We start from the raw sequence: 72089 nt of genomic DNA, 5'->3' as shown, positions 1-72089 counted from the left end.
ACTCGGCCCTTCTTAATAATCTTAATAACCTCTTCAAAAGCCGTCTCCAAATACTGTCACATCTGGAGGTGCTGGGGTTAGAACTTCAACATATGAAATGCCATCTCCATAACACACAGCAACTCACTGAATGCCTCCAAGGTTCACAGTGAAGAGGGATAAAGAAGAGAAAAAGTGGGGCATCAAGATTTCCTAGGGATTTCCTTTTTTTTTTTTTTTTCTTTAAATCAAAAATGCCCTGAACGTACCAGAACCCCTTAAGGAGACAGAGAAAGAATTCACTGCTGTGATTTAGGAAATGCCCCTCCAGTGACCTGGAAACACTCTTTTGTGAGAACTTCTGATCTAAAGGAGAGTAAAGGAAATGTTATCTCTGCAGGATTTCTGACAATATGAAAAAAGAATTTGCATTTACCATGATCACTTTCTTGGTGATGAGGCAGGAACTGGGCTGCAGAGGGGATAAATCTATAATCAATGAAATGTTTCCGTCCGGATGATGCCTCGCTGCACAGCTTTTATTATTTTTAAATTTTGTTAAAATTAACCGCTGGCCTGGTAAGCAGCAGGTCTTCAAAATAAAATGTCACAAGGGCCTAGGCATTTAATTTTCTCCTCCACCCTTTTGTTAAGGCTGAATCTTCCCCTCAGGCCATTTGGTTAGGTGTAGAGCCAGGGAATGTCGGGGAGGGGGCATCCCCATGCAGAACAGAGAACACAGACAGACCTAGGGGTGGAAAATAATGAAAATCAAACTTGGCCCCAAAAAAATGGCTTTCCAGTATATTGAAAAGAGGATTGAATCCACCATGGACCAAGAAATCCCCTCATCAAATCCAATCTTGATTTTTACCTATGAACTGATTAGTCCCACCTGTCACTCAGCCGCTTTATCTCACAGGTTCAGCGTAAGAGCAATTTTGCTGTGGTTTGTCAATTTGGTGTCAGTCCACCGAGACCAGAATAGTGTTCAAGGTGGTAAGAATGAAAAAGAGAGCCACTTAAATGCATTTGATATTGCTATTAGGAGATATTTAAATCACATTTTAAAAGCCTCAACATTTTCAAGAAATTCTAGGTTACTTTACAGCAACAATGCAGAGATAATTATGAAGTCCCAGCACTGACACCTGAGAACACTTTTAGTTTTAGACAACTCAAATAGGGTAAAGCTTGCTTCAAAAATATGGGTAACTTAAAGAGTCTAGAGCCAAAATAGTAATATATCTTTGTAGTCCTTAAGTATCCTGAGAGTAAAGCAGATTTAGAAAGATTCTGGCTGAGCAAATAAGTCATTTTGGAAAAAAAATAATAAAATATTGGTTTTATGTTTTTCATTAGTATTGTACTTCTGAAAATACTCTTTCGCCGCTCACATTTTATCATAATATTTTTCTCTTGTTTATTCTGCTGATACTGATTATCTTGATTTATGAACACAGCTAGAGAAGTTGGACAAGCCAAATACCTTTCCATATTAAAGACACTAAATGTGTAAAACCACTGGGTGAGGAAAACAGATTTTTTTCAGCCAAAGCACTGACTATAGTTTTGGTTACATGAAAGGTAAGGAGTATATGACTTCCCAGTTATCCTCTGCTGATGAGATATAATCAAAATTGTTTTTGTTTTGTTTTGTTTGTTTCCAGCAGAGCACTTATAAATGGCCACCCTATTTAAAGTAAGTTATTATAAAATGAGAAATATTTATAGAACATTCCATTAGGAGGAAAAAATTATACCCATAACATTAAAGTTTGTTTTTCCTTACATTGCATCGGCCTATCTCAAGCCCAATCTCTTCCTTATGTTTTTCAGATACGGTGTGCACGTCACACATGGGTCTCCACATAATGCTCCCACTAATTCCATTTGTCAATGAAATAGAAAGTAGTCATCCAAATATACTATCACTTGCTATTCACTACTTTAACTGAATCTTCAGGCTCAAATTTAGAAAAGCCTATTTTATTTATATGAGTGCTCCTTCTTGGAAATTTCATTCCAAGGAAGAGATACATCTTATTTTTAATTTGAAGATGTGTAAAATGATTCAATATTAATCACTAACATTGAAGCGATCACTATATGCCAAACACACTGCATTTGTTGTACCTACGAGACTTTATTGTAGCCCCATTTTACAGCTGAGAATATGAGTGTAAACATTAAGAATGCTTTGGCTAAAAATACGTGAAAACTTGACTAATCTGGCTGACCAAATATATTTGATTTTTCTTCACAAAAATAGCAGTGAGACTATAACGTAGTCTAGAGCTGGAGCGCTGGCTCGATAGTGTCCTACGGAACCTGGTATCTTTCCATCGCAGCATCCTCAGCGTGTTGGAATATCGCTGCAGACTTGTTTACATGATGGCAGTTGTAGGACTTGGCATCAGGGTTTCTGTTTGTATCAGTCAAGGCTGTTCAGGAAAACAGAAGACTGTAGGTATTTTAAACTGCGAAGGGGTTTCAGTGAAGGGAATTAAGCATTTACGGAGTTGTCGGGAAGACTGTCAAGAAGCGTGGAGGTCTGCGTGGTTCACTGCTGGGTCTGAGTTTGCAGCCAGCTGAGGGGTTAGGAAGCTGTAGGAACCCAGGGAGTAACTGATCATGATTGCAAGGCTCAGCATCAAAGCAGGTGATTTGAGTGAAAACAACCAAAAGATGTGTTCTGCCAGAATCCGTGAATCTGCTTGCTGCTATCAAAGGACTGATAAAATGGCTTCTGTTTCTCTTCTGCTTTCCAAATCTCCTGTGAGTACTGACTCCACACAACAATTCTGATGTCGGGAATTCTGAGCCGTAGATCCCAGGCCTCCAGGCACTGCAGTGTAGGAAGGGCATGGAAGGAAGAAAGGGTATTGAGGAGCCCATCCAGGCCAAGGCTCTGAGGAGCATGAAGGGCAAAGAGAAACCACCAAGACCTCTATCCCTTTTATCAGCAAAGCAAAAGCTTCTGCTTATATTGAATTTTTCAGGACTGGGTCATCTTATGCCCTTTGGCTGCAAGGGAAGCTGGGAGAAAATGCATTTCGCTTTTCTCACTCTGTGGTAGAAGCAAGAAAGAACCTCATGAACAACATTGCAAGATAGACGGTAGATTGATATGATATAAATGTGATTTTTCAATCAGAAAAGGAAACAAAAAAATATATATATATAGATAATATAAATGTCAGAAGAGGAGGTCCACTATGATAGACACAGTAGCATGTGAAGGAAATCCTTGATATCATAAATAATCAGAAAATTGTGAATATAAACTCAGATACGTTGTAATGAGTATATAAACTGGCATAGCTATTTTAGGTGACAATCTCACAGGACTTAGTTAAATTAAGTATAGATTTCCCTTTTGACCCAGAAATTCTGCTCCCAGGTATACATTCCAAGGAAATTATCAAGCAGGTTCACAAGTGAACAGGTATAAATATGGTCATTACAACTCTATTAATAATAGAGGACACTCGGGGCACATGGATGGCTCAGTCAGTTAAACCTCTGCCTTCAGCTCAGGTCAGGAACCCAAGGTCCTGGGATCAAGCCCCATGTCGGGCTCTCTGCCTCTCATCTCTCAGCTTGTGCACTCTCTCTCTCTCAAATAGATAAATAAAATCTTTTAAAAATAATAATAATAGAGGATACTGGAGGCCTCCAATGCGGTGGAGGGACAAAAGAGCAGACTAGGAAGCAGTTAGCAGTAACAAGGATCAGTCCGTGAAATATAGCATAAAGTGAAAAAGCTGTGACACAGAATTTCTGTGAAACAGAACAAGATACATAATCCAATGCCACTTGTAAAAATTAAAATAACAAAGTACATATTTGATGATAACATATTAAGATGAGTGTCTATGGTGAGAAAAATGAGAAAGGAAGTGAGATGATAAATGAATGAATGAATGAATGAGTGAATGAATTAAAGGAAAAGGTCTTGCTTAGACCAAAGATAATAATGTGCCATGAACCGAGGGCAATATGACTGATTTAACCCTGGGAAAATAAGACTAATGAAAAAGACCAAAAAGTAAACTCATTTAGAAAAATACAGTGTGTGTGTATTTGGGTGTGTGTGTGTGTGTATGTCTTACAAATTCTCTCATAGCAATGTGTCACCAAAGGTTTTAAAGCTGCATAGGTTCTGAAGGTTTATCTGTAAACAAACGTACCTTGGTTAATAGAACTCCTTTCAAAGATGAGCCCCATTCCCAATGGCATTCCAGTAAACATGGGAAATCAGTTGTAATCCACCATGGAGTAGCTCCAAGGTCTGCTGGAGATAGATTAACACAATGAAAGGCCAGTGGACCAGGAGCCAGAAGACACAAACACTCTGTGGGCAACATTCTCCTTTTTATAGGAAATAATTAAGTGGTTTTTTCTCTCTCACTCTCTCTCGCTCTCTCTCTTTTGTTCTTCTTATAAGGTTACAAGTGGAGTATTCAAAACTCTAAGGATCAGACATCAATCACAAGGAATTTTTTTACAAAGCTTTTTTTAAAAAAATTCTATTTATTTTGGTGTTCCAGAATTCATTGTTTATGCACCACACCCAGTGCTCCATGCAATGTGTACCCTCCTTAATACCCACCACCAGCTTTTTTAATACTTTGAGAGGAGTTCAGGGCATGTGGGTGGCTCAGTTGGTTAAGTGTCTGACTCTTGATTTTGGTTCAGGTTATGATCTCTCAGGATTGTGAGATCAAGCCCGGCATCGGGTTCTGCACTGCTTAAGATTTTCTCTCTCCCTTTACCCTTCCCTTTCTAAAAAGAAAAAAAAGAAAAAATTCAGAAGATGTATTTAGAAATAATGAGATATTATCTACATAGTTTTCCCAGCTCTCTGTCTGTGATGATTCTTTTTGTTTCAAAAGACTAGACAGTGAAGTTCTCCCTTGCCCTCAATTAGCAGGGAAAGAAAGAGAAACTTGTCCAGTTCTGTGGACCAGCCTGTTCACCACTTTTCCTGGGGGTCAGTGTAAATGGACTCCCTCTTTTATTCCAGAGGTGATTAACACTGATGACGTCCAAGAATAATTTTTTTTTTCTCAGTTTGTATCTTGAAAGGTAGGTGTCCTGTCTTCTCAAACAGAAATATTCAATGAAACCAGCATGCATAATTTATCATGACATCGGACAAGATAGAAACATTCTGCTGAACATCCCCTGCCTTTATTGCCCCTGACTTCTTGATACTTCCAGGGTATCCCTGGAGAATCAGAGGTCAATCCCAGTGATGTATTTTCCTGGTTGCAATTTATCAAGCTCATCTTTTTCCCAGATGATGGAATGATTGCCACGTGACAAAGAGAGAGCAGGAGCAAGATTTCCAAGGATTTCCTAACAAATCCTTAAAACCCAGGCCTTGTGCAGGTTTGGACAAGCCACTTAACATCCTTAAATATCCGTCCACTCAAAAAAAAAAAAAAACTGTTGAACTATTTCTAAGCCAAAAGAACCACTGTGAGTCTTAACCAAGGCACTTAGGAGGGACAGTCCAGCAGACGACAGCATTTGTGATTCCTGGAGCACTCGTGTCTGAGCCACATCCAGCCTTTGCTTTCCCAAGTCAGACTAGTGTGGAAAATCTATTTCCTTGGAAAAAGAGGATTATAACATATGTATTTTCCAGCTTCCTTTTGAATAGAGAAAGCCACAACCGGTCTCATCTTCGTATCACACTGAAGCCATGTTATAGGTCAATATTATATACAGAAATGAAGCCACATAGGCTTTCTCATCTTCTGTACCTTAAAATTAATCTAAAATTGCACCTCAGTCTTACGTCCTTTTCTTTATTAAATACACCTGTCAGTATGACTAAAACGTTGTATACACACACAGAAATCAAAAGATATGTTGTATTTTGGGACTACTGGGTGGCTCAGTCAGTAAAGCATCTGCTTTCAGCTCAGGTCATGATCTGAGGGTCCTGGGATCAAGTCCCATGTTGGGCTCCCTGCTCAGCAGGGAGTCTGCTTCTGCCTCTCCCTCTACCCCTCAGCCCCACTCATGCTCTCTCTCTCTCTTTCTGTCTCTCTCAATCTCTCTCTCATAAGCAAGTAAATTTTTTAAAAAGATACGCTGTATTTTATGACCAGTTTCAGAGTAATTGAGAGTAATTTTGACTTTTCATGGTATTTGCAATCAGAACCTAACTCTTAAAAGAAGTTAACTTCACTAACCCTTCAGTAGTCATGAGAGTGGACTCTGAGTCTGATGGCCTGGGTTAGAATCGTCATTCCACACACCCTGTGTACTCTAAGGCAAATTATTTAATCCCTCGGAGCCTCAGCCCATCATATGAACACAGTGCCTGGCAACTTTCAAACACTCAGTAAATAGTAGTTGCTGCCATTACTACTGCTACTACTATCACGACTGTCCTTTTGTTACAGCCCGCTAATACCTAGCAATACTGAAATCACTCCAAACATACTCTTGGAATCTCTAATCGTGTCTCCCCAGAAGCGTGTTGCTTTTCCGTTCCAGTTAGTCATCAGTAGTTCTTTTTCCCAAGTTCGATCAGTATGAGAAATTTTAAAATCAAAAGAATTGTTCTCTAAATACTCTGGCCTGTGCATTGAATTGGAAGACATTGCTGTCACTTCAGAAGGGAATAACAAAGAGTAGGAGCCTCCCATGTCCTCATTTTCACTTTGATGTGCCACAAATAAAAAATGAGCTGACGCTCTTAAAATATGAAGACACCATATTGTTGTCACTCTGCATCCTGGCACATCTGATCCCCCTCATGCTGCTCGGGCTGTGGAAGCCTTTGAAGTTAGAAAATACCGTTGCCTGATCTCCCAGCACTGATAATTAAGACATAGTGTGGCAAATCAAAAGAGACATGCCACCTAGTATCTACATCCCCTTCCCAAGGGGGAGAGGGAGGGGAAAAGAAGAAGAAGAAGGAGGGAAGCTGGCTTAGAGTTGTGATTCATAAATCAATTGGTTCTGCCTTTCGGTAGGAAAGACCAGCAACTTCTATATTACAACTCAATCCCATCTTGCATCCCCAAATCAATTTTTCTTTCCTTTTTTCCCCATGGTTTATGATCTTTGAGTTTCTTTTTCTTAAGACCAATTTTTCTTCGAAGAAGGGAGAGGAATGCCATCTCTTAAAAAAAAAAAAAAAAAAAAGTCTTATCATTTGTCTTCCCATGGGGGAAAATGGATGCATTTTTATGTCGTTCTTCTTTGTCATAAGCAATTGCTGTTGTGTCATAAATTTAAAACAGGTTGTGCTTCTGAAGCCCCGTTCAAATCTGAGCAGGGGACATGTGGGATATAAAGGTTTATTAGTATAAATGGATAAATAATGAATGTTGAGTCCCGGGAACCTTGTGTTCCAGCTAGTTGGCTCCAATAACATGTCATAATATATTAAAAAAAATTCAACTAGGCAATATCTTCACAAAGATAAATTGATCTAAACTCTAATTGGAAAGGCATAGAAAGCATATTGCCATGTTCATTTCTTTACAATAAATAATTTGGGTCTACAAATTCAACTGTGATTTATTTGTAAGTATATCATAATCATCAAATTGGGTGACAGACTTTTTTGAAAATTCACTGTTGAATATATTCAGAACTAAAACCTGTTAACTCCATGGAAGATCTGCCTGAACATTATCTTAAGTGTTATTTCCCTGTTGTTCTCCTTCTGGTCTCTGACCTTTCTCTTTCTACCGCAATGTCATTTAAATGGAAAGATTCACCACAAATTGCACAGTGCTACAAAAAAGACTCAGAGTGATCTTTAAAGTCAAAGGAAAATCTAACTTGACAAATAAAATTAAATCCTGCCTCCCATTTTCCAAAGAAATTTTTCAAGAATGTCAAAGTAACTGTTTTCAAATCTCAGATTATATAGATCATGAAACTATTGACTCATTGTTAAAATCATAAAATGAAATAAATTTAGGGGTTCCTGGATGGCTCAGTGGGTTTAGCCTCTGCCTTCCGCTCAGGTCATGATCCCAGGGCCTGGGATCAAGCCCCGCATCGGGCTCTCTGCTTGGCGGGAGGCCTGCTTCCTACTGCCCTCTGCTTTGCCTCTCTGCCTACTGGAGATTTCTGTCTGTCAAATAAATAAATAAATAAAATCTTAAAAAAAAAGAAGGAAATTTTAAAAATAAGTATTAGGTATTCATCGGGTAATATTAAAAATGATCTAATCATTTTCCTAATTTCTTTGTGCAAGGTCTAGGATTAGCAAAAAGGAAAGAATTCCTACAACCCAAAATGTGAAATCCTTTAGAGTCCCAAGATGCTATTTTGAGTAAGGAGGAAGAAGAATGGGTGGATAGGACCAGAGGGAGAAAAGGGAAGCAATGTAGGAATTAATAAACTCTCAGGAGTCAGCATGTAGGAAGACAAAAGCAGTGGGGTAACATGTGGTCTGACCAGTTTGTGTGTCATGTAATACTTGACTGTGTTTAGTCATGAAAGGGAGATGATTGAAGAACCCCAGACTTTAAATGGATTCCAGATCTTCATTCGTGTTAGTAAAGGTGGGAATGTCAGAGACATTCTAGGCTCTAGGGACACCTTAACCTGGAGAGGTCAGACGTTCATAGTGGGCATGGACCTCCTACAACATGGAGGTTGCTAGAGTGACTTAAAGACCAGGCCATGTGTGGAAGCTACATTTATTGTCACTGCTGCCACTGTTTTTCACTTAAGGTTGGTACAGTCTCTTACAGCTTATCCTTTATAAATACACGTGGGTGTGTAATTATAATCTCCTTAGATCTTCCTAGAAGTCTTCAAGGATGGTGTCGTTAATTATCAACCCCGTTAGAAGTGATGTGAGGACCTGAGTGTTTAAGGATATGCCAAAGATGACACAAACCCCAGGGGCAGACCTTGGAATAGATCCCAGTCCTCTGGTGTCCATTTCCATCTTGTCAGACCAATTGCATGCTCTTTGAAAAAACACCACTCATGAGAGAAGCCATGATAGAAGAAACACTTGGGTGGACAGAAGGAAGCTAGAGAAATTAGGAAAAGGAAATGATAGAACTTCTTCAACAATCTTAGAGCCTTCGGGCTGGGCTAGGCAGTTTTCAGCTTATTTTACACTCTGACGCACTGGTGCTCATAACAACCATGTAATATAGGTGGTACTAATAATTGTGTTTTAAAGATGTAAAAACTGAGGCTCAAACAGATTAAATAACCTGCCTCGGGAAAGGATTAAATGAAGTAATATAAGTATTTTTGGTATAGCCCTCGGAAAAATGGTGTTTAAAAGAACATAAGAACAGTCAACTGCGTGGAGAAGATAGTTGTCAGATTTCTCTGACTTAACCAAAGAACACGTATTATGGTGCCACATGATGGGCTAAAAGTTGAACACAGTACAATGAGGGATGCTAAAAAACACCTGTCACTTGAGAGGTTTCCTAGCTGGGTTAGCCTCCCCCTGTGCTTTTTTTTTACACTGATTTTGGCCTTCTGTTGAGTGTGGCACTGTCCGTACCAAAATCAGATGGCCTCCGCACAATTTTTCCTTTTAATTCCCAGCTCCTCCTTACTTTAATCCAGATCTAGAACTAGTTTTCCCAGGGCTCTGAGATAACTTCACAGTTCAAACTTTAACCAAGTCACCAGCCTCTGAAAACACAAAGATGAAGAGACTACATATAGCCTCTTGCCTTAAGGAGCAGAACCCCTAGAAAATGATGACAGACTTATAAACCAGTTATCACCACGGACACAAGGGCAAAAAAAAAAAGCCTGCCCAAGGAGCAGAAGGAGCACATCAGAGGAATGTTACTTTTGTCTTGGGCAGATTTCCCCAAGGAGGTGAACAGAGAACTTGGAAGGGAAAGGAGATGGCTGTGGAGCTGAGTGTCTTGCAGAGTGTGGTGTGATTAGTGAAACATGCATGGCTTGTTATTGTTTGAAAATAAGTTTGAGTGGGAGGCATGAAAAAACAGGAAGACTGAGGGGGTGGGAGGAGGCTGAGCAGGTGTCTGTCATGAAGGCTGTGTGCACCATGTGAAGCCTCAGAGGAAAAGATAAATCATTAAGGAGATCAGATCTGTAGTTTAGAATATAACTCTCATAAAAGCATAATTTAAAAGTCCGAGGAAGAACACATGAGATGTAGGAGTCTGCTTCCAGGTGAGAAATATCCACAGTCTGATCTAAGATAGTGTTAGTAGGGGATAGGGAAAATAGAAGATAGGTTTGCAACTGATACAGGAAGACAAATTAAAAGGAATAAGGGAGAAATGAAGATTCCTGGCATGAAATTTGGTTAGTGGGGCCACTTGAAGCAGATGGCAGATATAGGCGGGAGAAGAGGTTTAGGATGAAGGGGACGTGACAGTAAGACTTTTGGCCAGGCTGTTTCCAGTGCCTGTGGGGCATCCAAGAAGAGATAGCTAATGGATGGTGGAAAATACAAGCACATAATAGGCATTCAAAATAAGTTTCTCTTTACACATTATGCCCCCTGAGATGACAGTTGTTTTGGATGTATTCATCCTACTGAAATATACCAGACTCTGGAGATTCTTTTCCATGTATATCACTGCTCATTCTACCACATCCCTTCTGGATGAATTTAGCTTTTGAATGAATAAAGCCAATGGCAAGATTTCGGAAGACGGAAGCAAAGAGAAGTTGGATGAAGCGTTTTCTTGCTCACTCCCCGCAGTGTTATTATAGGCTGGTATCCTTAACCCAATGTCACAGTTCCTGGTAGGTGACTCCTCCCCAACCTCATTCCCTCCCTCTGCTCCTGTCTCTGTCTATCTCTGTCTCTCTCAATCTCTCTTGTTTCCTTAGACCTAGTTGTGGTAACCTCATTTTTACCCTTTGGGTAAGATGACTACTTCCCTGGGCCTTCTCTAAACCATGATCACACCATTATAAACATACCCTTAATCAAACTCTTTTCAAAGACATCACTTGGAGGCACTACCTTTTTCTTGCCAAACTGACAGATAAACTTGGCTTTAAGGTATCATGCCCTCCTGGTTTCCCTCTGACATCACTATCCACTCCATCTTACTGTCCTTCATTGGTTTCATCCAACATTTGGGTTCACAACATTTAAATTTTAGAGTGCCCCGGGACTCACTTCTCAGGCTTATTCTTTTTTCTGTGCATCCTCCATGCCGAGATGATCTCATTCAGATGTTAAATATCATCTATGTGGTAACCATCAAATATGTTTCCAGCCCTAACTTTTCCCATTAAATTCCAAACTCAACAATCCACTTGCAAGTCTAATAGGCAAATCAAACTTAATTTGTCCAAATCATATCCTCCCTTTCCCACCCCCCACCAAAACCCCTTCTACTGTGGTCATTCTCATCTCCACAGTGGCACCATCACTGATACAATTACTGAAGACCAAATCCTAGGAGTCTCCTTGGACTCCTGTTTGCTGTCTACCCTACAAACAATCCAATAGCAAGTACCATCCACTCCCCCTTCTTAGGTTATACCCTGAAACCAGCAGTTGCTCACTCCTGCAGCACTAGTGTCCTAGCCAATGCCACCTTTGTCCCTCCCCTAACTACCTACTGATCTCCTGTCTGGCATCTCTGCCTCCATTTTCACTGCTATGGAGGCCAGAGTGGATCTACTTAATGAGGAAATCAGAGCACCATCACTCGTCCACATACTTTCAAAGACTTCCTTTTATAAATCAGATGAAACCCAGACATTTTCCTGTGACTCCAGAGCTCTCTGTCTTCTGACCTTTGTTTTGCTCTCCAAAGACCTATTCTTGGTCAGCCGCTCTGACCATCTTACTACCTAATGCAGTAGCCACTAGACAGGTGCCAACTGAGCACCTGAAATGGGCTAGGGAGACTGAATCTGCTTTATTTAGTTTTCCTTAGCTTAAATTTAAACTTAAAATTAAAAACAGGTACAAATGTAATTATAAGAAAAACACTTAAGTGTGTTTGGATAGCATGGATACATGAACCTACTTTATCAATTATGCATTTTCTGAAATCAGAACGCAGATCCATTATTTCCAATAAAAATTTAGCCTCTGAGTTGAGACATGCTTTAAGTAGAAAATACCCACCAGATTTTGAAAAAAATTAGATGAAGAATGCAAACTGTTACATTCATAATTTTTTCCATTAATTACACGTTTAAATATAAAATCTATAATTAAAACCAACTTCATTTCGCTTTTACTTTTTCATTTTATGTTTATTTTTTATCGAGGTTATTAGAACATTTTGAATTTCATATGTGGCTCTCATTGTGTTTCTATGGACAGCGCTGCTCTAAAATACCAAACTCGGCTCTGCCTCCAGGGTCTTTATATTTGGCATCCCCTCTATCTAGAAATGCTCTTCCCAACTCCCAACACTGCATGGCTCCTCCTCATTTGCCATTTTTCTTCATATCTCTGCTCAAATATCAACTGCTCCAACACCCTTTTTTCTGATCACACTAGCTAAAATAGCCTTCATACCATCTCTAATACCCTGCTTTCTTTTGTCTGCAGAGCGCTCACACTACTTCTATCTGCTCATCCTGAGTCCCGTACTAGAAAGGAAGCCTCATAAGGACAGATACTTCTTTCTTCTTTAGTGTCGAGTCTCAGAACCTAGAAATAAAAGGTATACATGGGCACTCGATTTTGATGAAGAAGGAACGAATGAATGAATGAAGCCACTGACACAACTGTGGCATAGCATGAACAATTTCATGGTGTATACTCTATAATACTTACCTAAATTCAGCCTTGTAACATCTTCACTGTGCTGGGATTCAAGTGAGCATGAAATATTTATCTCATGAGAATTTAAGACCCCAAGATGCTCATATAAACAGGACAATTGCTCAGGGCCAGCAACAGAAGACCTCGGGTAATGGCAGAGTAGGTGTGAGTGACACAGGCCACTCTCTACACATCCCTTTTACAGATACAACTAAGAGCCACAATCCGGTACCTAATACCAATGAATCATTCATATTTAAGAATGCTATTTTTTCATTTATTCTCTTTCAAGACAGAGATTTCAAAGGTGTATGAAAGTTTTCAAAAGGGAAAATAATACGTGAAAGATATTAACTTGAAGCCTTCTAAAATGTCTTTTCTTGAGATGCCTTAAAAGTATACTTGAACTGTTTTGCAAACAGCCATGATTCCAAGCACACATTACTGCTTCAGTTTTCAAGAGTCAGGAGCACGTAATTCTGAGAAGGAAAGAAATTAGAGTAACGTAAATATACTCTAGGCTATCTCCAATATAAAATATATAGAAGGCTTATCATTTGCAGGCTGCACTGTGAATTTTTTACTTAGATTTTCAACATAAGTATCACTTCAGGTACTAAGACAATCCTCTTTCTCCAAATGTGAAGCTATATATATTTTTAGCATGGAAGCCAGGAAATTTATAATTTTCCTCTCAAATAGCATCAACTTTGCACATTGTAAACAATAAAGACTGAGCTAACGATAGTATTCTCATAAATGTCAAAAAACATGCTTTCACTCATAGTTTATTTCTCAAGGTAAAATGTCAAAAAACGGAAATAAGCTTTTTATCTTGCCTTCCTGCTCTAGTTAGAGTAACGTAATTACTCAGTATGAAGGTAATTTGCAGGCTGACTGTGAATTTTTTACTTAGATTTTCAACATAAGTCAATGGTACTAAGAAATCCTCTTTCTCCAAATGTGAAGCTATATATATTTTTAGCATGGAAGCCAGGAAATTTTTTTCTCTGCATCAACTTCCATTGTAAGGTGCAAACTTTCTGTAATTGCACTCATAGTTTAGCAATTTCATCATGAATGCATCAATGGAGAGAAGCGGAAATAAGATGCATTTTTATCTTGCCTTCCAGAAGGTGCATAACTTTCTGTAATTGCAACATTATCATCATTGATAACTACTAAGATTTTTTTGAGATTTTATTTTTAAGTAATCTCTACACCCAATGTAGAACTCAAACTTACAATGCCACGATCAAGACTTGCACATTCTACCAAATGAGCCAGCCGGGTACCCTGATTATTAAACATTTTAGGCAGACCCTTGCAATGAATCTTCAGTGACAGGAGGGAAAGGGACAGGATGGGGGATGGGTTGGAAGGTATTTCTCTAGAAGGTCACAAAAGTGAGAATGTGCATGAGGACAGCTTCCAGCCTAGCTGATGGCTGGAGTCTAAAACCATTTCTGAATGCCGATTGCCTTCCTCATTGTGGACATGTGGGTATTGAGCTTGTGAGAGCGTGACGGGGGTAGGATCACCTCAACCATCTTTGCTTGTCCCCATTCTGCCAGGCATAGTGCTGCTGGCTTATTTTCCTCATCTGCTTCCTAATCAGCTGTGAGTTAACAAAATGGATTAAACTTGTATGTGACTAAGGATAAAATATACTTTATGTTGGGTTTGGGGGGATATTTTGTCTGTGTATTTCTGAACATTAGAGCCTCCTATTTGTGACCTCTGTCTGAAGACCTTAATCACATTCAGTCTCCCTACTATATTAGAGATAGAAGTGGTGGGTTTGGTGAATTTTAGTGGGGGAGAGGTTAGAATTTTACCATATATCCTAGTTTTCGGGCCTGTGGAGTTAGGAGAATCACAGAGGTACTTCTGGAAATCAGCTTGCCGAGGCTCTCCATGGTGTTTAGCAATGATGGCATGGATTCTCAATTCAGATTATGTGGGGTAAAGTCTGCCAGGCCGTAGAACATCCCTGAATTTTCTTATACGCTCTTGAAAAAAATGGATATTCTAGAGGTCTGCTCTCAGTTGGTACAAATGGTCAGAAACATGAAGTAAATTCAGTCTTAAACCACTGGTACATGCATGAAATTGCAGGATTCTGGCATGCCTCAAATTACAATCCCTTCCAGACGGTCTTTCAAACCACTTACTTAGAAATGAAAAAGAAAAAAAAGAGAGAGAGAAAGAAAGTAAAGAAAAAAATATTCAAAAGTGTTTTTTGATCACTAAGTTTTATTTTTGTTTTTTCATTCTTTTCTACCTAGAAATTGCTTTAACCCATTTTCCATGATTACTCTATTCCTGTCCTATGAAATCTTAAGCCGGGATGTGCACCTTATCCAAGAACTGATATTACAGTGGGTAAATGTGACAACACTTTCCACAAGAGAATATGCATACCTGTTTCCTATGCCAGTGATTCATTTCAATTTTGATATCAAGTAGATTTTGCTTTACACCTCTGGCTGTCAAATGCACGTGCTGGTCTTCCTCTAAATTTAAAATCTAGTCAGGGAGATGGAGGAGATAACACCTCTTTTATTACGATTTGGGAAACAATAAAAATCATTTTGGATATTAAACTATCCCATAAAGCACTTGGGTATATTTCACTCTGTGCTTAGAAAACTGCACACAATATATTCAAAGAAACAGATGCCAGCCAAATACAGCAAAAACTATGATGCCTCCATATCACCAGCAGGTTTGCAGATACTCAATTGAATCAGCAAACTACAAATTAATAAGCACACAGAAAACTAATTGCCTGGAAAAGAATGTTCCACTTGCTTTGTCATTAGCTGCTTGAAATTCTCTACAAGAGCAGCTTATCTGAAATCTAAATTTTGGAATAGAGATCAGGCAGATACTGAAACCAAAGCCAAAGCTTATGTCTGTCTTCCTCTCATACACTTCAGTCAGGACAGCCAGGACTCGGAGAAAACTCACAGATGCAAAGTAAACGTATCAGTGGTTTGCAGTTCATCTTAGAGAGTTTGTCCATACACAGAGAAAGGCACAGTTCAAGACAGCTCAGACTTTCATTTGTGTGAAAATCACCTGGTATCTTGAGAAAATGCAGGTGCTGATTCAGTAGGTCTGGGACAGAGCCTGAGAAACTGCATTTTGAACCAGTTCCCAGGTGATGTCCAGGCTGCTGGTCTCAGGGCTACATACGTATTAAATAGTGGGAGCTCACCCAGCTAGTAATTTCTCTTAGAAATCAGAACACCTGTTGCCATTTTCACTCCCAGTTATTCACTGTGGGTTCTTAGGCAAGTCGTCTGACCTCTCAGTGCCTCTACTTCTCCTCTGTCAAGAAGAGGAACTGAAGCTAAAGAGATTGCTTCAATACAAAATCTTGAAGAGATTAGAGATGTTCTGTGAACAGATTGGCTGAGCAAACATGGTCAGATGAGACCCACCCTTTGGACGAGGGAAAAAAGGAGTCTTAAAGGCTGAGAATCAAAACTAAACAAACAAGCAGGTCCTACAGAAAGGCAGATCCCTAAAAAGAATGTGTAAGTAAAATACACTTTACTTATAAAAATAAAATATAATATATACATTATACAAATTGTATTGATTATTTATTATATAAAATATATTATATATCAATATAATATAAAGACATAATATAATATATATATAAATATAATATAAAAATACATATACAATTTCTTTTTAAAAAGCAAAATGCCACAAAAAGAATCAGTGGGAGGAAAGTCAGGCTGAGGACAATGAGGAAGCACTACATACTTCAATATGTGAAGACTGATGACCACAGCGATTTACAAAGGACAGATCCTTGGAGACAGGTGAGGGAAAAGATGATGCAATGCCTAGAGAAAAAAAGAAAAGATAAGGAAACCTTGGAGGGAATACAACAAATGATTTATAGTAGGTAATAAAAGAAACAAATGAAATCACCTCTTTCCCCAAAATGTTGGATGGATTTTTTTTTTGTATTTTCTTTATAATTTCTTTTATTCTTTTATAAACATATAACGTATTATTAGCCCCAGGGGTGTTGGATGAATTTTTAGCACAACTTTTTCCTCAGCCTTTCAATATTTTTTAAGTACCTGGGACACACACGAGTAACACACCTTCCAGTGTATTGTTCAGCCATCTCTTGCTTCCAAAATGAAATGAAGCATGTTGCCAACAATTTCCAAATGTGCTAAAGGTTCACATGGAGGCTCTCTGTATCCGGCCCCTCCAAGAAAAGCAGTTTGCCTTTTTATCCACAAAGCCTCCTTGTGACAGGGAATGCCTCACAGAAAACTGAGGGACAGAAAAGAGGGAGGAAAAAAACACTTTTATTTTCTTTGTAAGTCACTAATTAATTGAACTACTGTATCAGCAAAGCTGGAAAATCCTGCCTGTCCAGACTGTCATTTATACCAGTAGCATTCTTGAACTTCTCCAAGGTTGGAACTACTGATGATTAACTTCTGGGAATACCCAGGGTAACTATTTCAGACCTGTGAACTATCACGCCTTCTCAATGTCAGCAGATACCCACATCAGGCAAATACCTTCTCAGAAGGCTGTAAGGTTACATTTCACTTTTGGAGGTGACTGTTGTAGCCACCAAATGGTAATAACTCTCTCCAAACCTGCCCAGGGCCCTGACTGACTTTCTTCCTGATAAAGGCACTATCTGCCTAAGACTAACATTACCTGTGTATCAGCAGTTTCTGCGCCAGAGACTGTATCTGAAATCTAACTGCTGATTTCCACACATCTACAGACAGAAACAAAGGGTCACATTTCTAAAGGTCCCAACCCAAGGAGAGAGCCAGTTAGCGGATTTGCAACACAATCAGTTCGACAACAGGGCAGGAGAGATGTGGTATCACTCACAGATAAAGACAGCAGTCTGGGACCCTCTACATTACCAAGACTCACTCAAGATTCCTCAGAAGGACTCCCAGGCTTTTATTTCTCTGACAACCAAACCCAAGAGGTTCGCCAAAATAGAATTCCAGTGTAGGGGGAAAGAAGCTAAAGAATTATGCATTAATAACACCTTTACCCACAGGCAGAACATATTTTCATCTGCACACATCACGAACCGGAGATCTTAGGTTATTAAAGGTGAAAGAGGCTAATAGTCTTTGGGATGGCTCTCTTGGGATGCCTATTTGCATAATGAAGCTAATAAAGGGCAACCTAACTCAGCAGTTCTTTGGGATCAGGCACTTGTAGTCACTCACACTATTTTAAATTCACTAACTAAATTACTTTGCGGAAGAACCGTTGGTAGCTAATCTGAAAACTATGTCTACAAATAATGCGTGACCATATCTACCAATGAAGAAGAAGCCTAATTGGTCAAGATGTATGGTTTAGTTAATCTGTCTTTTAGAAAATACCAAATGAATGCATACATAAAGATCACCATTAATAAAGATTTAAACACTGCTGAGGTCATCTGCATAATCTGAACTCAGAATTGAAGGCCCCTGTCCTGCTCTGGATCCCCCCTCCCCTGAGCCACCCAGGCACCCCCTGCTCTGGATTCCCAAAGCCAGGACCCCTAGTTCTGGAAGCATTTCCTGCCTGGAGCTATCCTGTATCTGAGGAAAGAAAACTGAAACTTTTGGCCATGAACTTATTTTCATATTGAGTCATTGCACAGTCATTTTACTTAAAATTATGGAACCCAAACTGCAAGAAAAAATTTAGCACAAAGGATAAGTAGAAGTCAATTGATAACTAACTTGGTTTTAAAAGAGAGAAATGGGATTTATTTACCACAAAGGAATAATTTAATATTTTGCCATTAATTTATTTGTTCACTTTCCCTGGTGCTTTTACTGCAAATGGTCTTACTTTACCATAAACAGTCACTCATGAGGAAGAGATAGAGCACAGAAGATCTTTAAGGCAGTGGAAATGTTCTGTATGATAGTGTAATGATACATGTCATCATAACCTCTGTACAAACCTGTAGAATGTACAACACCAAGGGTGAAACTTGGGGTAAACTACAGACTTTGGGTGATAATGATGTGTCTCTGTAGGTTCCTCAGTAGTAACAAATGTCCCACTCCAGTGGGGGCTGCAGATAAGGGGGGAGGCTGTGCATGTGGGAGGGGCAGGGGGCATATGGGGAATCTCTGCATCTCCTTCTCAGTTTAGCTGGAAACCTAACACTGCTGCTAGAGTCTACAAATAAACCCAAACCTTCATGAATAATAATAGTCATAATCATTAATATTGATTGACTATTTGTTACTTGTCAGGCACTTTGCTAAGTGTTTTTTCTTTTTTTTAAGTTATTTATTTATGTTGACAGAGAGAGATTGAGGAGAGGCAAAGGGAAAAGGAGAGATAATCTTCTTTTTAAATTTTTTTTATTTTGTGTTAACATTTAATGTATTAGTTGTTTCAGAGGTATAGGTCTGTGAATCATCAGTCTTATACACTTCACAGCACTCACCATAGCACATACTCTCCCCAATGACCATAACCCAGCCACGCTATCCCTCTCCCCTTCCTCCCCAGCAACTCTCAGTTTGTTTTCTGAGATTAAGAGTCTCTTATGGTTTGCTTCCCTTCCCAGTCCCATCTTGTTTCATCTTTCCCTCCCTTCCCTCTATGACCCCCCACCCTGCCTCTCAAATTCCTCATATAAGAGAGATCATATGATAATTAACTTTCTCTGATTGACTTATTTTGCTCAGCATAATACCCTCTAGTTCCATCCACGTAGTTGCAAATGGCAAAATTGAATTTCTTTTGATGGCTGCATAATATTCCATTGTACATATATACCACATTTTCTTTATCCATTCAGCTGTTGATGGACATCTAGGTTCTTTCCATAGTTTGGCTATTGTGGACATTGCTGCTATAAACATTCGGGTGCACGTGCCCTTCCGGATCACTATATTTGTATCTTTAAGGTAAATATCCAGTAACGTGATTGCTGAGTCATAGTGTAGCTATATTTTCAACTTTTTGAGACACCTCCATACTTTCGAGACACCTCCATATTTTCCAGAGTGGCTGCACTAGTTTGCATTCCCACCAAGAGTGGAGGAGTGTTCCCCTTGAGAGAGAGAATTGTTAAGTAGGCTCTATACTCAGCATGGAGCCTGCCCAATGAGGGGCTCAATCTCACAACTCTGAGACCATGACCTAACAAAAATCAAGAGTCTGATGCTTACCAACAGAGTCACCCAGATGCCCCTCTGCTAAGTGTTTTACATGGATTAATTCACTTATTTCTCACAGCCACTCTGTATCATAGGTGCTAATAATATGCCTATTTTATAGATCATCACAGAAAGGGTAATTAACTTGCCTGTGATCACACAACTAATAAGTGGCTGAGCTGGGGATTCACATTCAGACAGTGTTTGATTTTCCTAGTACATTGCTTTTTCTGTGTGTTTGCTATATAAAAATTGGTATGTGTTTATGTCCATGTCGATGTATCTTTTCTTTAAAAGTAAAAATGTATAGGGTACCTACTTAGTGCCACTTAACATGTTAGAAGATAGATGTAAGATATCTCCTTCCCCAGGGATTTCTGTGTCACTTTGGATATTCCTTGAAATCCCTACATCACATTTACTAAGTAGATATCCCATAAGTTGTTAAATTGTAATGAAAGTTATTTTAATTCTTTAGATTTTAAGTCTAAATTTAGCTTCTTGGTCCTTCATGACTGACCTTCTAATCCAACGCACCTCATCTTTCAACTTGGAATTTTGAGGAACCGGGGAGAGTAAAGTAGCCATAGGATTCCATGCTAAGTTTCAGGTGAAGACAATGAAAGTAGGTTGGTACTACAGAGAAGAGAAAAAGCATGGATGAAAATGGGGATGTTTTAGGGAGCTGTTCATGAGAAGAGGAAAAGTGTTTAGAAAGGGTGCAAGAAACTTGGAGTAAATGTGGTCCATCTAGTGGTAGAGTTGCTTAGAATCCAAAATGGAGAAACTGGACAGGCAGAGAAGTAGCAGGTTAAAAGATTATAGGTTGTCTCCTTCCTCTTGAGTGGGCTGGACTTTGTGACTCACTTCCAAAGAGTAGAGCATATGCAGAGGGAAAAACAGTGACTTTACAGTCGAAAAACCTGGCAAACGCCACCTTCACCAAAGGATTAAGTTAAATATCACCTGTGATCAATCAGGTGGATAACTTGTGGCCCTGATATGATGTGATGAGAAGGCACTTCACCTCTGTGATATTTTCCCTGTAAACCCAAAACCGAGTCTGCTCATGAGGAAAAATGTCATGTAAACCCAAATCAGGGAATATACTAGAAAACCCTTGACCAGCCCTGTTGAAAACTGTCAAGATTGTGAAAAATATGAGAAGATTTTGAAATTGTCACAGATCAAAGGAGACTAAGATATAATGACTAAATGCAGTGTGGAACCATGAATTGGATCCTGGTGCAGAAAAAGTACAAACTGGTGAAATCCAAGGAAAGTCTGCAGTTTAGCTGGCTGCAATGAACCAATGTCAATTTCTTAGTTTTGATAAATACACCATTGTCATGCAAGATGTTCATATTAAAGGCAATTAAGATGGAGACTATCAGGAACTCTCTCTGCTTTCTTTGCAGCATTTTGCACTTATTTGTTTTTTGTAATTCATATTTATCCCCAAATAAAAAGGTAATTTAAAAATAATTGTGGGGTGGGGCGCCTGGGTGGCTCAGTGGGTTAAGCCGCTGCCTTCAGCTCAGGTCATGATCTCAGGGTCCTGGGATAGAGTTCCACATCGGGCTCTCTGCTCGGCAGGGGGCCTGCTTCTCTTCCTCTCTCTCTGTGATCTCTTCCCTTCCTCTCTCCTACTGTAATCTCTCTCCTCTGTCAAAAATAAATAAATAAAATCTTTAAAAAAAATAATTGTGCGTTATAGCTTCATCTCATTAAAATGATTTGGGGACATAAGTTGTTGTCTTTTTTTTTTTCCAATGGATTTAAAACATTTAAGAAGATATGTAATTTTTTGTGGGATAAGGAAAATGCGGACCTAGAGGGGCTATGTGTTAACATCACATTGTGTTCAATAAGACTAGTGATTACTGACTATGTAGAGGCTTTATGACAAACAAGATTAAAAGTCATGGGTAAAAGGAAAGGCATACCAGAAGGAACAAAGCATTTCAGAGTGCAAGCACCTATGTCAGCCATGTTACTTTTAATCAGCAGATTAGGCCTAGATGAGATGGGAGTTACATAAATACATGCTCAGGGGAATTAAGATGGGAAGAATAAGGCATGAATTAAGGAGCCAACTCCGGGCAACAAGAGCAAGGAGCAAGAATAAAAACACGAAAGCCAGTGAACCTGATGTTGGTCATTGGTAAGCTCCTCAGACTTCAAGGTGCCCCCGCCAAAAAAACAAAACTTAAGAGATAGTTTACAGAGTTGTTTCAAGCCTTTTCCCTCCAGATTTGGCATAAAGAAGCTGGATTATTAAAAACTCTTCCCTTTATAACTTTGTCTCCTCCTCCTCTTTACAGCCTGGAGTAAAGTATGAGGCTGAAGATCCCTGGTGGTGGAGATCCCCATTCTGCTACTAACTAGAGTTTTGATATGACGAAGTTCTCATTATCTCTCTGGTCTCAGTTTCTTCAAGTAAAAAACTAAGACTTTTCTTGGTAAGGAATTCATTCATTCATTTATTTATTTATTTAGAGAGCACAAGCAGGGGGAGAGGCAGAGAGAGAATCTCAAGCAGACTCCCTGCTGAGCAGGAAGCCTGATGCAGAGCTCTGTCTTGCAACCCTGAGATCATGACTAGAGCCGAGATCAAGAGTCGGACACTTAACTGAGTGAACCACCCAGTACCCCCCAAATGAAGAGTTTTTATGTGACCAAAAGTCTCTTCCCAGTCATAAACATCATGTGATATTATTTTGTGGACTACTTTTGGCACACAAGCCCCCAAATTTACAAGCCTTGTTTATTGTATCAAAGGCACATAAGTAAGAATGGATGGAGTCAACACTGCTACAACCTAGTCCTGTTACCCTAGTGAGGGTTCCATCATTTTGTTCACATCTGGGGATATACACACATCAGGACCATGCCCCTCCACCCAAGAAGCTTTGCTGTGCTGGGTACTTCATTAAAAAATGTCATAAAACTTACCTTCTTCTTTCCTTGCTTCAATTTAGGATCCATATCCAATCTAGGCCACTGGTGTAGAGATAACATGAATTTCCCAGGGAAAATAGAGATACAAATTAACTGGAAGTATTAATGATCATTTCATGGCCCCTAAACACTAAAATGGGAACATTAAAGGTAAACTCTGTGCCTTAGATGTTCCCTTAGAGGGGAAGAAAGCAAAGAAGAGGAGTGCAAATAAAATAAGAACAGTATCTAAAAGCTGGGAAAAATGAAATTTGCCCCCCTCCAAAATCACACACACACAAAAAACAAAAACAGAAAACCCTACCTCATCATATTAGAATCGAAAAGTTATTAACCATTTTAGGTTTAAAAAAAGGGCAAGAAGTGTCATCTGGGGAGAATCAGGGGGAAAATAAAATGACCTACTCCCCCTGGTATGTCCAAACTTTCTGTATTTAGGGAAACCTCCAGACACAGGCAAATGGCGATGTTGGGAAAAAAACTATAAAACTAGAAAAAACTATAATTAAATATTACATTGTTTTATTTTAAGATAATTCTCACATTGAAATGGTTGAGTTTTTCTTTTGATATTTAGTTAGAGGCCAACTAGTTTTGTTCTATATTTATTTAATGCTGTGTAGAAATTGTGGAAACTTCCAAGAGTACAGAGAAGGAGTAGCTGTGCATATGCATACACATAAGGACATGCATACACATACACATATACACGTGCATATTTCTTATTCTTAAGAAAACGTTTTTTTACCTTACTCATGACCACCTGACATTGCACAGGCCAAAAAGTAACCTAGATTTGTGATCCATCTAATCTTACGACTGGGTCCAGTATTTAAGCAAAAAAGTACAAAATGCTTTGAAAACTTAAAACCAGCCCATGCTTCTACTGATCTGATCAAACAGAAATACCACCAGAGCTGAACTGTTTTTGTAGTAATCTAAGTTGTTTGACAGGTACAATCAGCTAAGATAAGAGCAATTCATTTTATACATGAAGACAAAAATCTACATTAAAACATAGATGTGGCTAACGGTTAAGAACAACAAACTAGGTGATTACCATTATGTCCATGATAAGAATAAGAAAGGCTAAACTCTACAAATTCAGATGAATGACATATTATTAGCAATCATGAGAAAGCACATGTCCTTGACTCCTACTTAAGATCATCTTCTACATCAAGCAAAATAACTTTCAGATTGGGAACTGTAGGTAACAAGCAAAGTTATCAAAGATTGGAGTTCAAGATGCTGGAAGATACTTAGAAAAAATCTCTTTCCTTGAAATTAATAGAAGATTTTAGACCCAAATGAGCTATACACCAGACCAGTTGTGAGGAAAAAAAAAAATGAACAAAAACATTTAAGTTGCCATAAAAACAAGGTATTCCAGTAGTTGATATATGGACAAATACCTCCAATGTTTCAAAACACAGAAATGAAGTTAGAAACTAGAAATTACATAAAATCCAGCTTGATGTTGATCCTGCCCATATTCTGGAACACAGCTGAAATCAAGGAACCAACACAAACAACAAGTCATGCAAAATTAATTTTCTTGGGAAAAAAAAAAATGAAAGGGTGCCTGGGTGGCTCAGTGAGTTAAGCCTCTGCCTTCAGCTCAGGTCACAATTTCAGGATCCTGGGATCCAGCCCCACATTGGGCTTTCTGCTCAGTGAGGAACCTGCATTTCCCTCTCTGTCTGCTTCTCTGCCTACTTGTGATCTCCCTCTTTCTCCCTCTGTCAAATAAATAAATATTTTTTTTTAATTAAGAAAGAAATCTTATCAGGGAAGTCAAGAAAATACCATAAAAAGAATATATTTTAATTTCAGCCAGTTTAAAATATTTTGTTTGTAATTTGTTTCACGAAGTTTTCCTCTATACCCTTAGCAACAGACACACACACACACACACACACACACACACACACTGGATGAGCAAATACCATGTTTGCACTAAGTGTTATACCTAAAGTCTGTTGATTAATGGATGACTAACAGATGGTTAGGGTGTGGCAAGACTCTGATTGACATCACCCAGGTTTTTTTTTTTTTTTTTCTTAATTACTAAAGGTCAAGAGATACCCTTATCAAGTTTGTAGAAGACACACATCTGGTGATGAAATCAGTTTTCAGAAAGAACTTGACAAACTAGAATTAATGATCACATTGATTTCAATGAAAGTCCTACTCTGTACCTCTGAGAACAACCACATCAGTGAAATGCATATCTTGCCTGATATGATCACAAGACTGTTTATAAAAATGCTTGGGAATTTGGGTTGATCTCAGTCTCTTTATGGCCAATGATGCGGCATGTTTGCCAAAAATGTCTACTGCCTGCTTAACTTACACCAGTTAGAAGTATCCTGTTGAGAGCAAAGAAGGCAGTGTTCTTGCAGTGACCGTCCTTGGTTTAATCTTGGCCACCACATTTTAGGAGAAAGACTGATTAACCAAGGCTTATCTAGAACAGTGAGACCAGAGCTTTGGAGAGTCCAGAATGTGGGTTACAACAGTAATTATTAAAAAAAAAAAGAGAAGAAGAAGAAGAAGAAGAAGAAGAAGAAGAAGAAGAAGAAGGAGGAGGAGAAGAAGAAGAAGAAGAAGAAGAAGAAGAAGAGAAAGAAAGGAAGGTGACTGAAGACAGAGAACAGTTGAGGCATGATCATTATTTTCAAATATTTGAAATTCCATTTTATTTATTTATTTTTTTTTAAAATTAAATTTATTTATTTTCAGCATAACAGTATTCATAATTTTTTTCCCACACCCAGTGCTCCATGCAATCAGTGCCCTCTATAATACCCACTACCTGATACCCCAACCTCCCACCCCCCCTTGAAATTCCATTTTAAAGGACGATTGAATTTACTCCACAAAGCTCCAGAAGACAAAAGTCAGATCAATAGGTTGAAAATTTGACTAGGCAAAGCTGAGCTCACTGCAAGAAAGAACTTTCTAGTAATTATAGCTTTTTAATAAAAAAATGAAATACCAGTATTGTCAAGGGTATAAAAACAGGAATATTTTCATATAATTGAAATGGGGGTGGAAATTGGATCATTTTTTCTGGGAAGGCAATTTGGCAATGTATTTCAAAAGATTTAAGAGCCTATATCATTTAATTCATAAATTCCACTTATAGACATTTACCTACATAATTAGAAATGTTGAAAAAAGTTTATAGCAAAATTAATTGTATCATTTTTGTAGTAGTGGATATTTTGAGATAAGCTAAAGCCATCAGATTTATATATTACATACATATATACATATCTGTGTTATATATTTTTACATATATAAAATGGAATACTAAGCAGTTTTTTTAAAAAACTCATAGAAAAATATTTTGTAGAAGCAAATATTCATAATACATTTTAGTTGAGAAAAGAGATTTCAATCTTCTAAATGTAGAAAAAGAAAAAAATTTAAATAAAATACACTAAAATATTAATATTGTTACCTATAAGATAAAGAACAATTTTTCCTTCTGTGTATTTTCTTTTTTTTCCCAAAGTCTAAAATGAAAATATAGACATGTTACAATCAGAAATAAACAAAAAACAGTGGAGGCACAGAACATGTGTTCTCACATCCCCAATACCTGATTCACAGTAGGAAAGCTACACATTTTTTCTTGAATAAATGAATAAATTAATTAAAAGTTATAAATATTTTATAGGGTGAACTCTTTAAAAGAGTTAATAGCTTCCCATTACTGGAAATGTTCAAGCAGAGGCTGGATGACTCTCAGTATATTTGGAGGGCATTCTTACTTTGATTTAGAGCAGGGATTCCCAAAATGAGACACTTGGGAAACCTAAAATACCTCCCCATTTCATGAAATAAAAATTTCCAGCCCCCACCCCAGACTCCCCATCCCAGCATTTGCAGGGGTGTTAGAATTTGCCTGGGTTTTGCAAGGTAGACTTTGGAGATTGTTTCCATGTATCGGAAGACCAAGCTGCTGTGGTCCTACATTGATGGCTAAAGGCTGGATCCCATAGAGGTTACTCTGGGCCTTTGAACTGGCTGTTCATTGGCCTGAAATAGTCTCCCCTCAACCCCCAGTCCCACCTGCAGAGATCACTCCTTCACTTCCTCCATGACTTCATGACTTCATACAGATGCTGCCTCCCCAAAAAGCCTCCCACAAACTGCAGCCCTTTCCAAAATTTCCCATCCAGGTTCCCCTGTTCTGCTTTTTTGCCTGAGCACTTACCAATTCCTACAATATAATTCATTTATTATGTTTATTGTTTATGGTCTGTCTCTCCCTACTAGCAAGTAAGCTCCATGAAGAAAAGATTTTTTTTTCATCTTTTGTTCATTTAAGTATCTCAGAATCATGCTTGGCACATAGTAGGTACTCAATGAATGTTTGTAAAGGACCACTATGAATGGAAGAATGTTTATGGTTCTAGTCGAAGGTGCTTGGCTGCTGCTTTGTGACAAGCGATGTTTTTGGGTGAGTCTTTTCAGAGGTTGGCAAACTTTTTCTGGAAGGGGCCAGATGGAAATATTTTCAGCTTTGTGAGTCATATTATCTCTGTTGCATTTACTCAACTGAGCGATGGTAGTACAAAGGGAGCCAGAGACAATACATCAATGAATGAGTATGGCTAATTTCCAGACTTGGCCCTTGAGCCATAGTTTGCTGACCCAGCTTTATTCACATTTCTGGAAACCTCATCAAGTCAGAATTCTACAAAGGAACTGCTGATCTAGCTTTGTCAATAGTAGGTACAAAGTCCTTGGCTCTAAAGGACAGGGATCTTGGGGGAACTGTCTCTTTTTACTAAGACTAGAAGGGGTTCTTTATCTGGACCTTTATGAAAACATCAAAGGTTTTGTTGACAACAGGAAACAGGTGAAGCATTGTAATAATTAAAGAGTATAGTGGATTTTTGATATGACCCTTCAGTTCCTCCTCACTGGTTTTAGAGGTGAGCATCCTGGCTAACATTTTATGGTCCTGCCTGCTGCTCTACGCAGCCTATATTTTTTGCCTCATGTCTTGGGCTTCTTCTTCCTTTAGGAAGTCTGTTACTTTGATGTCACAATGTCTCAAACTAACCTTTGAAGAATGATTTTGCCTCTGTGAGTTTCTTTAGATATTTTTAATTTCCTTCAATAGGGCCTACTTATTACAGGTACATAAGGCTGCAGCAATCTGTGAAATCATCTTGGGGATTCTATCATTCCCCATAGAGGTCTAGGGGTTCATCATTTCATACACAGAATAGAAAGATGGGGAGGAGCACGTTGCAGGGGACAGTTTAAACACCTATGACATGAAGACCATCTTTTCACTTTGCCAGATCTTAAGATACTGCCCTCCTGGACAAAAATAAATAAATAAATAAATAAATAAATAAATAAAAATGGGAACACTCCTCCATTTGTCAGAAGCTCCCAAGATATGTAGGGAGCACACCCCTTGCAGAAATTAATACAGAACACTACCAATACATTGCATTGCCCAATACCAACATAGCACTCAGATCTTTGGTTGAAAACTAAAAAGTTCAGAAAATCTTGTGTATTTTTTTTTTACAGAACCATGGTAATCACTTATTTTAAAAGATTATTTTATATTGTGAAATCTATGTGTAGGTCCCTTAAGACCTCCACTGAAGATAGCCAGTCCATTTCTAACAAGCAGGGCAACAATTCTCTGCATTAACTGTTAAACCAAATAACTGGAGGTAATAACTGGACCAGGGCAGGGTCTTGGTTCAGCAGTTGCAGGTCATGTTTATGGCCTATGGAGAAAAGAGGTCAACCAAATTGAGATATTTAGGTCAGTCTTTATTTCAAATATTGCACCCCATTATCAGAACAAATCTACTGATTTTGTCACAGAAAATACTGTTCTTGTTATCATGGCATCAAAATGAGGAACAGCAGACCTTAGAAAAACACATTTCCTATTTTCTGTAAAATGCCAATATTGTCCATTCCGAATGTCCTCCAATCTCTTTTAAAGACTTTGATCTAAAGCTTGTAAATGCCACAGACATTTTTCTTGGATGCTATTTTTTAGAACCTATAGGAATTTTTTGTCTTCATTCTCTGCAAAAACACCAACACTCAGTCTTTTTTCACAGGCCATTTTGCTTCTTCAAAAACTGAGCAATTTTTTCTCTTCTGGAGGACTCAGCTCTTGCTCGTGGAAAACTCTGCTGCACTTCCTCATCCCCACAGAGGACACTGGCCTGAACCTAGGCCCAGTCTCTGGCTCTGCACTTCTTGCTCATTCCCCGCCATGGGAAAAGTGGCTGATATTGCTGGTCTTGGTCTGACCACCACTGAGACACCTCACTGGTGTCCAAGGCCACTGCTCCACACAGCTCTTCTCTTCCTCCTCCTCTCCACCTCTAATAAGCCCAAAGGCACAGGACCAGTGTGAAGTTGTGAAACATATAATTGGTCTTTGTCCCTGATTCTGGCATAGAGCTCTTAAAATCCTTGGCATCTCCTAAGTTCTCCGAAGTAAAGAACTGGTGTATTTTGGTATGTTAATGAGGTGACTTTTGGACGCTACCTCAGGATGGGGGCTGGTTACCATAGGAACCAACCATGTAATTAGAGGGTTGAAACTTTTAGTCCCACCCTCTGACTTCTAGAGGTGTAGGTGGGAGAGGAGCTGGAGATGGACTTTAATCAACGGCCAATGATTTCATCAGTCCCGCCTATATAGTGAAGCCTCCATAAAACCCCATAAGTATGGAGTTCAAAGAGTCATAGGTTGGGGAAGAACCAGAACACTTCCACTGGCCACTGTGCTAGGCCCAAACTTCATGGGGACAGAAGCTCCTTTGTTTGTGATCTCACCCTACGTATCACTTTATCTGATTGTCAACTCATATCCTTTGATGCCCTTTGTAATAAACCAGTAATCTGGTGAGTAAACTGGTTTTCTTTTCACTCTAGCAGATTATTTGAACCCAAGGAGGGAGTCATGGGAACCTCTGATTTATAGCCAGTTGGTCAGAAATATGATAATAACCTGAACTTCCTACTGGCATCTGAAGTGGGGGGCATTTTTGTAGGATTCAGCCCTTAAGCTATGGAATGTAATACCACCTCCAGATATACAGTGTCCAAAATTAGTTGAATTGCAGGACACCCAGCTGATATCCAAGAATTGTTTGGTAAGCAGGAAAAAAACCCCAAGTAGGAATTGAAGTCCTGAACTGTAGCCAGTCTCACAACTTCTCTGCTGTTCCATTGTGTCTGGTGGTTACTGAGTGGCCAAGTAAGAAGAAGCCTTCAGGATAGAGCCAGGTCCCAAAGTATAGATCAGGCAGAAAGTCAGTGAGTTCTTCTTGTCTATCAATTCTCTGTATAAAGCCTCCTCTTTTCAGAACACTACAGAAGAAGAGGGCTCCCTAACCTCCAACACCACAAACAATAGTATGGAATAAATGAAAGTTTTAGTTGCCTAAATCCTTACCTCTTTTCTTATACCTCAACTGTTATTCATAACAAAATAATGCAGACTTTAAACAGACAGGGTACTATTGTTGACTATCAAGTCAATGCCATCAAATCTGTCTTCTGTCTTCTGTGTGTTCTTTTACTTGCTCTTACAAAGAATCATTAATTAATTAATGTCACAGTAGATATTAATTTATCTAAGGACTATACCCATATGCTTACTTGTCCCCTAAGCATATGGAATCATTTATTAGTTTTGAGAGCTATGGTACATATTTCTGTGGTGATAAATTGGAATATATTCAGGCAATTCATTTCCCATCCAGTTTTCGTCAGGTAAGACTGATATATGAAAGCAATCAACCTTTTATCCCTATTTCAGAGCAGCATTTTATATCACTCATAGGTGAACTAAAATATCCCCAAATAATACTTGTAATTGCAGACAAAGAAATCCTCTTAGTTCTTATTTCCTGTGCACGCATGTGTGAGTGTGTGTGTATGCACACACACACACACACACACACACCACACACTGCAGGCACTTGTGATGGAACACATGTGAATACTACTGCTGACACCAGAAACTCCAATTACCCCAGGATTTGAGTGCTGACTGGGTCCTGATTTATTTTAAGCACATTAGGCAGTATAATGAGTAAAACAAATACTTTGAGGATCAGATTTAAATGAAAAAATGTAAAGGAATTCAGGTGTAAGTCTGATTTCCATGGTTATTTTTTCAATTGTGGTAAAGCCTTGGCTGCTACAAGCATCAATTAATGATCTAGATTTCCAACAATAATAAGGAGACCTGCTCAGAATGGATTTACAGAAAATGTGGTCAGTCTGATCCAAAGCTACCAAATTGGCACATTTACTAGAAGTAAATGGAGTAGATTATACTTCAAAAGACAATGATGGCAAAAGAATCTGGTGTATAGAAAATTATTGTCCTGGGGGGTTTAGGAAAGAAAAATAACTTTATTGGCTATTACTTGCCCAACTGGTTATAATAAGCCACATGTCCATTGTGTCTAACTGATTAAAAATATGTCTTCATAAACATCGTCTCATAAAATTTCACAACAGTCCTGTGAAGCTGATAAGCTTATTTTAATAGAGGAAGGAATGGAAGCTCTGAACAATTAAACAACTTCCCTAATGTCACATAGAAATGGTTCAGACAATGACCATACAAATGAATGTACAAAATACATAAATAAAAAGAACCATGCATTAGAAATAGCCAGAGTGGGGCACGTTTCTTTGTGACCCAAGTAGATAACCTCATTCACTGGCAGCATTTTCCTTATTGATGGTGACCAACTGGTGGTGTGTGGGATATGGCAAATGATGAGGTCACACAGGGTTCTATGGATGAGACACTCCTGGATAACAAATTATGACATGTACTTCCTCATAGCCCACTGATGATGAATACATCTATAGCCAGTTCTGAGACACACATAATACTTCCCTCCTCAGGATTCCAGGGTCTCAAGGATATGATTTCAACAAAGCCAAACAAACTTATATATAATTTACTGATATTGTTGAATTCTGCATCTTGCCCTTTCCTCACTTCTCCATTTCTAGACAACATATTTCTAGGCATGGGAAAAAGATTAATTTCAAAAACTATCTAAACCATATTTTACAGTTAAAAAGTGTAATTTTGAATTTGAATAGAAGAATCCAATATATCAGTGGTTCTCAGAACACCAAGTCATTCAAAGACTTAATAGCCACTTTTCCTCAGATTCCCAGCACTTCTAAGGTGGATTTTTAGAACCACACGTGTTCAAGTTGGAAGGAAATATGGTCCCTCCACTCCAAATCTCTGATTTCCCCAGCAAAGAAGTCTCGATGACAAGGAGTGGCATTTCATGATCACGCAATGAATTAAAGTCGAGGCAAAACTTAAAAACAAGTCTCCTCACCCCTGACAAGTGTTTCTCTGCTATGCTTTCATAGTAAGAAGGCACAACAATTCTTAAGATTGAGCAAAAATTCTTAAGATTTGTCAACTCTAAATTACATGGATGTTTTCTCATTCATGTGAACATGAACCAAGAACTATCTTTTCACCTCTTACTTCTGTACTTTCGCAGGAGAAAATAAACTGGTCAAATGAAAGGCAAGGAGGGAGCTACATACATATCTTGCCAGCTCTATTTCTTGCATTAAATTGTGTTATCTTGAGGTCAAGTCCCTTTAAATATGATCCTAGCACTAGAATCTTGGAGCACTTGAGACATTAGGACATGAAGTGCCCAATTATCCCTTACAAGATATTGGGGACCAAATAAAAATGGTGAGTGGTAAGGGCATCAGTCTAAGCAGGGAGCGACCAGGGGCGAGGCAATCTAATTTTTAAAAGTTTGCATGAAGACACATGACTACTAATGATATGGTAAGATGAGAATAATGTACTAAAAAAACGAAACTAGGGATTTCACTAATTTTATCTCAAGAAGTTGAGAGAGTGTAGGGGTGTGGCTATCATTTGTGATAGTCCTTGAAATATGAGTATTTGTGAGGAGATGGACAATAACAGGGGGAACACCACCAACAAAAGCAAACAATGACATCATGGTGGGAAAGAATGAATAGCCAGTCGTGTCTAATAAATTAAGTCCTGCTGCAGAAAAAGTGAAAGGAGGTAGTAAAAGTTCAGGGCTAGGCCAGATTAGGATGCATTGTAAATACCAAGCTAAGAAATAATGAAGGTTATATAGTCAGGTCTGTATTTCTAAACTAATGAATGCATGGTGTAATGAGTAGCACAGAATTTACAGAAACAACATGCGCTTGGCTTATGGGCAAAAGCGAGGTTAATTCTAATTCAGTATCTAATTCTTTGCAGAAACTTAAGTCCAAGATGCAATGAAAAACTGTTCCTATTGCTAGTAATAACATTCTAACTTGGTCAGCTCTCAATGCTAAAAGTAGAGGGCAGGTCACTGAGGTTCAGATTGATGAAAAGCAAACATTGGCCTTTTCTGGGGTACTTCCCAGTAGCATTGGACCATAGGTTCCCATGGCTCCCACCCAGTCACTAGAAGTCCCTCAGGCACTTGGAAGGCTCACATCTAGAATAAACTTGAAATTCTCTAAGCACCACAGAAGACCTTGGAGTTTTTCAAGAAGATCTGAAAATGAATGAACTGACTTGACTTAATTTTCCACTTTTGTGGGAGGCTTGCCCCCTCTCTCAAGTCCCACATAGACCCTCAGTGACAATGCCAACACCCCAATTAGCTGGGAACTGAGTCATTCGAGCAGAACGAGTATTTGCTGCTCCGAAATTATTGAGCTGTGATGACCTTACTTGTGATTCTCCATTTTGTGACAAAGAGGCATATGTATGACTCACTGAGATCAAAGTCAAAGACTCAACTTCATATAATTTTGTTCTTACCTTTTGTATCTGAACCTTTAACTGCACAACAGAATTCACTTTTATAGTTAGTATGTCAAAATATAAACCTACGAGATTGGTAATTCTGACTGAATTAGAATTCAGGTCAAACAATACACTGTTTTTTTTTTGTTTTTTTTTTTTTTTACTAAAGTTTTATTTGACTAAAGTGTTCAGTTTAACTAATAAACTAAATAAATGTTTTGATTGAACAGGATCAACCTTTGTCTTTAATGTTTAATGTTTAGCTAATTCAGTTATCTCTTGTAGATATCCTTCAGTGACTCTGAAAAAAGAACAGAGTATAATTTTGGTTGTAGCTCGTTTTTGTGATAGGATTGAAATTTCCTGTGTCATTTTTTTTTTTTTTGAAAATATAGATGTCCCTGTTCTCATGGCTTCAGCTGTTAATACTTATTTCCCTACTAGGAAGTGTATTATGATACCCCTAAGGGATCTCTCACATTTAGCCTGAGATGACCTCATGAATCACTGGGAACTAATTTGTAACTATACAATACAGATATATCTAGTTCAGACTTAAAAACTTTTTGCCTTATAAGGTCAGACATGAACTGGATTTGATATAGAAATGACAAAATGGCTATAGAAATGATATTTCCTCTTTTGGATAGTAACATCACTAATGAAATTAATATTAACTCAAGAAATATATTAGTATTGGGGCACCTGGGTGGCTCAGTGGATTAAGCCGCTGCCTTGGGTTCAGGTCGTGATCTCAGTGTCCTAGGATCCAGCCCTGCATCGGGCTCTCTGCTCAGCAGGGAGTCTGCTTCCCCTTCTCTCGCTGCCTGACTCTCTGCCTACTTGTGATCTCTGTCTCTCTCTGTCAAATAAATAAATAAATAATCTTTAAAAAAAGATATATATTAGTATGTGTATTTCTATAGACATCCACAGTGCATTTTTGTTTGGATAAATCAATCACTGCAGTACAAATGTGTGTATTTATTTAAATTAACTTTGTTTCCATGAAACCTGTAAAGGATTATGCACATTTTCTCATTTTGAAGCTCTCAAAAAATAATCTTTTCTGGATGAGTTGCAATTATGCATATCCTGAATTACATTTAATTGCAACATGGCAGTAGATTATAGGGAAACACCCAGCACAAGTGAATCAAAGTTTCCACGGGAGACTTTCATGTTTACTGTTAAATTTAAAAAATTCGGAAATTTGGGACCGTTCAGATGAGGTCTTTCGGACCCTTCCAGTATTTGTCTTTGGACAAAATTTAGCACATTTCCATGCATACTGGTCTGTGGGAAATAAAGAAGTGTGTTCTCCCATCAGACCACAGGGCAGCTCTCCAGTTGTCACAGTGTGGCATGTCTGATAATCATTGTCTGCCTGAAGTGCCAACTCATGTCTGCTTTATCTCCAATCCATCTCAGTGTAAATGGGTGTTTGCAAGGCCTTGAGACCATACGAGCCACCTCAGGTGGAATAATAATTGTTCTTGTAGCAGCAGCTAGGCTATTTCATGGACATATTGGGTTGGCGAAAAAAGTGAAATCAATTTTAAAAAGAATGTGTAGCATTAGATAAAGCCCAAGTCCCTAGGGTCTTATCTGATGATTTAGTTTGTTTTTCAAAAGTGAGGTGCCCAGAGGTATTGGTGCTCTATTTTAAGCAGACCGAGAGTTTAATAGGAAGGTGCTGACAAGCAACTGAAAGGTCATCAGTAGACACTGCTGCGCATCTAACTGAATTGAACATTTGCACCAATGAAACTGCATCTGGTGTAAATAGGTTTATTGTTTCAGAGGGTTCCAGGACAGAATGCCATCTCGGCTCTCCCAAGGTGATACATCTATTGTAATCAGGAATCTGATAGTTATCTAAATCAATCTCTCTATAGATAGATAGATATCGAGAGAGAGAGAGAGAGAGAGAGCGCACATTCACGCAGCACTCACCCTTGGAATCAGGCCCTAAACTGGGAACACAGATATCAAACTGGAAGAAAGGAGAGATGATGATTCTCTGAAGCAACACTATGGTGGTGGTCAGCAGCTATGGGAGTTGAGGCTTATAAATAAAACATGAAATGTATGATCTAGTTTGTTTCTGAATATATTCCTGGGGGTCAGTGAAACAAATAGGCCCAGTATATAGAGGATGATTAAAAAGTCCAAGGAGAGTCTCCTCTAGGATTATCAATGGAAGTTGCATGGAAAACTTATCTCTATTACGTAAAAAGAAACTGAACCAGGGGAAATGAAACAAACAAAAAATGAATGGTGGAATTTCATTTCTTAATTGGTCTTTCTGCTTTGATTGTCTCTCTGCTCCAATTTGTCCTCCTTAATATTCCCAAAGTTAAGTCCCTGAAACAGAGCTGAATGCATTACTATCTTATATAAAAATGTTCAGTGACTCCCCATGGCCTATGAAATTCTGTAATTTGGGATTTATGACTCCCCACTACTAGTCTCCAATCTATTGTGCCAACCTCATCTCCCACTTTGCCCCAGTAAAACCAGTCTTTCCACCTCTCCCCGATATAGCTGCAACTTCCTGTTCAAATCACTCCCCCTTCAAAAATCCCCTCTGCTCCTGCTCCAGATGGAGATGTTTAAAAAAAGCAGAGAATGTGTCTGAATGCTGGACAATGTCTCTGAGCCTTATTGGGTGCAAAGCACTGTGCTAAAAGATACACTTTCTTTGTTTTATTTAATATTGACAGCAACCCTATGGGGTAGCCTATTTTATACACAGGAAAAGTGTGGTAGAGAGAATGTAATTAACTCACCACAAGGTCACACAGTTAGTCAATGATGGCGCTCAAGTCAGACTATCTTAATTCAAGAGCCTGTGCTCTGAATCTCTTCAATCAACTGGATTTCATCCATTCTTGTAACCAGCTCTCCACCAAGAGGCACAATTTTTAGGCATAATGGATCAAATAAGGGTCAATAAAATGTGGTTAAACCAAAGCCTCACTAGGTAACATAAAGAGCAAAATAAATGGTTTTAAAGAGAGAGAGAAAAAACACAGAACCAAAAAACAGAATGAAATATTGACTTCAGAGGCAAAGAATGTAATTAAAAAAAAAAAAAAAAAAGGACTACAGTCTCAGCAGATCCAAATTGTTGTATAGTGGCTACTATCCTATGGGTTAGGAAAGACATCAGAAGGAGGGAATGATTTTCATTCTGAACTAAAGTCTAATCACACTGACTGGAAGAAGCTGGGAGGGTGGTGGTGAGGCTTCACACTTACCTGAGGGGGAAGATGAAGTTCCAATTCAAGTTTTCAACTATTTACTGAACCTACATCCTATGAGATCTTGAGTGAACACAATAGATCTCAGAATATACAATGAGGACTTACAGTATAAAATAAAATCAAAGCAGACAAGTTGAGTGTGACCAGAAATCTAGAAAAACATGATGTGGGCTGCCTGGGTGGCTCAGTTGGTTAGGCTTCTGCCTTCGGCTCAGGTTGTGATCCCGGAGTCCTGAGATAGAGCCCCACATCGGGCTCCCCGCTCAGCCGGGGGACTGCTTCTCCCTCTGCCCTCTCCCTGCTCCTGCTTTCTCTCTCTGTCTCTCTCTTGCAAGTAAATAGATAAAATTTTTTTAAAATTTACATTTAAATTTAAAAAATCATGGTGATACCAAGACAAAAAGTCCACGTAAAAATACAAGGTAGGTGACATGCGCCCCCTGAGTTGAGAATGAGAACCTGAGTACTGGCTGGAGAGGAAGGGTTGGCTCCTGAAAAGATACGAGCATCAAGCTGAGCAGAATGCATAAAGTTTGAGTAAGGAGAGAAAAGTGAGAGGAATTTCTCTATTAAATGTTAGAGAACATGAGCCAGGATTGCATAGGGATAGATCTGTCACAATATTTCCTAAATGGTATGCCAGAAAACATGAATCCAGCCCGATGTTTTATGGGGGGAAAAAGTGAGAGCTTAAATAAGTCTTGGATAGGCTGAACCATGTAGGCCTCTTCTACAAACTCATAGCCCTCGTGTGGAGGGCTCTGAGAACACCCCAGTAGTAACAGAACAAGTATTCATGTTAATAGTAATGGCAACAGCAACTTAAATTGACAGAGTTCCTCCTATGTGCCAGCTACTACGCAGAAACTTTTTTCCATGACTTTCTACATGCAAAGTTCCTTATGTGACAGGTGTATTACTCCTTCCATTTGACAGCAGAAAACTAAGACTTGGCTGGTAAACTCATCACCCCATTCCATGAAGATACAAAATGGCAGGTTTGGGATCCTAAAGAAAGCATTCTGATCTCCCGGTACACACTCTTAAATGCTACGCTATTACTGTATCCCACAGAACACTCCTATTTAACTGTGTGTGTGTGTGTGTGTGTAAACCTCTTGAACCACAATACATCCAGCTTGTTTCTCCTCATTTCCTGTCATTTCTTTCTGATCTAATAAGCCTTCTGTTCCATCAGCTTTCTGCATGAAAACTGTGCAGCAAGGGTGTCCTATCCGGCTGCAGTGTTTGCCTGAAACTTTGGTCCTGGTTCCCTTTCCTAGCTGAAAACCTGCTGTCCCGATTTACTTAGTAAGCAACATCCCACAAATTTGAGAAATATGCTTGAGAAGGACCTGATTTCTATTCATACAGCAGATTAACAAAGATGAAATATTGTCTTCTCCTTCTCTCGAGGCCCCTTCCCACCAACTTTCACACCCTCTGAGGAAAGCAACATCCAAAATAGACCTCGATTGGTTCAACTGTTACAATACTACTTAATCTTCCTTCCAGAAAGCTTCTGGACTCAGCTAAGAAAACGTCTACTGCCTTGTCTTACCCATTTTGGAGGTAGGTATGTTATATTTCACTAATACACCATTTATAAGCTATATTATAGTATAAAAATACCACTTTGTGCTGACCATGGGAGTAGGCGTGCTTTCAAAAGTACTCCCAGGAAAACTCTTACTCTTAGGCAATCTGACACCATGCTGATAATATTGGGGGCTTGCAGTACAAAGACCCAGGAATCTCAAGGAGGATGAAAAACATGCTTAGAAATGAGATCAACACCATTCCACGGAGTATGCATTTGGCGCTTGCACTGCACATCTGAAGCTAAGAGTAATTCAGAAAAGGATGGGGGTTTTGTGGTTGTCGTCGTGGTTGTTTTGTTTATTTTTTTTTCATAGATTTTATTTATTTATTTGCCAGAGACAGAGGGAGAGCGAGCGAGCACAGGCAGACAAAGAGGCAGGCAGAGGCAGAGGGAGAAGCAGGCTCCCTGCCGAGCAAGGAGCCCGATGTGGGACTCGATCCCAGGACCTTGGGACCATGACCCGAGCCGAAGGCAGCTGTTTAACCAACTGAGCCACCCAGGCGTCCAGGAGAGGCTGGAAATTTCAGGCAGGACAAAGGAAGAGTGCCACTTTCTGTAAGAGCTTTGCTTGTGATTCTGCCAGGTAACTCCTGAGGAGAAAATGCAGTGGCAGCCACCACAAGATGCCTGTCTTCGGGGAGGCCCCTGAGGAAGGGAGACTGTTTGGGCTGCAGTTCTAGAGGAGAAAACCCAGGGTTTTCCCAGCCCTTTGGACATGACCCCAAATTTGTCTTCCCCTTACCCCTCCCCGGAGTGCTCCTTCAGCAGTCATGGGACGCTTTCTGCCAGTCCCTGAATCTTGGTCTGTTTGGGTAATTTGAGAAACAAACGCCCCAATCAGCTTCATAATTGATTCCCAGTTGATGGAAGGTGCCACCTTTCTGCATTTGCCCAACACGTCGTCGCTAAAACATCAAGCAGTGTGTTTTCTCCCGGCCTGCCACAGGAATGATTACGCTGGTGAGCCCTCGGAGTTCCTCTTCCCTGTTGGCAGCTGGCTTTCTTAAACAAGTTAGTACCTGCTGAGATGGGTTGGATTTTATCTGATCCACCGGAGCTGATGTGTTTAAAAACATAGAAAACAGCCCCCACGCTTTGATTATCTGTAAACCACCACCACGTAGCTAAAGAGGGGCTCTGTGAGTAGATAAAGGAAGGAATTGCAGCTCTGTGCAGGGAGCATGAAATACGACTTGCTAAGTTGCAGTCTGTTTTTCCCAGGCAAGACACACGGTGTAATTTTTCCCTTTTGATTACATGATGTCAGCACATACTCCATCGCTCCGGTATAAACTGACACTTGACAGGCCTATTTTAATGTATTTCAAGCCTGCAGCAGCACAGTTATTGTTTCCAAGCTTCTAAGAGCAGTCCCAGAGTGGGAGTGAGCTGGTTTGATCACCAGGCTGGAAAGCTTGGAAGAAGCCAACGAGTTGTTCCCTTTGCAGAAGCCTTCCCATCAAAAGCCTGCACTTAATTGCTCTTAGAAATGTCCCACCTCTGGGGGAAGGAACCAGGGTTCTTAATGATTTCAAAAAAGAAATACGTGGTCCATCACTGGGGATCCAGAGCATAACGGACACACGCTGGTCTCAACAGATCACATTTCCAAATATGAAATTGATAGAGATGCATCTGTGACATGTAGACCTGCATTCCTGCCCAAGGGTTTGAGGGAGCTTCTAAGAAATGTAAGCATCTTAATGCTGTTGGATCTTAGCTAACATTTTTGTTACTATTGATAAATAATGTGAGTGTCTGTGTGTGTGTGTGTGTGTGTGAGAGAGAGAGAGAGAGAGAGAGAAATAGTGGAAGGCGGTGGACATTAGCCAAGAAGAAAAGGCACAGCAACTGTGGAAAAACAAGATTTCTTTACTAAAGAGCCCTATGCCGAGTTAGAATCTTTTCTCTATCCTTAGCAAAACTTCCCTTTCTTCCCCTGCAATACCCAAGTCTGGTGAGGCCCAGGACAAATTACAATTACTTGGAGATCTGGTCTGTTTGGAAATTCATGATATCCACCCTTGAGCATCGGAATGAGTGTGTCCTAGAACATGTCCCTCTAAGAAAGCGAATGCAAACACTTTATGGTTTTTACTACTCTAAAACTGCAAAATTATTTCTTATGAAGTTGCCATCTTTCCAGGATGGGGCTTTGGAGAGTCCATGTTTACATTCCAGTGACCAACTGTCAAAGCACAAGGGAGGGCACAACCCTCCACAGTGGAAGTGTATCTGGGTCATCTTCCCAAAGAGGTGGAGGGTTATTTTGGATGGCTGACAGCTCGCCCACGCAAACCACTTGAAGACACCACACCACCTGCAGAAACTCAGGTAGGCTGCAGCCCCTAAGCTTTCTTCGGATGGAATGGGTGAACAGAGTGCCAACTTCAGGGTGAGGCACATCCAAGCTTAACTCCAGGTTCCCATGCTGACTCTGTCACCATCTACAAATTGAGATTGAAAATACTCCTAGGAGAGCATGCTATCCCTGTGACGGAACCACACAACTGTCCCCACCTAGGGAATGCACACCTAGGAGTTTCCCCGTTTACATAACAGAGGTCACCTTATCAGTGGAGGCTCAGGATGGGACAACACCTGAGAAGTCCTGTTAACAACCTCAGTCATCAGCTGACAGCAACCTCTCACTTCTGCTCACTCAGGTTCTAGGGAAGACCTCACCACCTGCCTTTGAAAGGCAGCTCGACCTGCACAGATGACAGCCATTTCATGAATTATCAGGGCCATGCACGAGAACCCACATTCCTTCCCTTCCCCCCTGTAACATTAGCACACCCAGAGGCGTATTTGCCATGAAGTCAATAAAACTTAAGCTTCATTGCAATGTCCTTTCATTGCAATGTCCCATTCCAATGTGTTATACCCGTTAGAATTTATTGTATTTATATTATTTTCCTTAAATATGGGTCTGTACCTGGACTCGCCATAGCAATAGTATCTTCATTATTTTACAGCTAAAGAAATGAAAGACCTGAAATACAGTGGAGGATGTGACCTGAGCTGCTGAGCTCCAACCCCAAGGTCCTGTTTAAGATATATACCTTCTCCGGATACAATCCCCACCCTGGCCAATCTGTCTCCTCTGCCTACCCCCCCACCGCCCCCTCCAAGCTGGATTCTATAGCAGAACTGGGAATAAGCAAGCTGGGGATTCTGAAGCCCCACATCTTACCAATAACCATGACTAAGAAGCTCATATTTTTGTCAGTATAAGTGGTAGATCATTTTCATTAAAGTATAAATATGAAATTTTGCCCCAGACTAAAAGCAAACCCTGATAATTACACAGTTGCAAATTATGGTGTTAACAAAAAAGATCTAAATTATCCCCTTCCAGCATTTAATGAATTCAGCCACTTAATGAATTCCCAAAATGCACTGCCTTTCCCCGTTCCACTTTCCCCTTGCAACAGTGAAATTGTGTAGCTGTTGGAAAGAAGAGTGATTCCCCTGCCATCCATACAGGATACTACTTACTTGCCAAAGAGGAAAACTGAAAAGGGAGAGACACAGAGGCAGAGAGAGAGGCTCAATTGTCTTTGATCACTGGGAATTAGCTGCAAATGCTCGATAAAAATAAGAGCTGGATTTGACTCTTAGTATGTTTAGGACTTCAATGATGCAATCACCCAAATTTAGAATTTATAAGGTTACTTTGTTCAGCTCCTTCAGCTCAGTTCCCATGTAAATGTTTGCTCTCAGGGCAAAAAAACATGAAGCATCTGGATGGAATCTATTCTAGTTTCAGGAAGACAAAATGCCAGTCCTGTAGAAAAACTGTCCATCTTTAAATTAAATTCAAATCCAAACGACTTGCACCCTAACCAAAGCCTGTTTCTCTACATCTTTATAAACTACATGATTTAAGTCATCTGCGTGCTGGGATTTTTTTCCCCCCTTATTCTTCACAATCTTTTGGAGTAAATGTGGTGCTTGTTAACATGAGGAATTGATAGTTTGTTGTCATTTTCCATGGTTTTAACATTTGGGAACATTTGTAATCAATAAAGGCAGACACAAGGAAACAAATTTGATAACTGTTTTTAAGGAATAAAGATAGAATATTAAAACAGGATTCACAAGAAGTGCCCTTACCCCAAATCTAATAAATCTGTAGCTCAAATTTTTTGACTGTCTGTCATGTTCAGCCAATCTCCTTCTGCATATTTAGGAGAGATTCTTCTCACTCCTGCTTGCCCACATGACACACTTAACACTACTATCCCGGTACTGGTGACAAATTAGTTCACTAATTTCCATTAATTCCATTTGGCACTTAGAAATGACAGCCAGCCAGTCCTTGGCAAAAGCAGAACACAGTCAGAGCCTGGTCTGTGTGCCACCATCTTTCTTTTCTCTGTGCCAGTCGTTTTGCATTTCTTCACTAGTAGAAGTGCTCAATCTTTTGCCATAGGGTTACACAGGGTGACCCATCAGAGCTGTAGAATCTGCTGCATGGAGAGTAGCTCCTGTCTCAGTCATGTTCTCATGCCTCTCTACTGTTCAATGTCTGACCTCAAAAAGGGCCCTCATCTACACTCAGCTTTGCTGGTAGAACTGGTTTATCCCAGCTCTGTATCCTCATGGAAAAATCCCCACTTGGCATGTAATGATGGGTTCCAATGGAATATGGGATCCTTTCAGAGAAAGGTCTTGTTTTTCAGTTTTTTTTAGGTGTTTTTTGTTTTGTTTTAAGATTTTATTTATTTGGGGCTCCTGGGTGATTCAGTTAGTTAAACTAAGCTACTATCTTCAGCTCAGGTCATGATCCCATGGTCCTGGGATCAAGCCTTGCATTAGGCTCCTTGCTCAGCGAGGAACCTGCTTCTCCCTCTCCCTCTGCCTGCCTCTCCCCCTGCTTGTGTTCTCTTTCTCTCTGTATGTCAAATAAATAAATAAAATCTTTTTTTAAAAAGAGAAAGATAGAGCATGAGCAGGGGGAGGAACAGAGGGAGAGGGACAAGCACACTCCACAATGAGCATGGAGCCCAATGCAGGTCTCAATCCCATGACCCCAAGATCATGACCTGAGCCAAATCAAGAGGTGGACACCCAGGCCCCCCTCAGAGAAAGTTTTTGTTTGGTTTGGTTTAGTTTGGTTTGGTTTGGTTTGGTTTGGTTTGGTTTGGCTGCCTATCAGGGCCTCAGTAATAGCGCCATAGCCTAAAGAAGAGATTCCAACGTGGAAATGCCAAATGGCAATAGGAAAAAAGGGTACCTTAGCAGGCCTGTGGGGCAACAAATCATTGGTACCTCTCACAGCACACTACCCAGGAGACTCCCTGTGTCTAAACTATTCAGTTAGTAGGACCATAAACACGTGATCTTACTACATAGAATAGAATTTTCTGAATAGTTTTTAGGGTAGCCAGCATTCTGTAGGGCCAAGAATCTTTTTTTTTATTAAAGATTTTATTTATTTATGTATTTACTTTTTGTCAGAATGAGAGAGCTCGAACAAGCTCTTGCAGGGGGAGAAGCAGGTTCCCCACTGAGCAAGGAGCCCGACACAGGACTGGATCCCAGGACCGTGGGATCAAGACTTGAGCCAAAGGCAGACACTTAAGCAACTGAGCCACCCCAGTGTCCCAGGGCCAAGAATCTTGAGTGGTAGTGTGAGAAACAACCTGAAGAGGAAGAAGATAGAAAGTTGCAGCGTGGGGCTCTCAGCAGCCCACCCCAACATCACTCTGGAAGGTCCACCTCTACCTTACTTACAGTTTGGGATATAGTCACATTTCATTTTTAAAGAAGTATCTTGAAAACAGCCACCAAGATTATCCTACTTAGCTAGGCTAATGAAATTCATAAAAAAGAAAGAAAGAAAGAAAGAAAGAAAGACGAAAATTTATTCCATCTCTCTCTCTCTCTCTCTCTCTCTCTGGCCAGTACAGCCCCTCTGATTTTATCTATTTTTCATTGACTCTAGAAGTGAACCTATACTAGAGAGCTAGTCTTCCTTCTCAAAGCTAAGAGGGGCAGAGTTTGGAAACTCTTAATATGCAAGGTATTCTTGTTCTCCTGAAATCACCAAGGACTGTGGCTCCAGCTGTAGATGTATTTAAAAATTGGACACACAAACCAACTGGACACACAGACCAATTAGAATATCAAATATTAACATTCAACCATGATAGACATGGGATAATTCTGATCATGCAGGATATATGCTAACCTCAAGAAGGCAGAAGTATCATTTTAAAATCAACTTTTAAAACTCATCCTGTGGTGCGCCTGGGTGGCTCAGTGGGTTAAAGCCTCCGCCTTCAGCTCAGGTCATGATCCCGGGTCCTGGAATCAAATCCCATATCAGGCTCTCTGTTCAGCAGGGAGCCTGCTTCCTTTCCTCTCTCTCTGCCTGCCTCTCTGCCTACTTGTGATCTCTGTCTGTCAAATAAATAAATAAAAATATTAAAAAAAAAAAAAAACTCATCCTGGTAGAGGTTCTGTGAAATTATTGTTGCATGCCAATTTTCTGTGGCATCCAGAAAAGTGAAAGCAGCTTCCACATGGTATATCTATCTAATGTTCACACAAAGTGGAGTCAACATGGTATGACCTAGATCATTACTATATTTATTCCCAGCTTACTTATATAGAAACCAAAGAAGGAAAGAAGTCATTTGATAATACTGGTGCCTAACGTCCCTGGGTCAGATGTCATCATTACATTTAAAGATAACCTAACTCTATGGATCTAATTAATCCATATTTAAAGAACTAGAAACTGGGGAGGCTTGTGTGGCTCAGTCAGTTGAGTGGCCAACTCTTGGATTCCACAACTCAGATCATGATCTTATGGAGAGATGGAGTTTCCTGTTGCTCTGAGCTCAGTGGAGAGTCTGCTGGAAGATTCTTTCCCTCTGCCCCTCCCCTACCAATGCAGGCTCGCTCTCTCTCAAATAAGTAAGTCAGTCAGAGAAAGACAAATACCATAGGATTTCACTCATATGTGGAATTTAAGAAACCAAACATGAATATAGGGGAAGGAAACAAAAATTAAATTAGATGAAAATAGAAAGGGTGACAAACCATAAGAGACTCAACTCCAGGGGGGAAAAAAAAAAAAACCTGAGGGTTGCTGGAAGGAAGAGAGTAGGGGGATTAGGTAACTGGATGGTGGGCATTAAGGAAGGCATTTGATGTCATGAGCACTGGGTGTTATATGCAACTGATGAACCACTAAATTCTACCCCTGAAACTAACCATACACTATATGTTAACTAAATTAAATTTAAAGAATTAAAAACATAAAATAGGGCACCTGGGTGGCTCAGTGGGTTAAAGCTCTGCCTTTGGCTCAGGTCATGATCCCAGAGTCCTGGAATCCAGCCCCGCATCAGGCTCTCTGCTCAGCGGGGAGCCTGCTTCCTCCTCTCTCTCTGCCTGCCTCTCTGCCTACTTGTGATCTCTGTCAAATAAATAAGTAAAATCTTTAAATAAATAAATAAATAAATAAATCTTAAAAAAAAATAAAGGACTATAAATCTTGTTTTCTCAGTTGTGAAACTTTGAAGCACGGAGGCAGTGAATCAAGATAAAACTGTTCTAGCTGCTTCTGCGGTAGAGAGCCTTCACTCCTCTCCCATTTATGTGGGTGAAACACACTCTGGAACATGTTTCTTAGCACATCCCGCCTACTCCCCATCCTTGCCTCTTTTTTTCGGAAATAGACTCTTCTAGTGGTCCCTAATGTGATGAAAATGCAGGCTTGGGTATGTGCCTTATTTCCTACGATTAGACAACAAATGAAGAAAATGTAGAAATGTTTTAAAGAAGCTGTAGCTTCTCCAAACAGAAAATCAAATACAGCAAATTACCATTTAGCCGGCTTGCAAACAATTACAAAAACAGAAACCAAAAGAATTTTGCACGTTTTTTGAGAAAGAGACAAAGGACAAGTAAACAAGCTGTCATCAAGGATGATTTAATGTCCAGAGAATGTCTCAGGCTCTACAGCAAGCCAGCCCCATTTTCTGAGTCATCCGGGTTCTCTATTATTCTGAGATTAGTCTGTGTTCAGATTCCTGGACCTCAGTTTCCTCTAGAGCTCAGATTCCACGAGCTTAGATGCAGAACAATTTTGGTGTCCATTTTTTAAAGTCTTTGAATCTGGAAGTCCACATAGGGAAGCAAAGGTGACTATAATCTTCCTATATGTATATGTTGCTCTCTGTCATGGGTAACACCATCAACTGAATATCTAAGGGCTAAGTTTTGCCCTCTCCCTCAGAAGGATCTGCTGAGAGCATTGGGAGGTATGTGATGGGTACCTCACTCCTTCCTAGAACACCCAACAGCAGAGGGGTAATTACCCATAAAGAAATCCTGGTGTTTTGGGGGGAGGGGACAGATGCTGACCAAGTTCCTTGGGAACACACCTTACGCATCAGAGTGCCTCCAGTTTCCGTTCTCTGGAGTTCTCTCTGGGTGGGTGGAGTTCTTTAATGGTCATTCAACTTTTATTTTCAAGAGGGATAACTGGTTTTCCGTTCTTAAAAATTATATTCTTCTTTCTTTATGATAAAATGATGGGATTTTCCTGAAAGTAACCTATCACTTTAACTTTATTTGGAATTATATTTTATGTCAGTTTTTCCTTCACTTCATCCAGTTCTTCCTTTAAGTGGAAGGGATTAGTCACTCACACCCATGAAGGATAAAAGTAACGAACAGGGGTATACTTCCAAAACCTCCTTCCAAGCACATTGAAAATTTCTTTTACTAGCCATCACAGGCTGGGTTACCTGGGAAACAGACCGATTTGTATGCAGTGGGGAGTGCATTCAGGAATAGCACTGGTGCGGGGTGTAGGAAGCAGGACCGGCAGAGGGAAAAGAACTGTAATCCCATTGCAAGACAGACCTCAGCCATTCCTACAAAGGGCTCTGGAAGTAGAATGACCCTTCAGAATTATTCCATCTAAAAGAGATATCCTGGTGTTTGGATCCCTTACATCAACCAGCCTATGGATATGAGCTGCCTTGATGGAGAGAGTGCAACCTTGAACAAAGCAACTTCCCTCAAGTAAAGAACAATTTCTGAAGAGGGACTCAGCTGTAGGCAATGAGTGACTAAACTCCCTGCAAGCAGAAGAAAGAGTCGTCTGTCCTGAAGGGGAATCCAGGGGACATAATACAGCAACCACTATATTCTATTCTTTGCATGTCATTCATCTTTTATAGAGATCTTGTCCTCTCTGGAAAGGACTTTCCCAGATTGAGTTGGGCTTTTTTCCTAGGAAAACTTACAAGTGGAAAAGGTTAATGAGACAAACTATAGCCCCCACCACTGAGGCTGATTTTTAACTGTTATTGGTATGACTCTTCTCCTTCATTTACTATCCATTCCAGATTTCTCTTATCCTTGAGATTCTCTTATCCTTCGGTCTTGGTAACCTACCTGGCAGGGTAACCAAGACTCTCATCCTTAAAAAGACTGAGCTCATCTTAACATGTCCATTTCATGCTTGGGCATTTGCTCAAATTACATCAAAATGGGTAAATTTGTGCCAAGTAATGCCCCAGTGGGTCATCCAGCACCAAATAAATTCTTCCCTTCCCTTAATTTATAACTAATGGTAGTGCTGCTACCTTTGGTTGATGATCAAGGTGATTTACCCTCTCCACACTGGTGACTCTGTTCACTGCCTACCAGTTCTTTGGCACAAGGATCTCAAAGTGATTGATAGGCAGCCATAGTGTGAGGTTTAACGAGATACTCACTGTTCCCAGTAGAATTGCTCCCCGCCATGACCCAGGAATTTCAAAACCTACACAGCCTAGAGTTGTGGTAGCAACAAATTCCCCAAGGGATCACTCACTGAGTGTGGTGGTAGCAGGACCACTCCTACTTTCACCCGTTGGCACCTGGACCAAGTATTCTTTCTCTTTGGGACACAGCACCATAGAACAGTCAATGATTCAGAGTGTATATTGCAGTCTAGAGGAGAGCTCCTCTTCCCTTGCAGAGAATTATCTCTAATCTGGTACTTCTCTTGGCCATCAAAAGATTATTCCCTCATTCTATTAGGTCATTGGTTTTTGGGTGGTATGGTTTATAATAGCATCAGTGGATTTCATGGTCATGTGGTAACTGCCACTTCTCCTTTACTGTAGACCACGTCACTTGGTCTGATGCCAGGTTATGCAAGATTCCATGCTGTTAGATCAAACTATCTTGCCCTCAATGGTGCTGATGGAAGCCCTGTGGGCAGAAAAGGTAAACCCATGCCCAAAACACCATGGCAACGTCCCCTAAACGGTGGACGCTGGAAGCTACGGGGGAGAAAGTGCTGCGCTATGAGGCCTTCATCTGTGACGTGCTACAGCGGGACCTGCGAAAAGTGCTGGACCATCGCGACAAGGTATATGAGCAGCTGGCCAAATACCTTCAACTGAGAAATGTCATTGAGCGACTTCAGGAAGCTAAGCCCTCGGAGTTATATATGCAGGTGGATTTGGGCTTAACTTCTTCATTGACACAGTTGTCTCAGTCACTTCACGAATCTATGTGGCCCTTGGATTTCCAGCAAAATAAATATCTGCCATTTTCAAAATGGCAAGATAGAAGAATTGCAAAATGGAAGAATTTAATCTAATTAAATTCCTACCAAGTAGCTGGCTGTTTTCCTCAGGAATGATGCCTCTTCCTAAGATCTCTTGCCTCCAATCTTTCCCTTTATGGTCCTGAATCAATTAGTCAGGCATTACAAGTGCTTTTCATCACTAGATATACCTCTAATACCAGAAGATCTTCATTTACTTTGATCACAGGCTGGACCTGCTGCAGTTCCCTCTCGGACTGCTCGGTGTCACACTCAAAACTGGTAGCTTTCCATTTTACTTGACTGATCAATCACACGTGATAAGAAACCAATTTGGAAAGTTCTTCAGACTATCAAGTATATCTATGCCAATTACCCATTCAGAAACCAAAAGTAAACGATTCCCTGAAGTCAGCCTGTGAGCCAAAGACCTGAGTCAAAATCCCCTTTATTTCTTGGTTTCCATATGGCCCTACCCCATTGTGTCAACTCAGATTCTATGCCCAAAAGTCTCAAAATATATTAGTATTTTTCTATTCTCATTATATGATGCTTTGAATAAGTGGTTATACTTGTGAGGCTTAGACTGACCATTACTGAACATAATCATAATTGCCATAGTGTTCCAGGACCCAACATCCTCTTTTTTTTTTTTTTTTTTTTTTTTTAAGATTTTATTTATTTATTTGACAGAGAGAGATCACAAACAGGCAGAGAGGCAGGCAGAGAGAGAGAAGGAAGCAGGCTCCCTGCTGAGCAGAGAGCCTGATGTGGGGCTCGATCCCAGGACCCTGAGATCATGACATGAGCCAAAGGCAGCGGCCCAACCACTGAGCCACCCAGGCGCCCCAACCAACATCCTCTTTTTAATGGGCCCTGAATGTAAGAACTGGCTCAGTTTGGGGATGTGGTCAACAGATGATGACTTTTGATTGGAGCAGTTTGCCTGCTATTTGCTGATGCTATTTGCTGAACCTTGTTTTCTTTTGTTGTTAGGCCATACCTTTATGGGCTGACAAGGTATCCTGCCCCAGGGAATATCAAGTTCTATTCACCATCTCCATAGCTCAAGTCAGGCTCCCTGGTTCCACTTGGCCTTTGCCTCTCATTATAATAAATGCACTGACGTTGCTTCTGCCAGGTAAGCACCATCAGCTGCATTTATTCTTATAGAACCATATCTACTTTATTATCAGGGAGACCAATTCTATAACATTCTCTTCCGAAAGCATTGCTGGCCTACAAAAGACAGCCCACTGTATACTTCTTAAGAATGCTATTGTTCTTCTCATTAGGACATTGCTTATTTTTTTAGTTACTGAAGTATCCTGAGGCTTTCCCATTGAATATGGCCAATTAATGGGATTTTGGCCTTGATCTGTTAATCTATTAAACAGATATAGATGATATAGATATAGATCTACATATATAGATACAACTATATAGTACTAAATCCATTATAACAGACCCAATTACTTGCTTTTGAGGCTTTTGATATCTTCCTCCACACCAAAGTTCTGGCATTTCTACTTTACTTACTGAGGACCAACACTTTTCCACACTTTTAAGGGCCAACCCAGCGTTAAATTAACAGCACCTCCTGACACCTTGACAGTATGAAATCCTGGATCACAGGAACATGTTCCCATGGCAATCAACTCTGTCTTCTTTAACTTTAAATTCTTTCATCCTTGATCCAGCACCCTCGAGATCCAGTTCTATCTATGCTCTTTCAAGTGGTGGGTTCACACTCTCCCTGGGTGTCTTAGCTTGGGCTGCCATAACAAAATTCCACAACGTGTGCAGCTAAAATAACAGAAATTTATTTTCTCACTCTTCAGAGGCTAGAAAGTTCAAGACCAGGTGCCTATAAATTCAGTTTGAGAATTCAGATTGAATTCAGAATTCAGATGAGAATTTTCTTCCTGGCTTGCAGATGACTGCCTTCTCACTATGTCCTTACATGGTAGAGATAAAGAGCTCTGGCTATGCTTCCTTCTATGAGGGCACTAGCCTAATCAAAACAGGCCCTACCCTTATGACCTCATTCAACATTTTTTTTTTACCTCCTCAAGGCCCTATCTCTAAATACAGTTACATTAGGGGTTAGGGTTTCAACGTATGGATTTTAGGATAACACATTCAGTGTACAACACTTGGTTCTTGCCAAGGATTAAATACTGCATTTGGGAAAGTGTTGCATATCAAATTTATGTTCTAGCCCTGCTGTGATACAATATGAAATATATTTGGTCTTTGTGCCTGGTTCCTAGCACAGAGCTCCTAAAGTCCTTGTAACTTCCTGAATGATAGGGATATCTTTGGTTATGAATAAGGACCACTTTTTGAACACACCTAAATTTATACAAGTAAGGTGACTTAGAGTGGGATCCCCCAGATAGCTTCAAGATGGGGCTGTTCACCAGAAAGACCAAATGATTAAAGGATTAGAACTTTCAGCCCAACCCACCAGCCTCTCAGATGAGGAAAGAGGTGTGGGGGTTGATGATTAATCTCTATAAAAACTCTTGAACAATGAAATTCAATGAGCTTCTGCTTTGGTGAACATACTGAGTTGCTGAGAGGGTGGCATGCCCGGAGAAGGAATGAAAACTTCACACATTCCTTCCAAACCCATGCCTTGCCCTATGTATCTCTTTCATCTGGCTGTTCCCTGAATTGTATCCTTTTCCAAAATTGGTAAATGTAAGTAAATGTTTCCCTATGGTCTGTGAACCATTCTAGCAAATTATCAAACCCAGATAGGGGGTTGTTGGAACCTCCAATTTATAGCTGGCAGGTCAGAAGTGCAGAAAACGACTAGAATTTATGATTGGCCTCTGAGAGGAGGAGCATCTCATAGAACTGAGCCTTTAACCTGTAGGTTCTCTGGTAACTCCAAGTAGTTAGCTCCAGAACTGAGTTAAATTTGTAGGACACCCAACCAATGTCTGCTGAGAATTGGAGAGCTAGTTGGCATGCTCCATACATCAGAAGAGGTAGAAGTAGAAAAGGGGGGTTTCTTGCAGACAGAATCCTCTGGATCATCTTCCAACAAGTGGGAAGAAGTAGACTTTATGAAAGGAGGAGTGGTCCACTTTTACAGGCCCACAGTATTAATAGGAAACCTGAGATTTTTCAAATGTGTCAACATAAATGTATTCATTCTGAGTCACAGGGTCCTACTCCTTCAAGTCAGAGCCCTAAAGCTGACTGCTGACATAGGTCAGTCACAGCCTAGAACCCAACCTTCTCTGGATCTCTGCTACTCTTAACAATAGATCCTGAACTTAATTTAGGTTTTAATGCACTCGGTTACAGAAAATGAAATTTCTTTTATGGCCTGCCAGAAAAGTGGTTATGGGTTGAATTGTGTCCCTTCAAAACTCATATACTGAAGTCCTAAACCCCAGTTTCTCAGAATATGGATATGTTTGGACATAGGACTTTTAAAGAAGTAATTTAGTTAAAATAAGATCATTAGAGTGAGCCCTAATCCAATATGACTGATGCTCGTACAAGAAGAGAAAATTTGGACACAGACATGTATAGAGGGAGAATGCCACATGAGTAGCCATCTACATGTCAAGGAGAGAAACCATAGACAATTCTTTCCCCACCGAAGGGATCAATCCTGTCAACACCTTGATTTTGGTTGTTTTTTTTTTTTTTTTAATTTTTTAAATTAACATATAATGTATTATTTGCTTCAGGGCTACAGGTCTGTGAATCATCAGGCTTACATATTTCACAGCACTCACCATAGCATATACCCTCCCCAATGTCCATAACCCAGTCACCCTATCTGTCCCTCCCCTCACCCCCCACCAACCTTCAGTTTGTTTCCTGAGATTAAAAGTATCTTATGGTTTGTCCCCCTCCTGATCCCATCTTGTTTCATTTTTTCCTTTCCTACCCCCTACAACCCCCCACCCTGCCTCTCAAATTCCTCATATCAGAGAGATCATATGATAATTCTTAATCAGAGGCTGTGTTGTTCCTAAGGCTACCTTTGGCAATACCTAGAGACATTTTGGTTTCCTCAACTTGGTGGTATTAATGTTATCCTAGTAGGTAGAAGCCACGGAAGCTACTAAACATTCTATAATATACAGAATAATCTTCCACAAAGAAGAATTATTTGGCCCAAAATGTTAGTAATGCTGAGGTTAAGAAACATCATCATCCTGAATCCTCTATTTAATGAAGTTTCCATAGTCCCATTAAATAACTTAATGGCATGTACAATTTTAATTCTTCAAGACTGTCTCAATACTTGAATTTTTTTTTAATCTTGGAAATATGAGCAAATTTAATTACCTGTTACATCATCTAGATGGAAATAGATGGCAAATGGATGGAAACAAGTTTCATAAACTTAGGACACAGGCAGGCATTTTTAGGCCACCCGAGGTATAGACATTAAATATTTGCACTTTTAATATAGGTTATTATATCAGGGAATATAATTGACTAGAATTTCAAAATATTTGTTTTTTCTAAAAAGCAAATTTATAGACTATATGTTTGATGTTATTGTGTTGTGCAAATATAATCCATAAAACAAACCAATCTAAAGACTTCCATGTAAAGTCTGATTGAACACAATCTTCTATTTTTACATACTCTCAAAAGCCAACTAAAATGATGAGATCTTTTTGGAAACGGTTGTGATAATACTTTGGAAGTTGGAGAACAAATGGAACACTGGTAAATGATAGACCTTAAAAAAAAAAAAATTAAAATAGCAGTGAGAAAAACTGAGAACCAACCAAATTTCACCAAATAATTCTTTTTTTTTTTAAGATTTTACTTATTTATTTATTTATTTGACAGTCAGAGATCACAAGTAGGCAGAGAAGCAGGCAGAGAGACAGGAGGAAGCAGGATCCCCGCAGAGCAGAGAGCCCAATGCGGGGCTTGATCCCAGGAATCTGCGATCATTACCTGAGCCAAAGGCAGAGGCTTTAACGCACTGAGCCACCCAGGAGCCCCTCACCAAGTAATTCTTTAAAACGTTGGGAATTAGCAAAACAAGTTCCTCCGGAAAAAGGGCTGAAGCTAATGCTGAACGTACAGACACTTGGTTGAAGGTTTGTTAAAGGAATAATCACAAGCTGAGATCCTCTCCATTTTGTGCAAATGGGTCACTGTATCTCTCCCATCCTGCAGAGGTAAAAGCAGAGGTTCTTTGCAGTGGAATTCGCCAGACTATCACCAGCAAGGCCCCCAATGACCCCCATACCTTTAATCTTCATAGGAATGTTAGCCTTATTGTTTAGACACAAACAACCGGAAGAGCTCCAGCAGACCTAGACCAGTTTGACGGCCAACTCACACCTGCGCAGATGGACCATGAATGACCACTTCTACCTCATCAACATAACATACAATGTATGTATAGGCAGGTTTCCTTAGGACACATACATGACCTCATGCTCACCTCTACATGCTATGGACAAAATTCCCCTTTCTAAATATTCATCCTAACTTTAAATAAAAGAAACCCACTCACCTTTGCTTAGAGAGTCACAGCCTTGGAAGTTATTCCCTGTGATCTCCTAATTGGTTGTAAATAAAGTTTCCTTTGTGTGACAGCTCCGCCTGGTATAGTCTCTGCCTATAATTCCCCAAAGAGCAAACTCTCATTAGTTCAGTTACAAGACCATGATCAGGAGGGAAATTTTGAACTGAGAAAAAGGGTGTTAAGTGAACAGATGAGTACAGGATGATGACATCTCATCCATAACTCCATACCTCAATCCCACTCAACCCTCAGAATGCTGGCAAAGATAATATATATACATATATATGTATATATATATAAAACAAACAATAAATATATATCACTATATATATAATTACAATATATTACAAGCAGACTTTTTTTAATTCGGGAAAAAGGGAGCTTTGGGAAATTTAAAATTTGAAAATAGAAATGAAAAATTCACTAGAAGATTTGAAAGATGAAGTTGAAGAAATCTACAGCATACTGAACAAAGGGGAAAAAAACACATAAGTAATAAGTAAATTAGAAAATATATATAGAATATTCAATATCTAAAGAGTAAGATTTCCAGAGAGAACAAAACAGGGATAGGAAAAAAATAAGCAATAAAATAATCCGAAAGTATTGAATTCTTAACACAATAGATGATAGGCCCACCAAAGCACAGAGTCCTACATTTCAGATTGGAATAAAGAGATGATCCAGAAAGCCTCCAGAAAGTGTGCTCATAAAAATTAAGTTGCATGAGAGTCAGAAATGGTTTTTAAATTTCTCTTCAGCTGGAAACTTGTAGGTAGAATCATGCCTTCAAGACGCTAGAGGATAACCGTTTCCAATCTTAAATTCTATACAAAGGCAAATTCTAATCAATCGCTGTTAAAATATTTTTGGAAATTACAAATTTACAGAAAACTTTCCCCCCTAAAAACCCTCTTTTAGGAAGCAGCCTTTCTCCAATAAAATAAAATAGAAACCCAAGAAAATCAAAGACATGGTATCTTAACCTGGTTTGTCCAAAAGAGCAGAACCTGAGGCAAATACTGTATTATTAGGAAGTATACTCCCAGAAGAAGGAATAAGTAGTGTGGGGAGAAAATTAGGGAAAGAACCACAGGTATTTTTCAAAATACCCGCCCAGGGAAATAAATGGTGAAGGATTTGTCACTTAGCTCCTGCCCAACATGGGTCAAAATTTCTGCTGAGGGTACCAACTCTTCTGCCCTTCTAGAGGGCATATGCATGAGGATCAAGTGGTTACTGAGGTGTCAGAGAAGCTCAGGACCAAGACCCATTGGTTTCATAATTAATTAAAGGCTCTCAAAGAAAAACTAGAGAGATGGTAATCTACAGTCAGTATAGTGAACAATCATCCAAAGGGCACAGGTGGGTAGGTGCAGGACAAAGTAAACGGAATTTTCTGTCACTACCTCAAAAGCTCGTTCTAATACATCCCCAAGGCCTTTTAAGTACCTGTGAGGCACCAGGAAACATGCAAGACATGGAGGGTCAGAGGTACATATGCCTAGTCTTTGGCCTTATTGCTCCGTCTCCCGCTGCAGCTCTTACCACAATTGTAATTTCACAGTTATTGATATAGCTCTTTGTTTATTGCCAGGAATGGCATCTGTTTTCACTCACTACTATATTTCCTGTATCCAGCAAGGTACGTAAAATACAGTAGTGGTCAATTCACATTTAGTTAATGAAAGAACAGATGAATGAATCAATAAACAAGAGGATAAATGGTCAGCAATGAACTTGGGTCAGATGGACAATGTGTAGGTTGGGAGAGCACCAATCAAACTTCTTCCTATATTTTCTACCTCCAGCTCTTCCCACAATGGTGTTCTACTTAATCCAAAAGTCATTCTGTGTTCCCTGTGGCTAAGTGATTAACTCTGGGAAGTAGTGGCAATGTGTCAACCTCGTGAATCCCTCAAATACCTATCATAAGACTGGGCAGATACCCAACATAGAACTCACCACCTAGTCTGTGACGAGCACAGCCAGTCTAGCAGCCCTCGCAGTTACACTCCCATCACTAGGCATGAAAGTTATACTAGAATACATGACTGAGTATAAGGGAGGATAAGGGTGTTCATGACATCCCTCTGGCCCTCTAAGCCCTCTGACCTCACAAGAAAACCTTGAAAAGAGGAAAGATCTAAAACTAATTTCTGCCACACTTGTTCAGAAAGATTACTGGATGTGAAGAACTCCCTTGAATTCATTAATTCATTCATCTGTCTCTCTGTTGACTCAGTAAATACCTATTGAGTATCTATGACTATAACATGTCAAGACGATATATGAAGTAGGCAGGATTGGAGTCACATGTATTTTCACAATACTATAACAAAAGAGATGCATAATGTTGTACTTCAAAGGACATCTATTAATAATAGAGGAATTCATCAGGAAGGAATCTTCTCCCATACTTACTTCCCCCCAAAATAAAATTTATTTTTTTTTAATTTACTCACATAGCAACAAGTCACCAACTCACATAAAGGTTCTAGAGAAAGATCCTCATTTGCAATTCTTTTTTTTTTTTTTTTTGCCTTTTAAAATTGCCCAACAAACAACTGCTGTATCTTTCATGTAACTTGGCATCCATATACAACCTAACATCTGTTGAACAACTGGCAGAATTTTTTTTTAATTTATCCTCTTTTCTCCAATTATGTAAAAAGCAGCAAGTAATCATTGAAAGGATTTTGTTTCTGCTGTGATTGGCACTCATGAAGGCTTCATGAGCCAATAGCACAACCAGATGTTTCCCTTGCAGTAAGTAGGAATTGCCAGAGGTATTTCTACTACCTGTAAATTTCCAACAAGCATTTGCTGAGCAACTACTATGAGTCAAACACCATACTAGAAGCTGGAGAGACATAAAATAAAAAAAAAAAAAAAAAAAAGCCTCCCTTTTTTGAAGAGCTTCCTCTCCAAGACAAAGGATTGACAGATAAGCAATTCCTATAGAAGGTTACCTGAGATAAAATAGATGTAGGGGTAAGTTCTGTATTGAAGCATCTACTCTAGTCTGAAGTGGTCACTGAAATGGACCTTGAAAGATAAGTAGGACTTCCCATGAGAAGAAAAGTCCCGGATGGAAAGAGATTTCAAGGACCAAAACTAGCATTTGCAAAAGCCTAAAGTGTAACTGAACCCAATATGTATGAGGAGAGTGGAAACAGAGTTATTAATACTGGGAAAGAAAGTTACAGCCAAATCTGGAAGAGCTTATTTTGCCATAAAAATAAGTTTGGGACTTATGTAAAGTGGCTGCATTTTGAACCTATAGCAATCTTCCTTTTGTTAAAAAAAAAAATCCCTTAAAGTCCAACTCTTAAACAACTACTGTATTGTAATGCTACTGTTTCTTTATAATTATTCTAAAAGAAAAGATACTAAAGTGAATTGCTTAGTTCCTCTCTAATAATTACTTTAAGAGCCAAATTTTGAGAACACAGATGACATTATCTTGGTCTTACCTCATATGATCATACTGCAGTTGAATTACTAGGAAAAAAATTCACTTGAGAGGGCATAATATTAAGTGTCATTTATATATTTGCCATTGGGGACTTATATAGTTGTCATACTGAGTTTCAACTTTAAGTTTTAACAAAACCTTCTGTTCTCCCATGTACTTAAAAATAAAATGCATGTTTCTGAAGCAGACCAACAAGAATAAATACGGGTAGCAACACATTGCCTTACTATACCAGACCCCTCAAAGTCAGGAGCTTCTGCTATTGAAAGGTTATCCCAATTCAATCATGATACTAAAAATAAATAAAATAAAATAAAAATCACTTTTAATTAAAATTTTTAAATTTCTGCTCTGCAAAATACATTTTAAGATAATTAAAAAACAAGCCACATGTTGTCACAAAATATTTTCAAAAGATGTATCTGATAAAAGACTATTACTCAAAATACACAAACAACCTTTAAAACTTAAGAGTAAGAAAATGAACAACTTGATTTAAACATAGGCAAAAAATCTAAATAGACACCTCAACAAAGAAGATATACAGATGGCAAACATGTGAAAGGAAGTTCAACATTACATGTCATTAGGGAACTGTAGATTCAAATAATGATATATCGTGGCAATCTCAATAGAATGGCCCAAATCCAAAATACAGGCCACGCCAAATTCTAAAGAGGATGTAGAGCAACAAGAACTCTGATAGATTTCTTCCAGGAATGCAAAATGGTACGACCACTTTGGAAGAAAGTTTGGCAGTTTCTTACAAAGCTAAAATAGTCTTACCACGAAATCCAGCAAACAAATTCCTAGATATCTATCCAATTGTGGTGAAAACATGTCTACATAAAAACATGCACATGAATGATTATAGCAGCTTTATTCATAACTACCTAAATCTGGAGACAAAATTACTTCAGCAAGTGAATGGATAAACAAGATGTGCTACATTCTTACAATGGAATATTACTCAGCAAGACCAAATATGAGCTATCAAGCCATAAAAAGACATGGTGGAACCACAAATGCATATTGCCAAGCAAATAAAGCCAGTCTGAAAAGGCTACATGCTGTATTATTCTAACTATATAACAACCTGAAAAACACAAAACTATAGAGACTAGTAAAAAGGTGAGTGGTTGGGGTGCCTGGGTGGCTCAGTTGGTAAAGCAACTGCCTTCTGCTCAAGTCATGATCCTGGAATCAAGTCCCACATTGGGATCCCTACTCAGCAGGGAGTCTTCTTCTCCCTCTGACCTCTCAGGTGGAACATGGGATTATTAAGGGTTGTGAAACTACTGTGTTTGATACTATAAGGGTAGATACATGACATTGTATTTTTTTAATAAATAGCTAATAATAATATATCACTGTTGACTCATCAATTGTAACATATGTACAACATTAATAATAGAGGAAACTGTTGGGGTGGGGGTTGTTATGGTAGTTCTCTGTGCTATCTGACTAATTCTTCTATAAAGCTAAAACTGTTATAAAAAATTAAGTCTATTAATTTTTTAAAGGTGATAAGAACTGAAAGAATGATATGATTAAGGAAAAATTATTTTTCTCTCCAACATAACCCCAAGCTAATTCTTTAATATGAAGTGGAATATGACCTAAAAATAGTTTGAACCAGGTCATGCCAGTTGACCTTAAAGATCCCCCATTCCCCACAGCATGACTGAGAATGTAAGAAAGAAGATTGTAGGCTGCAGGACCCATTGCAGCATGTGAGTCCCACTTATGTTCTGGTGACTTCACTATACTAGTTTTCTTGACTGTATAACAAAGTACCACAAACTTAGTGACCAAAAACTACTCACATTTATTATATTACAGTTTCTATGGATTGGAATCCAGATATGATGTATGTGGGTTCTCTGCTCAGGTTCTTATAGGTTACAATCAAGATGACAATTGGGCTGCATTTTATCTGAAGTCTTGACAGGGGAAGAATCTTCTTCCAAGCTCAGTCAGTTGTTGTGTGACTGAAGGCCTGGCTTGTGGTGGGTCACTGGCTGGAGGCCGCCTCAGGTCCTAGAGGGAGTCTCTCAGTTTTTGGTTGCATAAACATGGCTGTTTACTCCACCAGGCCAGCCAGGAGAATCTCCTTCCCTGCAGTCTGCTAAAAAAAGACTCATATATTGCAATGTAATAACAGGAGTGATGTTCGATCATCCGTTGCTATACTCTATTGGTTAGAAACAAGTCACAGTTCCCACACACACTAGTAAAGGGGATTGATTATACAAAAGTCAGGCACCTGGAAGGGGCGGGGGGAGGAGGGCTCACAGGAAATCCCTAGGGCTTGTCTGCCACATGTACTAACTAGAGAACTGCAGGAAGAGCAACCAAAACCAAAACACACTAGAATTCACAGTCTTGAGGAGAGACTTGAGATTTATGAAAAAGTGCAGTTAGCCCATTGGCTGAAGTTTTTACTGAATGGATGTGATCTGTCAGCATGTACCCTCTGATTTTATTGATGCACTATGACTATGCAAAGTATGCAGGTGTTTGCACTTCCAAGCCAAACCAAAGGCTTGTTATTTTTGTTCTTTTTGCTGAAGGTTAATAATAGAATCAAAACTTGTAGGTATCACTTATTATGTGTCAGGCACAGTTCTATGGATCAATTAACCATTGCTTAAATAATATTTTTATTATCCTTATTTTACAAAAATGAATGGAAGCACAGGGTGGTTTTAGGGCTAGTGAGTGACGGAGCCATGATTCAAACCAGGGAGGCCACCATGCCCTTTCATTACTTACAGATGATGGGAAATAGTGAAGTGAAGGATGGAATAAACTCTCTGAAAGGTCACAAAATTTGACAAGAAAAAAAAAGTTATCAGAAAATTATTGTTCTATTCCATCTAAAGCCCACTCTCCCCAGTACAACTCTTTACCATCTGGCTCATTCACAGATTTTAATGAATGTTACCAAATGAAAATTTAGAGTGCTATGGTCCATCTGCTATAACTGGGTCTGTGGAAATATAACTTCTGCATTTTGCTAGTCAGTAACCAAGACTTATTGTCCAATTCCTTCCTCTAATCTACAAGTCATAATCATTGATGTCTCCAAGACAACACAACTCATTTTATAAAGAGAGATATCAGGGATGCATACACAGATCTGTATATAGTAGATTTCTGACATGTGATTTTATTAAGTGTGTGGTACTAGAAGGCCTTGTACTAGGTGAAAATGTGATAGGGGGAATAAAAATGAATATGGAATCTGTCTGCCCCCAAAGAGTTTATAATCCAGTTGGAAAGGCAGGCGTGTAACAAATATAATGAAAGACAGAATGAAGTAAGTGCTACTAATAGAGGAATAAGCAATATGGTCTGGGAGCCCAGAGGAAGCAGGGATGATTATTTCAGATGTCAAACTTGCGCCCAATGCATACCTAACTGAAACTTTCTCTGTGATCTAAAAATGTCAATTTTCTAAGAGTTCTGTTGTCAACTTAGAGAACAAAATAAAAAGCACTAGAGAAGCCATAAAAACCATTGGCAATCAGTTGCTGGAGCCACAGGAAGAAGGACCTGACAGAGAACCCTCCTTTCTCTACATTTGTTACTTACCTGAACAAAGATTCCTGTTACCAAGAGATTTCCTTCTTCATGTTGAAAAGCAGGGAAAAAGGAGAGAAGAGCAACATTTCAAGGGGGAAAATATTAGCCAGAGTTCACATAGATTTCAATTTGATATAATAACCATTATAGGTTTAGATCTCTGGGATAAATTTTATACTGTGTTCCAACAGTAAGATTACCACATTTATCTAAATTTAAAGAAATAATTAATTTCCACATACTCTCTGTCTCTCAAAAATGCTGTAAGCATTTCAAGCAATGCTCGATGTATGTAAGAAACACCTGGGGGCACCTGAGTGGCTCAGTTGGTTAAGCGACTGCCTTCAGCACAGGTCATGATCCTGGAGTCCCAGGATTGAGTCCCCCATCGGGCTCCCTGGTCAACAGGGAGTTTGTATCTTCCTCTGACCCTCTCCCCCTCATGCTCTCTCACTCTCTTTCATTCTCACTCTCAAATAAATAAGTAAAACCTTTTAAAAAAGAAAGAAAGAAAAGAAACACCTAGAAATCTTGTTACAATGCAGATTCTGATTCAGTAGATCTGGGGTTTCAAGGTTCTGAATTTCTAATGGGCTCACAAGCAATGCTAATGCTGCTAATTTCCACGGACCACACTCCAAGTAGCAAGGATATAAAGAAAACAATAAGTATATATCTATGTGCACAACTTGTTCACTGGAAAGATTGTGGGGCGCCTGGTTAACTCAGTCATTTAAGCATCTACCTTCTGCTCAGTCATGATCCTGGGGTCCTTGGATCAAGACCCATGTGAGGCTGCCTGCTCAGCTGGGAGCCTGATTCTCCCAGCTCCAGTTCATGGAGGAGTTCTCCCTCCTCCCAGTTCATGTTCTCTCATACTCTCTCTCACTCTCTCTCTCTCTCAAATAAATAAATTAAATATATATATTTTTAAAGTACAGTTATGACACACCTTGCAGACCAAATGACTACAGAATGGAGTAGGAAGAAGAGAATAATTTTAAAAGTAGGTCTTATTTTTTAAGATTTATTTATTTTTTTGAGAAAGAGAAAGAGAGCATGAGCAGGGGAAGGGGCAGAAGAAGAGGGAGAATCCTAAGGTAGATTCAGCACTGAGCACAGAGCGTGTTGTGGGCCTCAGTCCTAGGACTCTGAGAGCCAAAATCTTGACTCTGAGAGTCAAGACTCTGACTTGAGCCAAAATCAAGAGTCAGACGCTTAACAGACTGAGTGACCCAGGTGTCCCTAAAAGACAATCTTTTTTTTTCCTTTATTTATTTTCAGCATAACAGTATTCATTATTTTTTCACCACACCCAGTGCTCCATGCAATCTGTGCCCTCTATAATACCCATCACCTGGTACCCCAACCTCCCACCCCCCGCCACTTCAAACCCCTCAGATTGTTTTTCAGAGTCACAATCTTAACTGGTGACTCATCCTAAAAAAGACTATACTCTGCTCTATTGCATGACATAAAAGATTTTTATGTGATTTAAAATATTCTTCAAGAAATATGTATACAAAAAAAGAAATATGAATACATTTGTATTCAGTTTGTCATCATATAATAAAAAATTATTTAGCTTTAATTCTATCTTTGTGACTAGGAACCTTCAGCCTCAGTGCTTTAATATTAAAAAAAAAAAAAAATCCTAGCTCTTAGTTTAATTAGAGTGGATCCAGATTCTGAAGAATGTGAATCTTATAAAAAAAAAAATGCAGAGAACTCTTCAAGAAAAAGAATATCCCATTGTGAATACAAAAAATTAGGTATGAAAGTGAATATTTATTTAGAAAGAAAAATGCTCACCTCAGAGCCATTGGCCATGAGGAGACACATCATGGAGGCAATGTCAGAGCGGATGGGGAAGGTGGTCCTAACCAACTATGGTTAAAATATTGTTCACCCACTTCACCCACTTTACACTCCTAAGTTCTTGGATGAGTCCTAAAGTTGAAGCTTTAATAGTTCACAGTAAATTTGTCCCTGGTTTTAGTTCAATCCTTGATTAGCAAGAGTATGTCTATTAATATTTTTTTCAAGATAAATCGGTAATAAAATTACAAATCTAAAATAATTTAAAAAGAAAACGCTTTATGGACATTGGGGAGGGTATGTGCTTTGGTAAGTGCTGTGAAGTGTGTAAACCTGGCTATTCATAACCTATACCCCTGGGGATAAAAATATATTATATGTTTATAAAAATAAAAAATTAAAAATTAAAAAAAGAAAAAACTATTTTTCCCAAAAAATATACAAAGAAACCATATTGAAAATATAATCTTTTATATTATCTTTTTAAAATGTATTATTTTGCCTATCACAGACATCCTCTGATTTAAAAATGGTTCCTTTCTGGAAAACCAGCTGTTTAGAACTCAGAACAGTGCATCTGTTACGTAATTAGTTTCTCAGGGAAGCCCACAAAAAGTCTGTTTATTCTACAACATGTGTTCCATAATAATATAGAATGTAAAATCTATATTAACAACTTCCTGATATCACAGTGTACGAGAATTTCTCTGGCCTGGAATGTCCAGACCGTTTCTGATGGGATACGGAGCTTCCAGTCCCCCAGAGACCAACCAGTGCTCATGTTCCCTGCCAAGAGGGGATGGCAACACCTCCAGCCCCAAGTCCATGACAGCAGCAATCCCAGACTAAGGCAAGGAAGAAAGTGAAGTCAAGGGTAAGGATGTGAGAACTCTCTATACCTCCCTCAGAGTATTTTCAGTCCAAGCTTGACGCCCCAAGTATCCCTTTCTTCCTCAAGGAAATCCCAGAATGTAGTCTGTCTCTTTCCCTTTTTCTCATCTACTACAAGACATATTTTCCTAGCCTCTCTCTTTTTCACTCATTCCCACCAAAATGGCAATCTTTGCAATTTTCAAATGTGATAATAATGCCGGAACTTACTAAGGAAAAGAATTGGAAAGGGAAGTTTCTTTCCCATGCAAAGAGGTATCTTTATATACCCTGGGTAGGGTATATAAAGAGAGGAGTAAGGTTTTTCTCACTTTATAAGAAAAATGCAGTTTTAGACCTAGATTGCCAGATATAGAATCACAGATGTCAAGGCCAAGTGCTAGAATGGGCATGCATAGGGGCCTTGAATGTGAGCAGAAGGGATGAATTCATGAGATGGGACTGGCAAAGATACTGAGAAAACCTAGCTTAGGGGTGGGATCATGATAGCAAAGCGGAGGAGGGAACATGGGAGCCCTGTTTCCTAGTTCTTCACCTCTAACCTGTTCTACCACCCCAGACACTTCCAGAAATCCCTGTGGACCATATGGGGAAGAAATGGAGAATCAGGGTCAAGAGCAGGGGCAGCCCTCCAGGTGTCAACAAAAGAAATCAGAAACAGGGAACAGGAAAAGCAGTAGCAACAGAGAAGAAAGGGGATTTGTGGAACCACCTAATGAAGGAGGCTTTCATCAGCAGCTAGCCCAGCTTCGGGACTGTAGATGGTAATTGTATAGAAAGTCACATCAAATTAGGTTGGAACAAGAAAGTTGGCAGGACTAACCTCTTCCTTCACTCGATGTTCAGAAAGCTCTCATAAATATCTCTTTTCCCCCAAGGAATTATGGTAACTTTGAAATCTTTATCTTCTTTTCTGACTCTATCCCCTCGTGCATACAACAAAAATGCTGCTGTCTTCCACAAACAAGTTACCCAGTCAGATAAAGTTCTTGACTCCCAGTCAGACTCCAACATGAGAAAAACTTCTTCCAAAAAAGAGGAGCATCCAAACAGACTTAGTCTACCAAATAATGTGTATTTGTTCTTAGAGGACACCCAGTGAGAACCCCAGGGAAAATGCAATCCTCACAGGCTCTAGAACTCACACCCTGACCCTGTGATCTGACATTTCTGTTTCATTTCTTACGCACCTTCTCAGTCACTTTAATTAAGGGAAAGCGATTTCTCAACTTTTATTAAAAGATAAACTTGATGTATTTCCCAGAACTTTAGTTGTGTTGATTAAATTCTCCTTCATTGCAGGCTACATATTTGGGTAGCCAGTAAGTCACATGACCTAGGTATCGCTAACACTGTCTCCATGTTTCCATCCTAATGTACACAGATGGGAAACGCAAACACATGTTTCCAAAACCCAAGGCTCTCTGGGCTTCATAGTGAGGACTTTTTTTTCTTTTCTTTTCTTTTTTTTTTTTTTTTCTATTTTGTGTCCTAACCACCTCCAAACACACACTATTGCCCCCAGACCATTTGTCTCCGAATATAATCAAGTAATTTTTATATCTTCAAGCACCACAAGCCTACGTGTAAAAGTGAACTCAGTATTTATCTAACTCTGCCTTGACTTATTAAAACCGGATGCTCATCTCTCCAAACTTCTAGGATTCCTTGGAGGATATATTATGTGTGATATCAAACACAGTCCAATTTGCTAAAACCTAGAATCTATTTTTTCCTCCTCCAGTTCCATCACCCTGCCCTAGTGCCCACCAAAAACCCTCCAGGCCCATAAAGTACAGGTAAAGTGCCTCCTCATGAGGTTCCTGGATGGGGCAGTTGGTTAAGGGACTGTCTCTTGGTTTTGGCTCAAGTCATGATCTCAAAGTCATGGGATCAGGCTCCAGATTCTCTCTTTCTCCCTTTGCTCTCCTGCTCATGCTCTCTCTCTCTCTCTCACCCTCTCTAACTCTCTCCCTTTCTAAAATAAATAAATAAGTCTTAAAAAAAAAGAGTACCTCCACATTCCAGGAAGTGTGGAAAGGACCAGAATACCAAAGTCATGCCTCTGTACCATGTCACCTGCTCCAATAAGGTCTTGACACCATTTGTACAGCAACACTGGGATTTAATTCGATGGTCTAGTAACAGTTCTGAAAGAATATACTGTTTTCTTTGCTTCTGGTGCCAGTATGGTGTTCCTGAGTCCCTCTGGTACAAGAGTCACCAGCACTATAGGGACCATAGTAACCACAGCATCCAAGAGGATGCATGTACCTTCTGACCTTTCCACCTTGGAATTGCACACAGTTATATCAAGAAGCTTCATGGAGCAACCCCCACTCCTGTGCCCTAGGTCTCAGGTTCCTTCTGCTTTTTTCATGTATCTTGCTTTGCAGGGCTCAAGCACAGATGTGCAGCAACCAACAGCCTAAAGACAATTTGAACTAGAGTCACAATGCTTTCATTATTCATTTGTTTGTTCAGTTGACACTTACTAAAAGCCCACTGTCTGCCCATCCCAGTTCCATGCACTGAGTTTACAAGGGTGTGCAGGACAAGGCCTTGCCTGCAGAGCTGACACTCTGGTGTCAACTCAGCTGAATGATGAAGGCAGTGTGAAGAGTATTAAGGTCAGGGCTACAAGCAGGCCTCTATGATCAGACTCTGAGATAGAACTCAGCCTCACCATTCACTAACTATGTGGTCCAGGTAACTTATTTAATCTCCCTGTACCTCAGTTTTCTCATCTGAATTCTATTGATGGCAGGGCTGTTGGAAGTACTGGATAGGGTAAACGTGCATTAAGAACCAATATTGTCTTAGTAACTTTGTTAACTGACTTTAGCCCATCTATGTTACTTATAAATTAGTACCATTTAAATTGCAATTATAAACATATTAGCAAGTCATTATTATCAATGTGTACTGTATAAAACATGGATGATTGTCTTTAGTTTCTTGAAATCATGAAAAGCAAAGTATTTTAAAGTAAGTATTAAAACCATAACGTTATTTGGGCAGGGATTAGAAGTTCAAAAAATTATTTTCTTAAAATAAAAAAAATGAGGAGCGCCTAGGTGGCATTGTTGGTTAAGTGTCTGACTCTTGGTTTCAGCTCAGGTTGTGATCTCAGGGTCATGATGTTGAGTCCTGCATCACATTCCATGCTCAGATCAGAGTCTGCTCCACCTTTCACTGCTCGCTCTCCCCCTGCATGCACGCTCTCTCTCTCCCAAATAAGTAAATAAACCTTTTATAAAACATGATACCAGGAAAGCTTAAAGCACCCAGGAAAGTTTAAAGCAAAAAGACTCTGACCTCAGCTCTCTGTTAATTCTATATGGTAACAACGGACCTGATAGGTTTGAGATAGTGGGTAGCGAATAATTCAACCTGATCTTTTTGTTTTGTGTGTACCAACACAACTGTTTGATTCCCTGATTTTTTTTTTTTTTTTTTTTTTTTTTTTTGGCTGTCCAGACAGCTGTGGTGCTATTGGGTAGACCTCAGAGGTCTTATGATGACAAAGTAATTATAACTCCTATAACTGTAGAAGTACACGTTTTATAGCAATGCATTTACTCCACACCAATGATTTATGACATTTGTATGTGCTCACATATAAGTTTGCCATGACAAGATGATGCTCGGTAATTAATTTGCCAACATAGTTTTATGTAATGTAATCCAGCCATGCTAAAAGCACCACATTTAATAAAAGAAAGTGCTTAAACAGAAGTCTGTTCTGAAAAGCCATTTGGTGTGATGGTGAAACATCAGGAAACCAAAGCAGAAATGTGAAGCAGGAAGCCGAAATCTAAAACAGTGCTACAAATCCCAAAGAGCCAGCCTGTTTGAGCTGTGAAGACTTCCCACCCCAAACGGCAGTGTTCTTGCATTACATAAAAGCGAGTGGTCTTCTGGGAGCCCTGAAAAGAAAGAAATGAACATGATTTCTTACTCTTTCAGCTGGCCTGCAAATTCATGCATGAACTATTCAAGGAGATCGCTTGGAATGGAGACCTCTGAAGTTCTGGGAGTGTTTCTATTTTGAGCTTCGCTTCTCAGAAGCAACATCACTGTTGGTATGGCTTTACCTTCACAAAGGAGCCATCAGTTAGCATCTCAGCTCAGGAGTGAAATTGGTTTTGTTTAGTTTGTTTGGAAAGAGAAGTTGGTTCATTTTTTTGTCTTTCAAAATAATATTAGTGATCTGCTCTCTTGAGTGGAACATCCTAGAACAGACCATTTTTCTCTCTATAATTAATTGCTGCTGAATTTTTTATTACCTAGGTACATTCTTTTTTTTTTTTTATGACATTTGAGATCAAAAAGAATCAAAGCACTGTCTGTATATGGAACAAACTGTTGCAGGTATGACCATCTCAAATCGTCCTGCCTGAATATCCCCTCATGATTAAAGGTCCTCCAGATAAAGATAGACAAATGCTCACCTCTTCTTCCACAGCATCCGCCCACACACACAGTCACAGTCCCCACACAATCAACCCACCATCTGCCTACACGTCCTCCCTTCTGCAAGAAATAGCGGCATGCGCGGAAGACGATCTGATATCCCTTCCAATATTTGGCACCTACTTCACCAGGATTGTCCAGAGAATAGCCTATGTGAATTAGTCTGGAAAAAGAGTAACAAATTCTGCCTCCTGATGCGTGTCACTGCATATCTCCTCGAGTCATGATTTACGTCCCTCCCCTGCCCTTATCGACTCCTGTTGTCTTTTGCTAATGTGCATTCTTTCATAGGTTCATCTGAAAATATTTGTTTTCCCTATGCATTCTCCCTAAATCACTTTGCACATTCTTCAGGAGGCCACACGTCCAGTATCCCATCTATAATGCTGACCAAGATACTCCGACCCTTCATTATATCATACCACGGTTACAGAAATTTAAAATCTGGAAAGCTATGTAGATTATTACATTCCGTTGCAGCCAAAAACGTACTTTTGTAATCAGAAAAACATCAGATTGCAGGCAAACATGTTTCCATCAGGAAATTTGAGACTTAAAAGTTTTGGGAGAGTGTCATTGTAAAGATATTGGTGTGTTTCTAGTCTTTTTTTTCTGCAAGAGGTGAATATATAGATCATGTTGTCAAGTTCCTACACCAGTCAAATACATCCCCATACAATGAATAGGAATTGTGACCATTCTATAATTACATTTAGACACATTTTATATGCTTAAAATATTCAGTCTTTCCACCTGGAAATATGTCTCTATGTTTATTTGTTTAAGTCCCTCAGTGAAATTCTATCATTTTCTTAATAAAATTTAAAAGTTCCCATACTCTACTTTTCAAAATATTTTTCTAAGTATTTTTATGTTTTTGCTCTTGTGAATGGAATCTGATCTTTCCATTTTCAAAATTAGTTATGTCTGGTATATCAGAAAGCTATTATGTTTTATCTATTAATTTTTTACTAAACTGTAATTAGTTCTAATAGCTCTTCAGTCAAGCCCACAATTTTGCAATATGAGAACAAGGATGAATATATGAATACAAAAAAATTAAAAATGCAAGAGAAGCAGAAGAAAATAAAAGATAACATTCATGATGATTAGAGAGCCTCCTTGGTTAATGTGTGTGTGTTTGTGTGTGTCTGTGTGTCTGTGTGTGTGTACAGATAGAGAAAAGGGAAAGCTGAATGATATTTTTGACTTTCCTTTTTGGTATGTCTTTGAATGCCTACTTTATATTGTTAGTGTATTCCATATAAAAGTTCTCAATTAGTATTTATTAAAGGAATAAATATAAATAAAGCAGAATTGGAATAAATAAGAAGTAATATGCATCTTGTATTCACAGAAGCATTAGTTTTATATATTTACAAAAGAGTGATGGAGGGGAATATACTCCCATAAAATGCAAAGGAATGCCAAATTAATCAAAGTGGGACATTCGTCCATGAATTCTGTTTGGTGCTGTTGGAAATGGAATCTTCAGTGGTGACATACATCAGTTCAGGACTCAAAGGTAAGTTAAATTCACATTTTGAATCAAGAACTTCAACTCAAACAAATCTGCCAAAACTGTGTGTTCTAGGACAAATGGTTTCTAGGAAGCAAGGGAAAGCTCTTTGACATGGAGTGGTTGTCACTTAAGATCATAGCCCACTCCCTTTCTCTTATGCACAAGGCTAATCAAACTGGCCTTTTGAAGATGGTTAAAAATAATAACTTGTTAACATAAAATTACATTCTTCTATGTGAGGGTTACTCTTTAAATAGCAATACAAGCATTTTTAGGTACTTTAAAATAATAAATAAACATGAGTTAAAAATATATAATTATTATAATCTCAGTAATTAATTAAGCCATTCTGGTCTGCTCATGCTACAGAAGTTTGCAGCCCAAGGAAGTAAAGTTCTTAATAAGCTATCAGCTATTAATTTTTCTAAATACCATAAGAAAATGAAAACCTCTCTCAAATTCAACTAAAGTATTTTGTTTCCTTGGGGAAAATTCCTAATTTCTAGGTTCATTAAGTTTGTTCAAATGTGGGCAATATGTGCGTGTGTGCACACGTGTGAACGTGTGTGTGTGTGTGTTTTGCAAGCTCAAAGAAATGTCCCCATGAACCTGTTTCAAATTAATTTGTGCATTAATCTGTGCAGGAAGATTTCTTTATTTGATAAGAGACGAGGGTGGGGGGGGAAGACATCACACTGACTTAAAAGTTTTGACTAATTTCTAACTGTGCCTGAGGAGTTTCCACTATGTCTTCTAATCAACAAAGGATTTGTGACACTTTTCAGTGTGCCTGAGATTACACAGACAAATTACTTAAGAGCCCAAGGAGATTATCTCTAATTGGCATAAAAAGGATATGGCATTAAAAACAAAACTCTCTGAAACTCTGGCAGTGTTTGGTGCCCAAAGGGTAAGGCAGTGCCCCATGTGGAAACACCATGGAAATAAATACATCAGCTGTGATAGGTGGCCTTTTGAGGTCTTATTTAGATTGGAGGAGATTGCTTTTTCTTTGCAGTGCTCCACAGAGTTGTGTCATACTTGCTGAATGACTGCAAATGATAGACTCATCTCTGAAGCCCCTTGTCCTAATGCTTGCTTTTGTTATAGCTGATTCATTCTCATCATTTATGAAACACAAACTCCAGTGCCCATGAAGAGGCAATATGAGATACTTCTGGATAATGCGGAGACCAGAGACTGAAGACATTTGGGGGCATGGTGGGAGGGGTAGGGAGATGAGGATCACAGAAGCAGACAGGTAGGAATATGTAGCAGTGAATTTCACCAAATATTTAGTGAATGATTTCAATCTCAAGTCACCAGGTTAGGTAATGGGGCTGCATCAGAATCCTTGCTCTCCATGGGCTTAAAATCTCAAGGAGAAAATAAGATAGATTTATCATAAAACTGAATACGATCACATGGAAAAGGTAACAGAAAAATCATAGGGCAAAATTAAGCCATGAGCGATCAATCAAACCAAACCATTCGTTTTGCTGTTAAGGAAACTGAGGCCCAGAAAGACTAAGTCTGTTATCTGTGTCCACATAGATGGACAGATAGTCTGGCCCAGAACTCAGATCTCATGTACCAGTATCCACACTGCCTTATATC

At 39.3% G+C, this 72089-nt stretch overlaps 1 pseudogene; it reads left to right on the top strand.

The window, feature by feature from the left end:
- The first annotated feature begins 48821 nt into the window (after window positions 1–48821).
- LOC101680818 lies at window positions 48822–49165 on the top strand (annotated as a pseudogene).
- Window positions 49166–72089: the final 22924 nt, after the last annotated feature.

The sequence above is a fragment of the Mustela putorius genome, unplaced genomic scaffold (assembly GCF_011764305.1).
Source record: "Mustela putorius furo isolate JIRA1106 unplaced genomic scaffold, ASM1176430v1.1 tig00000275_pilon_pilon_pilon, whole genome shotgun sequence".
Taxonomy (NCBI): domain Eukaryota; kingdom Metazoa; phylum Chordata; class Mammalia; order Carnivora; family Mustelidae; genus Mustela; species Mustela putorius.
This window is presented reverse-complemented; position numbering and strand designations above follow the sequence as displayed.